The sequence below is a fragment of the Vanessa cardui genome, chromosome 18 (genome assembly GCF_905220365.1).
Source record: "Vanessa cardui chromosome 18, ilVanCard2.1, whole genome shotgun sequence".
In the NCBI taxonomy this organism is placed as follows: Eukaryota; Metazoa; Arthropoda; class Insecta; order Lepidoptera; family Nymphalidae; genus Vanessa; species Vanessa cardui.
The window spans coordinates 13,149,376-13,221,464 of NC_061140.1; positions in this window are offsets into that span (position 1 = coordinate 13,149,376).

Consider the following 72,089-nt stretch of genomic DNA (forward strand, 5'->3'; position numbering starts at 1 on the left):
TTGAAGTTTTAAGAATTTTGATTGTATTATGGAAACAATGACGAACGCGACAGTTTCGGTAAGAAGTATTACTTTGCTTGCATTCGAATGTTTCAATTTCTTATTTGTTTTATTGTCATATTATTTTTTTTGAATTCCTTGGACTGTGAATAACTATGAATAGTATGAATCATATTCATTTATTTTCACGTTGAGTGCTAAATTAATTTTTCATTGTAATCAGTGTACTCGTATCATTTCAAAAAAATAGCAGAGGTGGAAAACGCGACATAAGTCTCGAATAAAAATAGTATATCATTTTTTGCATATAAGATATTAAATACAATCAATACACTTCATAATATGGAATCGTGAATTCGTGAATTCGTGCAATCACGTCTGGGTAGGTACCATTTTACATACTTACATACTTGTCAGATGTTGTGATCCAGATTGTTGTGTCCTAGTTTGAGGGGTGAGCAGTGAGTTACACTGGCCCAGTGTAACTCCAGACGCAGGGACATGACATCTCAATTTCAAAAATTTGGTGGCGCATAGGCGATATATGGAATGGTTAATGTTTCTTGCATTATTATTGTCTAGACTTAGTTGACCACTTTCCATCGGGTAACCTTGCAAACTTTCCCGCCCGCCTTCCTATATCATAAGAAAATCTTAACCGTAAATAGAAAAATCTTAATAAATAAATGATATAATATAAAATCGATAGATGGGCAAGAAGTTGTTTACGCTAATGAATAGAGTGGCCTGTAATGGGCCACCTCGCGCCTAATGACTGTGGATTGAAGCGAGCTCTGAGATAAGTCGAGTTAAAATGTCACAATGCTAACGACGTCGCACAAAGGAAACGAACGCGTAAACACTCTTCAATAAAATATTATTTCGTCTGACGCCGGCCGCCTCTTTGTGCTCACACAATTTTCTCTTTCGTTTATATTAGGCTGCAGACACTTAGTGTATCTATTCTGATGATATGAGGTCAAACCATATAAAGGCTGCCAGAAGTGTAAACCACCTTCTTATTTGTTAATTGAATCTTTATGACCGTAACTATACTAGTCTTGGAATAAATATGACGTTACGAGTGCTAGCCTGGGTTCAAATCTCCGATAGAATGATTAAAAAGTTAAGCGGAAATTGTCAGTGTCTACTCTTACCTGTGTCGAAAAGTAAGCACGTATTCTGTCGTAGTCTAAAACATCAGATTTGCAAGTTTCTGATGTTTACAATAGCTTACATTAGGAAGGTAAAAAAATTCGTGCGAATTTAGGAAAAGCGCTTAAATTCAAGGAGCTGAACGAGTCGTCGGCAAACACGCGGTACAAACAGAAGTTTAAATTAATGCGAATGTACGACCGGAGCGCGGCTCGGGTCGGAGTTCGCCTTAGCGAAGTTGTGTAAAATATTACATTTATAACTTTACGTTTTGGTTTGTGATATTTTTAATGAACTCTTATTTTATCTATAAGATACATCTCTGCCAATCAATCAAAAATTTGTCAATCTGTAAAATGTAGTTGATCCATTTACAGATTTAATACGCTGTACTCTCTTGCTTTATAATTTCCCGCAATAATTTCATATTAGTTAAGTGAAGGCAAAACGATACACTATACACGATATGTATGTTATAACAACACAATTACTTAAGTTAAGAAGGGTTGAGTCGCGACGGAAAATGGAAGGAACATAATATAATTGGACCATTTGAAGTTAAAATACTTTGACTAAACGTACTAAAATATTTCTAACACATATGTACCAGAGGAAAAAAGGAACTACTGACATTTGGCCGGTTCTTTTCATTCGAACCATTTTCCGACCCGATGATAGCTTTAGATTTAATTCTTCACTGTGCCGATTGAAAAATGCTTTTATGATCCTATCTGAATAAAGAATATTTTGATTTTGATTGAATTCGAATTGCAATTCCTTGGAAAAATTCTGATAGTATTTGCTACTCATATGTCAGTCACGATTTATACCCCATCTGATGTTTTCCCTCCAAATTTATACTTATTATAAGAAAATTATTCGTTTTTATGCAAAGCGGGTGTTATATTAGGTACATATACGAGGTCTAAGTGGAATTTAATATATCTTTGTGGAACGAAGTTCTTTTACGCGGCTCACACTTGAGTGAAAAGGCAGAAATTGTCACGTAAGAAAAATACGTTATCCTTTCAAGGCGAACTGTCCTTTTATTTAAATTTCTTTGTAATTGTTTTATTTCACATGGAATTTTAATTTCTTTTATTAATGGTCAATTAATTTATATGGTATTCTACGACTCTTGTATTTTATTTTACGGTAGGCTAGTAAATAAGCCACCTGAAGGTAATTAATGTGTGCTGTAATATATGTATATTAACTAGCCCTTGTGCCATCAACCTTGGGAACTTTTCTGCTAGTTATATTGGCTCACAAATTCTTAAAAGTGGAATCCGACATTACAAAACTATGCTGAGTTACCTTGGAATTTATAACGGCCGATTGATACCCAGATGGGCTCGCTTAAGACACTGTGGTAGCCTCAAGTGCATGTAAACTACCTCCACAAACATCGTCGTTGCAAAAACCATTAGCCAAGCCTTACACTAATTATGCGATGCTCTCTCCCACGCAAATAGCTAAGCTAACTGGAGTATGCATTTAATTAAGTCTCTTGCGCTTGTTATTACACTGGCTTAGTTATTCTTCAGACCGCAACACTGAATTATAATTAAAGTATGTCATTCGAAGTACTCCCTTCGCATCTCACTCGTGAAATCTCGTATACCGACTTGGCGATACGGAATTTTGATGCATTCATTTGCGACTTGGTGTATTCCTTTAATATGATTATATTAAGCAAAACTATTTCCCGCAATTGTCTAATTGTCAATACGTGTTCTAGTAAACACTAGATACTGTCACATACATAAATTAACATACTACATGTTATCCCTTTCGTAGGCTTTTGATCCGTAAATAGCAAGCCAATCGCAGCCTCCGAATTACCCATCCGAGATATGGCTCAGATATTAATTGTAAACAGGGCATCGTAATCAATTTAAATAGAACAGTCAATCAAAGCTTACTTCAGATCAATAGTTACAAAGGTAATATCACCAAGTTACACCTGAGTGCTTGATGCCGAATATTAATTCAAACATTTAATGTTCAATGTAAATATGGGATCTCAAAACGACATATTGTTTATATTAATGTATTGTATATATACTCTTATTAGTTTCAAGTATTGTTAATTCAGTTCTTTAAAACTCAAGCCACGTGGTTGACTAGTGTGTACACCGGTTTTCAAAGGTACGCTACTCCGAGGTCCCGGGTTTGTCTGGCCGAGTTGATGTAGAAAACGTTCAATAGTTTTCTATGTTGTCTTGGGTCTGAGTTTTTGTGGTAACGTCGTTACTTCTAATTTCATCGTCATCATCATCATCAGCCCGTTTTTGTCCACTGCTGGACATAGGCCTCTCCAAGTGCACGCCACTGTGGTCATTCTCCGGCTACTCGCATCCAGGTCCTGCCTGTCGCCTTGCGTATATCGTCACTCCACCGTGCCTGAGGACGTCCTACACAACGTTTGCCGAGACACAAACACTTCTGATTTACCATAACACAAGTGCTTTAGCTACTTACAATGAGATCCAAATAATTCATTTGAAATTGTCTATGTTTATTTAAACTCAAACTCAAATAACTTTATTCAATATAGAAGCATTACACTTTCTTTTTCACAATTGAAACACTACCACTTTTGCACACAAGCGTTCCTTAATAATTTTCTTAAATTTGGCAACAGAGGCATTTTGAACGCTTTCTGGGATCCTGTCGTAAAACCGTATACATTGCCCCACAAAGGAGTTACTGACTCTATGTAGTCGAGTAACAGGAGTAACAAGTTTGTGTTTGTTCCTTGTACCAATGCTATGAGTATCACATTTTCTCATGAAATCATTAAGATTTTTTCGTACATACATAACATTGCAGAATATATATTGAGAAGCAACAGTCAATATCTTGATTTCTCTTATTTATTTAAAAACTATACTCAGGGGCCACTCTTGCTACGGCTTATGCAATTTAAATACTGATTAATGTCCTCCTGCCCATTCTCCCATGACCATTCTCAATAGAGACTACAACTGCGCCAATGGCAAATTGGCGCTATGACATGTGACACATACAAGTGTTGAGTACGATGTTTAAAACCACAACTTATACCTAATATTACATACGAGTATATTCAATCGTTCAAATAAATGAAAGCTCGAGCCTGATGAATTAATTTTAAATTGTAACTTTAATAGGTTTATTTTATGGTAAATTTAATTGTTTAGCCAATTAGGTAAGGATTGTTATTGGTATGATATTTTAGTACAACGGTGAATTCATTTATCCCTATTGATATTGCTTACAAAGTGTTTTATTTGAAACTTCAGTACAGAAATGACATTTAGGCGGAGCGCACGAAACATTAACGCGAGGCAACAGAAATGAATACAGATAAAAAAAACTCAGCGTTCGAATATCTAATTTCAATAACTAACATGTACATTGCAGCAGCACTTTGACGCATTAACAAAAAAACGAGTCACTTCGCCATACAGGGAATATTCATTCGCCCATACCACGTATATCATGTGTATTTATAAAGGGTGTATATGTGTAGCTCATAAGCCATAACAATGTTTAAATTTTCGCTATGCATACTTGTAGCTAAACGTGTACACTACCCCCCCCCCCGCTACTCCCCCCACTAACCGTTAAGCGAGATATGCAAGTAGCATTTTTGTAGCACCTAAATTGTTTCCATTTGCATATTTTGCCACAAGCCGGCGCAAAATAGGATTGCATCGAAAATTTACTTTCGCAATATTCCGCTGTAGCAGAAATCCTCTTAAAAATATTAAATTTTTTTGCAGACAATATTGCGATACGGCGGGAATGACTGGTGCGCGCCGCTTAGAGACGATACATCACACGGCCGGCTGGCGCGGCCGCTAATGAACCGCGTGTATTGTTTTACGCGTTACCCACACTCCCGCTCACGTGAAAAAATAAAATAAAGTAACGCCCTACAAATTCCCTACTGCTCGGCTCACGCCTCCATTCTTTTTATGAAAATTTGCAGGATTTTTTTTCTGTTATAGTAGATAATGTTACGATGTAACGTATCTACATAAATTCTTCAGACTGTTAGCTCATCACCGCTCTCGATAATAATTAAAAACACATATTAACAAATGCGCATAAGAGTTCAGTGTTGATTGCATAGCCTGGAAAAGGCCGTGTAATGAAGTAATCAAGTATATTTTGCTTTGATTGTAATTATTACTTTTCAAATCGATTGATTTCTAGCTAGGTCGCCTGAGTAGTTCCAGTATCGGGGCAATGGCTATTAAATATTGGAAAATGTTCTTGGCAGTTTCAAACAGATCAGAATTGATTATAAAACAGTTTTTGTAACTTTGCACGTTATATCTAGTCGAAATAAAAAACCACTTACATTGAACCAGCAGCGAATGTGCAAAAAATACAATGTGTGTTCGCGGTTTCACAAATTTTCGTTCGATTTCGTTAATCCGCATTATCTTTCAGTTCGAGAGCGGCGCTCGTTTGAGTGTAATTGAAAGTATAATTAGTTGTTTGTGAACAATTACGCAAGGTTTATTATTAATTTATTTGACTTTTAGTTAAAACATTAAAGGCCTCTCGCGTATAAACGTTGTTAAGCGCGTGTTCTATCCCTTTCTGCCGCCATTGATTCGAAAGAAGAAGACTTAGTATTGTTTGAGTATTCATCAAACAATATTTTAAAGGAAACCAAAAGGCGGATGAAGCGCGCGGGATATTACAGGAAGCAACAAAAGTTATAATTAAGTTGTTAGCACTTTTGACGCATTAACAAAAAGACGTTCTGTTTTGTACTGCAGGGAATCTGTATTCGCTTTTGTAGCTTCACAGTAATGTTCCGCGCACTCCAACTTTGCTTCCAGACCGTACTTAAATTATATATACATATGTAATTGTTAACAAAAAATAGAACAATATACCCATTACAAAAATGAGTTACAATTACGTGTACGAAAAAACAACATTTTGTCTTTAAGAAAAGTGTCTCATTAGAGGCTTAAATAAAAGTTTTAACATAAAATTTCAGTTACCGTGGATACAAGAGATTTTTGAATGCAGCTTTTCTTAATGTACATCTACACGATAAGTTTGCATCGTAAGCTACCTTTATAAACATCTAGAGCCGGTGACTGTAACAAGCAGGGCGCTGATAGCAAACCTGATTTACATTTAATCATAATATATTCATAGTCCAGGGGCCGGCGACTCTTAACGAGATTTAAGACCGTCCCCGGGCGGTAGTAGCCGGCGAAATTGTATGCCGCTCGATCGTCGCTGCAACCTATTTTTGCTCGGCTACGGCGACGCTAGGAGGGTTATGATTTAATCAGTACGAACTAATGATGCACTGCGCAAATAGAGATTCACGTGTGTTCTACAACAACAACAGCCTGTAAATTTCCCACTGCTGGGCTAAGACTTCCTCTCCCTTTGAGGAGAAGGTTTGGAATATATTCCACCACGCCGTTCCAATGAGGGTTGGTGATTTTCCTTCAATGCCGAGCACGAGATGAATTATAAACACAAATCAAGCACATGAATATTTAGTAGTGCTTGGCTGGGTTTGAATCTGCAATTATCTGTTAATACGCACGCGTTGCAAATACTGGGCTATCTCGGCTCACGTGTGTTCATCCATTAATATTTAGCTTTGAAAATACATATCTGTATTAACAACGAGATGTTACTTTGTAATATCGAACTGAATACACTGTTAAGCCAATATACATAAAACTTATATCAGAAGATGCGCATTGCAGAAATGGCTCAGGTTATATTGAACATATAAGTAGACGTGATGGCTTATAAAATAAATATATTACACATGTAGACGCGCCTCGGTTTCACTCGCTTAGACGTAGCCATTCATGTTCTTGTTTTCAGTGTGACGTCTCGTTAGCTTTGCCTACGGTCGTATGTTGTATGTGACGTCAGATTAAATACAACATCATTTGTTTAATAAAATATATCACAATTTTTGTATGAAATTATTGTACAAATTCCCAAATCAAAAATATTAACATATTGTATGTAGGAATATAATGGAATGTTATTTTTTAGAGATTTAAGGAACTTACCTACTAACTTAGATACCAGATAAAGAGATTTGCTTAACGTAGTCGTGAGCACGCCGTGACGCAATTAAAAGCATTTGGCTCGAAGGTAGTTTCGATCTCCGAGATTACAATTAGACCAGACTACTTCGCTTTGTAGTATCAGTTCAATGTATTCAATAGTCATAATACGAGTATTATGCATGTTCTCGAATGCAGGGACGAGTTTCTGAGGACACTCGCGGTCAGACGTAGCGCGCCCGTAAATAACAAGTATTTGCGTTGTTTAATTCCCACAACTGCTATTGCTGAGACTGTAAAGTGCAATCGGATTATAGTGATGTAACGCAGCAGCGAGCAGAGAGCTGTTCTTGCACCGCACTATAACTCTCAGGAGTTGCTCCACGCCGCCTTCCGCAATATACTGATGTACTTGGACTCCGACAAAGGGTTTTGGAATGTATTACATCTCAGTTTAAGCTCAACTACACTTACATTACAAAGCGATTCTAAACTACGAAATCATTGCAGATTGCGCGAAGTTTCTGCATTCAGTAGCGTGTTAAATATAAGCAGTACACTTACTATTTTAACCGTATTTGCAAAAATTCTTACAATATTCTCTGTTTCAACACGAAACACAATACTTTTCTCAAATGTGTTCTTAATTAATGTGTGGAAACTGAGATCGTTCTAAGAAATTTAACTGAAGATTACACGTGAAAATCCAAACACAAGGAAAAGATAAAATGAAGAAAAGTTTATCTCAAATTAAAACTTTCAAAATAATAAAAGTTTTTACTTATGTAACCTACCAAAAAATGTCATATTCTATAAATATATATATGAAAATGACAACAAAAAAAAAATATAAGAAAGATCTGAACTAAAATGATAAATAAACATATAATATTTGAAGATACATAAAAATATCGTGATAAAATAAGATGTATTTTGACTAGCACAGTTGTATGCCGAGCCTTCCACTCGAGCAGAGTAGAGGCTTTTGTGCAGTACTAGTGGCTAACGTCGACTAAAAGCGACTGGTCTTCTGAATGTTCAGATTATATGTTTATATAGTAATATTGATGTTTACATTTTTTCCGATCATTTTTTCATAGTAACATTCAGCATATTTTTTAAGGTTTTACTGTAAGTGTACATGCACGCAAACCATTAAAGTACTAAAAACTTTAAATGGTTTACCCGCGTTAAAAAATAATAATTTATTTAAAATTTCAACAGAAGCATACTTGATGCCTGTTGTCTGATTTATTTTAAAAGCAAAGCATACAACTATATCTCTCAATATTTAATTTATCGCATTTCGTTACAGTGTACAAGAGAGTTTAGTTTAGAGAGTACCTTTTCTGTTATCATATTTGTATGAAACCTGATAATTGTATACCAACAATTATCCGCAGCTATGCAAACGTCAGCCGCTATGTGAGCGCCAGTTTATAAACTAACGGTGTTCCGTTTATAAGCTGGCGCTCAGTTATGACCGGAGCATTCAATTCACAACAAGCCGCAAAAATTTTGATAACATAATACCTTTAGGATTTAATTACACACGTTATTAAAAATTACATTCACTTTTCAGATACACCTGTACAAAGTTAGAAACGTATAAGACGTAATAATTTTAATATGGGTTTGAATTATTTTTATGATGCTCAGCTCCGTTGAACACGCGCAATATTAAATAATACATCTATATAAATATCGTTACTTGTACAGCGCTTTCGTTACGAGCTGCCCTTTGTATTTTTGTATAAATGATAGCGTTTGACAGGCGACGGGCGCATTTTAATCAGTATTTTATAAATAATTAATCCAGCAGCAGCTGCGTCACAAAACTGTACATTTTTATATTAAAATCTAAATTAATTATGTTAAACAATATGATTTTAGTAAAACTTCAAACAAAACATAATATACTTTTTAATTTAAGCTTATAATACGCCACAGGAAGGAATAGGTGTGTGATAAAACCGTTTAGTGTTGCAAGAAAAACATTTAGAAAACCCCGATACCTGCGGACTAAGCCGTGTCACGGATGTATTAACGCTTGTGTTGCAGTTAGAACGGTAAGGTGGAAAAACCTTCACGAAAGACGGGTGAGTGAGAAGAGAGAATTGCCTTTTAAGAACATCTTAAGCTCAAATGTCCAAATAAGAAAACTCGTATGTGTGATATTATGTATACTCTCTCAAGCATTCATGATGGGCTCGACTTTATGGAGCAAATTATTAGGAATGCTGGTCCTATGATTTTGTGTTCTTCGTCTACTTCTATGAAACCATGTGATGATTTCAGACTGGGTTGACTGGAATTTGGACGAAAATACTTCTCCATGTCGCGGGTGTAAATAGTTTTGGCCGAGAAAACGTTTTAACGGTAACATTTATATTTCTGTTGTGCTTTTTTATCTCATATATCAGGTTTAAGGAAATTCAACTTAACGGTGTGAAATTTCAAACTAAATGTAAAATAATATCTTTAAAAAGGAATGAATTACTCGTTAAGTTTTTATATAGTAAAATATGTGTTATTTGCTATGCACTGAAAAACTGATTAAAATTAAAATAAGAACGATTCGACATCGATTAAAAATAACTTGCCTCGAAACGGACAACGCTAAAAATCTACTTTGGAGTGTCGAGAGCTGTAAATATATTTATTCGTAAATTTCATGGCATCCTTCTGTAAGAGACGAGATGGCCCAGCGGCTAGTACTAAAACTCAAGCTAAAACAAAACAACAAATGAACAAGACAATCATTATTTTTAAAAAATATTTCCGGTCCTTTTGTATTTCTGGTCAGTTTGCAGAGTCAGAGCAGAGTTTAAAACTTTCCTGGAAAGCAACAGAAATGGGGCCCTTAGGAAAAGTTTCATTGTGATCATTACAATGATCGGGGAGTGGAGAGACTTTCGAAGTTTTTGTTCGAGTTTTCAAGAAAGGCAACAAGTATTAACGCTGAACGTAAGTAGGCAATCTAAATGATGCCGGCTCGGAAGCATCATTATATTTGTTCGTTTGAAATGTATTTGTTATAATTTGCAAGACGGTTAATTCTTATATAAAATTCTGCAGATATTTTGACCTTTGCCACAGTTTTGTGAACTTAATAGAGGATTAAGTGTCTGCAAGTAATTATTGAAATACCACTACTACCGGCGATTGCTTACGTCTTACTTATTTAGTCAATGGTAAAATACTTAGGATTGGAACAGCGGCTGACCAAGTTAAAGTAATACTAAATCCCAAAGTTAAAGATGAGTGCTAAGATTTTAAATTTAGAGAATGGCTATTTAACTTTAATGATACGATACGGGGCTAGAGGTTTGAATAAGAAAGTAGATATTTTTTGGTGGTGGGCCGCCATCGAGCAAGCCCGTACGCGTAGGCCTCACCCACACGTCTTATACTTTACCGCCAAACAACAATTTTTGGTATCGTTGTGTTCCGTTTTGAATGGTAAATAAGCCACTGTAACAGATACAGAGACGTATTATTACGTCTTACTTCCTAAGGCTAGTGGCGCACTGTAGGAATGGTGAATATTTCTTACAGTGGCGCGAGTGTGAGCATTGTGGCCGTGATAAATAGTTGGCACATTAATATTATTATAAGATTTATTTTTATAATAACTAATTTGATTATAATACAGAATTATTTTGAATACAATTGATGACGTTTATGATGAATGCGAGGAAAGTATCGATTTTTCAAGTATTTAATGCGGTCTTGTCTCATTAAATATTTATAACATTCATGGCGGTTACGGTTTGTTCAAGATACGGGGTGAGGCGGAGTGAGGAGAAGCGGGGGACAGGGCGGGGAGCAGGCCTATCAACACAAGCTCACTTCAGACGAGGGGCCGCCGAGATAAGCACCCTTTGACGCTGATGTTATTATTTGTGATTTCTCACTTTCAACGAAGGCCTTCGCCTACATAGCGTGTCGGAGACCATTCATAATATTCTCATTCGTGACTAAACTATTTCAGGAAATTATGATTGTGATGCTGAAAAAGGAAAACACAACACATAGAACTATTGTATTGAAAATACAAAATACAATACTGAGTGCGCGAAATTATGGCGCCCGTCGAAGTTATTCATCTGGATACACTCTCCACATAATTTCCACGATTAATTAGGTATCAAATGAACACTATTCAATACTGCAAAAATGATGCGCTTTCTCGATTGCATAATATCTGACCTTTCTATTAAGTTCTTTGAAGTGAAAATATTTTAGAAATTGCAACGACAGTCTGGTGCTAAAGACCCTCACATAATCGAAGTTTTTGCGACCCAAAGTAAATCGTGTCGAGGCCGTGTCGGCGAATGCCAAAAAATAAACCTTCACCTGGAAAATCGTTACATCATTTCTCACGAAAATATCAACTTTATTATTTCTGCCACTCTACGGCTATCGTTTAAGGCCTCGGTTGTCTGAGTGTTTGAATAACTACGCTACTTACTCATGGAAATTTTATTTCAAAATGTTCTCGCCATTTACATTATTTTTGAAATGTATTTAGTGCGCAGTTGGATAGCCTATATCTACAAGTGGCGACACCTCCAGCTAGCTCACTTCATGTAATAGACATTCTGAGTTCATCATTATCAACTGGTATTGGGTACACTTTCTCTTTATACAATCGTGCGCATTTAAAGATGGAATAGCAATAAATTTTATTGATAATTTGTGAGTTTGCGGTTACAGAGTAATAATAAATGAGAACGTTTTGTCCATTGGTTTGTAGTAGCACAATATGTATTATGGAGTGATATATTATTAATTAAAGTAAAATATATAAAATCAGTGTTTAACTTTGTTTTTAATAGCGGACGTTTAACTCGTCAGTTACATAAAAGCCATATTTTTTTCATAAATTGGTTGCTTGGCCCATTTGTTCGATTGTTGGGACGATATTTTTTTATCTAATTTATAATCTGGATTTCATAGCAGATTATCTGATAATATATAGGGGAAGGTGTAGAACTTTACAAAAAAATAATAAAGAAGTGATATAAGGTAAAAAAACAAAGTAATTTTAGATGTAGTCTGTTCACGAATGCACTAATTGTCTCAAACCTTAGTCTTTGGAATATTAGTTTCAATTGAAAGCCACAGTGAAGTTTCATCTCGGCTATCGGAAGTTTGCACAAAGGCTTGGGATTGACAGCGGCCCCTGTTCCGAGACTGGACCGACGATTTGAAAAGGCAAACTGATGGTATTTCTATCCCGTTAACTTCACACAGTTCTGTCTTACGACAGAAAATGACTGCAGCGTTGTTAGTTATACACGTGCAGTGTTTGTTTGTTGAATTTATTTAAATCTATTAAAATTATAGCAATCGTCTTTAAAATAATAACAGATAGATAGGAGCCTGACGTTGTCATTCAACTTTGATCTTATAAATTATTAAGTAATAATAATATAGACACCAGGCACATAAAACAGTGGTACCCATTGACGATCTAAGGATTGGTACAGTGCCGAATCTGCAGGACCTTCTACTTTTTTAATAAAAAACCGAAAAATGTCACTGTTAACGGTTATTCCATCAAAGAGATGAGAGCTCCTTATGAATGGTTGATGAGGATCAATATTTTTTGGTTACAATACTCTAATCATGATATGTATTGTACCGTGATATTTAATGTACTACATTTCGGTACCGCAATTAAACTTGGTGTCCATTTAGATCTCACTTTCGCAATAATGATATAATTATTACCCGAAAAAACGTATGCTTCAAAAAGACCTAATTAACTTGAAAGAGACTAAATAACGTAAGTCGTCAGTAAATATTGTCTAATATTCAAGATAGCTTGATACGATCTCGTAATATAACCAAAAAGCATTGAGTCGCCGCAGGCTTTATCGGTAAAATTAAAGCTCAATTATTATCCCTTTATTCAATATTTTATTTATATTTATAAGAATAAACTACACGAAATGGAATAATACTTATATTAGGGTCCTACGCAGATTCAAATGGATAGCAACCTAAACGATTACTAATTGTCGTCGGACATGTTGATATTATTCATTCAGTCAGTGCGCACGTCTGGCGCTGGCGCTGTCTCAATACCAAGAAACCAAGTGCCTCGCTCAACAAAGGAACACACACTGACAGATACACTATCAAATCTGTATATTTCATCAATCGGCCACGTAGCAAATTACGTGACCGCCCTAATCGTTTTTATAATGGATGTCTCTCAACTGTCTATATATGATTGGATCGTTAAAACTATGCAACTGATTTTGATGTGTTTTTTCTAGTAGATAGATACAATATATTATAATATAGGATAAAACACCGAAAATTTTGGAGGAGCCTAATGTGATGTCGCAAATAAACACATTTTTTGCGTATGTTTAGCAAACGTTGGCTGAACCCTCCGAGACAGATCTAAATAACGTACTACAGTATTGTACACCCTAAAAAGGTCTACAAAACAGACCGCGATGTTATATGTCTACTGCTTACGGATCTTGTTGTTACGGATAACCCACAATAACCATTTTTCAACCGACTTCCAAAAGGAGGAGGTTATCAATTCGTCTGTATTTTTTTTTTTTTTTTTTTTTTTTTTTTTATGTTTGTTACCTCATAACTTTTCACTGGGTGGACCGATTTTGATAATTTTTTTTTTGTTTGAAAGGTAGTGCTTCCCGTGGGGTCCCATTTTTTTTTAATTTTTTTCCGATGATGGTATCCATATGAAAACGACATAAGTCTTAAATTTGCATTATGTATATGCGCGACAAATAGGTGAATAACTGAAAATCACGTTAACCAATTTTGATAATTCTTTTTTTATTATAAAATATATACTTCAAGGGTAATTTGGTGAAAGTTTGGTAAGGTTCTGACCACAGGATCCATGACAAAGTAACGGAACGGAAGGGAACGGAACAATTCTGAGGAGTACGTTAGCGATACTCGGTCGAATCTTTTATTTATAGGTTATTGGGATATTTGAGTCACCTTCCGTAATGTGGTTATGTTTATTTAATTATCATAGTCGAATATTATAATCAACTAGCTACCCACCCCGGCTTCGCACGGGTGCAATACTGATACTAAATATACTACAGAATTTGTTTATATACGACATCACATCGCAAACTTCTGAAATTATCAGTGTTTCTTTACTATATTGTTCATGTATTATATACACAAACCTTTCCCTTGAATCACACTATCTTTTAAAAAAAACCGCATCAAAATCCGTTGCGTAGATTTGAAGATATAGGGACAGAGAAAGCGACTTTGTTTTATACTATGTAGTGATGGAACTCCTATACGGCTCGCAGTTAGGGTGCGATATGGGGCACAATTTCTTACTATCTTTAATCAAATTTTGTATATGTGATGTGATGTCATATGATGTACGAAATATAGTTGGTCTTTTTCAAAGTTTTTTTGCTGAGTTCGATTACAGCTCTTTCGAGGGATCCTTGTAGTTTACGCCGCGTGACGTATTAAATCCGCATTTTCGAAAGTCTATTTTTGCTTTATTCGCAAGTTTCCTTTGAAATTGTCCTCGAAGTAGTTTCTGACTCATATAAATGGAACGCTTAATCTATCCATATTAAAAAAAATTAGTTAGTCAACATCAGCTTCACTTAAAATCAAAAAATAAATAAAATTTTAACAAAAAGAAAAACCGACTTCAATCAAAACACTATTTTAAAACAAATGAATATGCGGGAAAAAGTAATAAAAATAATTGCGTATTCAACATATTTTTTAGAGTCTTCCTAAGTAAAATGAAATGAAAAATATTAGACTACTTAAAAGTCGATTAACGATTATATCATGTAGTTATAATTATTGGTATATTTGGAGTCGGTGTCAGCCAATAAAACCCTACAGTATATCTATCAAAAAATAATACGAGAATACTTTAACAAATATGTTTTTTACAAATTACCTTTTACACAATAATATACTGGATCAATCAAGGGGCTCGTATCGCTTCTTTCTTTTGATTGTTGGGACAAGGGCACCGTGGCTGACACCGGCTCCAAATATACCAATAACTATAACTACATGATATAATCGTTAATCGACTTTTAAGTAGTCTAATATTTTTCATTTCATTTTACTTAGGAAGACTCTAAAAAATATGTTGAATACGCAATTATTTTTATTACTTTTTCCCGCATATTCATTTGTTTTAAAATAGTGTTTTGATTGAAGTCGGTTTTTCTTTTTGTTAAAATTTTATTTATTATCCTTTACTTTTTACGAGAAGTAATGTTTTATTTACAAAACGACTTAAATCAACACAGTATTAATTCTCAGCAAATTAAGTACCTTAACTTACTTGTTCTGACTGAAAAAGGTGTGAATGTTTTATATAAAAACATTCTACAGTTTATTTAATTTCAGCATGGCACTCGTGCAAAGCAGGTGCGGATCGGTATTATTATATAAATTTATAATAATTATAATGAATATTAATGCCGTATTTACTATAATAAAACGTCAAGTTAAATGAAACAATATCAGTGACGTCTGGCATAATCCTTCTTAGAGTAATTAGGGCATTGGGTGATCTGTCTCAATATTGATTTCCGTTGAAATTCGTCCAGAGCAAGTGGAGCCCGAATTCTGCTATCACAAGTCGGCAGTGGGCATCACAGCGATCAATGGTGCAGTATCGACAATAGCCGGTTGCTGCGCGCTGCCCTCGACAATTAAATTGGTATCAACCGCAGACACTCCGCCACTATTTCCCCCACTTCCTCCGGCGCACTAATTGCGGTCGCCAAAGGTTGCAAATTTGTTGGCACACTCGAACGAGAGGTGCGAACGCATACACGCGAGCCGCGCGAGGGCGACCCTTCATCGGCAGTTGTCGTTTGCGATTTTATTTTATTATATTTATAAATTAGTTTAACAAATTACTTTTTCCCTTTTTTTCCTCTGCATCTTATTGTAACAATATAGTCGATTATCATTTCTCAACCCAACATAACCTTTAGGTAAGCGTGACTTTATATCGCAAATTTATTTATTTATTATATAGTAAATTTCAACTATACTTGATATTAGTTATATTTCAAGAACATTGACTAAAGCTGTATAGAAATATCGAAAAAAAGCGAAAGTAAGTTCTACTTTTTAATGAAGTCTTTGGTAACGAGGACAGGTCGATAATACGATTAAGCACTTTTAAAAATTACCTCAAGGTATTTTTCACGTTTTAGTATTCTTTCTGTGAATTTTAAAGTTAAATTTAGGTGAAAAGTAAAATAAGGAAGATGTCTCTCTTCAAATATCTTGTGAAAGCTGTCATAATAACTCATAGATTACTTCTATACGCGCTGCGCTTTCCGTACTCTAGCCGCGCGCTCTAAAAAGGTACTAAAATCAAAAACATAATATACTTTATTCAAGTAGGCTTTTACAAGCACTTTTGATTCGTCATTTAAAAACTATTTTAAAGAGAGCTACGACTGGTTCGGAAAGTAGATTATACCGAGAAGAACCGGCAAGAAATTCAATAGTTACTCTTTTTCAATATTTAAAAATACAGTTATGTTATGTTATGCAATTTATCCTGCCTGGAAGTCAACAAGTATTAATTCCACGCTTTTTTATTGTCTGCATAATCTTGTATTAAATGATATACCTTCTTTACCACTGTACTTTTTACAAATAATTCATATGTATGAAACTGCAAAGATAAAAGTTCTAGTACTCACTAGAGTACTAGAACCAGCAGTGTTTTATTATTAGCCTGACAAGAAGACTCTACTCTCGTGGCCCGACGCCTATGTGTCACAATAATTACGTTGTAAGTGCTCGCGCGGTTCGAATTTGATAAAAATTTACCGATTTCTTTACGTTCACCGCAGTCTCGTTATAGTTGACTTTAGCGTCCAGTTCTGAAACAATTCACGATGGACCTCAATTTGCGAACTATATGGATTCGTTTTTACGAGCAAAGTGTCAGAATGAACGACATTAACTTATTGAATGTATGGAGGCCATAAATCTTACACGTGTAGACCTTGCGAAATGTACTCGGAGTGAAACGTTTACTAATTGAGCTAATTTGCTGATCTTGAAATTAGATGAGAATTGATAATAAATAGAACGACTAATGCGATACAGACAGCAGTAACCGTATTAAATAAGGGAGACTGAGTTTCCTTGATCGACTTTTCTGCCATTATATTAAGATGTTGATTCAAAGTAATGTACTGAAGAATTTGAATACATGTAAGTGAAGCCTTGTTAGAAATATATTATAACTCGTTATCGCCCGCGTCTTCGCTCGCGTTAGGGGGTTGGTTGTAAAGTATTTGGCAGAAAAGTAGCCCATGTCCTTCCTTGGAGTTAAAGTTTGCTTCATACTAAATTTCATCAAATTCATTGGTTTGTTAGTGAAAGAGCCATAGACAAACAGAGTTACTTTCAAATTTATAATAGTAGTATAGAAATAAAGATTTTATTGACTAGTAGCTCTATTCATTCAAGATGGCCTCTCCTCGCTAAATTATAAGCGCGCATTAGACGAGTGACTCGTGCTTACGTGATAATGTAATATTAAAGATAGCAAAAAAACTACAACTTAGATTGTATTGGTACGTACGTAATGTACGCAGATGGTTTAAAGTCGAGACGTGCGCCGTCGTGAGAGAACAGATCTATGGTAAGTTTACGGAAATACTTCTGTGAAATGAAACATCTGTTACCGAGGAGTGCGGGCGGCCGGCGGTCCTGGTGCGCGTTATGAGCCCGTGGATAGAGAGACGTGGGCGGAGTTACGATTAGAATCCGCATCAGCACTCGCGCTCGCCAGTTTTTATATAACAACATATCGCAACTACATCGTATATAATAATTTTCAATGAAAAAAGTATTAATAATACTACTATTCTGTAATAAATACCATTTATAAGACTACAAACCGAACCTTCAGTTCGATAAATACTATGAAAACTCCAAAACTTCTCCATGGCAGTAATGTCGAAGGGTTTCCACACTGAGCCGGGTACGATCTGTCGTCAGAGTAAGCGAAGACGACGGCCTGATTCTTTAATCCCGTAATGAATTAAGTAAACGGGTACAAAAACAACATATTTCAATTTCCATCAATCAGTAAAGTGCCCTCATTTGCACGTTTTCAGAGAAAAATCGGCTCGACGAGCGCTCGTGATGGATGTACGTCAATTTGCAACGTAAGCTCTTGCGAATTTCCTGACGCTGAATGTAGGTAACGGATTGGTGCTGCCATATTTTAAAAGTTTGCGAAATCTCGACGATTATTCGCAAAATATAATAAATTTAATTATTAATTAAACTGTATTGTCGTTTTTTTAAAAGGTTTTTTGGCATAAGTGTACTACGAGCGGGAGTCTCATCTGCTGGAAAGTGACTACTGATAGAGGCTTGTAGGCGCAGGCTTTTAACTAAAAAACTGTTTACAAGCGTACCGGTTCGGAAAAGCGACGACGTAAGTCTTAAAAAACATTTAAAAAATAAATACCATCGCCACCCAAATCGTCATAAGACATTACAACTTAAGTTTTGAACCATTAAACTCCCTGCCAAAGATGATGCTATTAAATCAGATGATGCGATGGGCACTCTGCGTTCCGTTTGCTGCACACGCCGCGTACAACTGCGAAGCTCTACAGAGATTCGATTATCGCTTCCCCACTATGTCAGTGCGTGGCAGGTCGCTTACAAATGGTGATCGCAAATGCCGAGCAATATAAGGCAAGGATGTTTTATACGGATGTTCTGCCATTTGTCACGACAGCGCCGCGCTGACCGAACAAACTCTCTTCCAATACATTTGCCGCGTGCAGCGCACTAGAACACAGATGAATGCGCTCGCCTCTCCGAGTTTTATCCAAAAGGATTCCTTAAAAAGAAAATTGTAAGGTTATCACAGAATTATGTACATAGCAAGCATTTGGAGTTGACCATATATTTCGAGATTCACGTTACAAAAATGATTCATTATAAATAGAAATGAAATCAGTTGTCGAGATGATAATTCAACGAGAAATAAAGTCTCGACGCTATTTTATAAAATACGGTCGATTATAACGCACTTCCGTTAATTAGTTATTTATTTAGTACAGCTATATACCAAATTGTTTATGATTTTTTTGAAATTATATGAATTATTTATGGTAGTCTGTAGTAAGGTGTTTCATAATATTAAATTTTCATCACACCAAAACCAACCCACCGCTTAACTTTACGTAATGCTAAAAGCACTACTTTAAACAACAAAAGCGCGTTGGATAAAATGATATTGAAGACAAGAGACTTTCACCATACATTATGTATGTGCTTCGCGAGACGCCTAAACCTTCGTAGTGTGAAGAATGAAAAACAGTATCGCGATCGGGCGAACGAGCTGTGCGATTGAATTCCTATGTTATTAAATTGGTGGTAAAACAATACCTTATGTCTTACTTCTTAGTATTTTCATTGTATTAGCTTTGCGTTTATCTTGACAAAAGACGATTCCAAAGGCTCATAAGAAAGCCTTCTTTAGAAGCATAATTTTGAATTGAAAATTAATGAAAATTGAAATAGGTTTTGGGTCAACGATGCAGACGAAGCTGTTTTAGAAGAATTGTAAAAAAGCCCTATTCATTGACGTTTCTCATAAACACAGTAGAACCGACTAGGGTATTCCTAAAACATTTTATGTATGACGTTTATTACAAATATTCTGGCATGCTTATTAAGTAATACGCCTTAAGCCCTTTCTCACGACGTATTTTTTTGTATTATGTATTTTAATTACCTGACATAATAAAGCAACATAAAAACAAACAGTTGCAAATTCCCCAAACGATACTCAAGCTGAAGCCAAAAAGATAACATCACGTCACATCTGACGTGTCACGTGACTACATATCTGGAATTGCTGTCTCCGGAGTGACGCTGCACCAAAGAGAAGAGCCGCCCTCTTGCATTTACGTTTATCGTTCTTTAAAAGTATATCAAGATTAAATAAATCTCCATATAACTATTTCATATAAACAATCTAAACATATTTTAACTATTGATCATTACTCAAAAGAAAAAAATCTTTATTAACATCAGAATTAATAACATTAAATGCTTAAATATATACAAATATTAACTAAAACTAATTACTATATAAATCTTGACCGCGTGAAATGGTGGCAAGAATGCTAGCAGAATTTCCCCGTTGAATCGCAATGTTGATCCTCTGGGCAAAAAACGAACCAGCTCTCCTATCACCAATGGAGGCAATGAGGCGAGGTGTTATACTTTTAATTCGACTTATTAAATAAATATCTATAGCCGGTTAATATAAGCTTTGATAATAAGCAAGTTTGCTCCTGCCCCTTGGCAACCTTCTATCGCCACTTTCAAACAAGTTTAACGCCTAATTATTAGGAATCACGAAACAGGAAAATCTGTTGTTGTTCATAAATATCCGACTAAAACCGTTTCCGAAACACCATAGTTGTCAAAAACGGTTATTCTATGGAGATATCGTCATATAAATAACAGTTCCAATTATCAAAATTATTTTTGGATTTATACATTCAGCTAAAACATTACATTTTTTATACATTATAAATTTTAATAATAATATCCTTAAGTTACGCTTATTTCACGACACATTCAAGATAATTTTGTCCGATCTCTATTGTAAAAAAATATATCGGGTACACGTTAACAACTATAACTTTTTTTTATATCGTATCGTTTACACAGAAAAAAATCCATTTACACTAAACATCGCTGGATCGTTTCCATCAGATACGTAGTGCTAAACAACACTGAATGTGTGCCATTCGGCGGCGGCAGGTTACGGGGGCGTTTCGATTCGCTAACTATAATTTCCTCGTTATCGTTGATTGCGTGAACAATTTAGCTTTGACCGGCGCCGATAATATTATACTGACAACTAAATTTTATTTTATAAAAAAACAACATATTTCTATACATTTTATAGTTATCACCAAGCCGTTATTATTAAATATTTTTTTTTTTGTTGTGAACACTGTTAATACTCCTGACAGACTGTTTGACTGAAGAGGCCGCAGATCCCTAATTACAAAGTTGCAGTACGCAATTACAAAGTTATTGCGGTTTTCTGTCAAGAAATTGTCAGTGGCAGTCGGGAGTTTGGAAGTTGGCAATGTTAACACTCCCGTGCGTCGGGAAGTACGTAAAGCGGCCGAACGCGCTGTCGAGTCGCATTTAGCGCCCGGATTATGAGGGAGGAGGTGGTTCGTGTGATAGCATACAGATTTGTAGACTATAATTTGTTCTGAGCGGTTGCCTGTCTGGAATTGTCCGCTACGACTGAAATCAGCCCGAACTATAACATCGGCAGCGATAAATAACCATTAGATTTTCTTGAAAACTTTCCTAAGGAGGGTGACACAATGATGATGGAGGAAATGGTTAATATGTCTCACAATACCGTTGTCACTGGGCGGCGCTGACCACTTACCTTCAGGTAACCCATTCCTCGTCCGCCTACCTATGTATATGTCCTATGTGGCAAAAAAATAATAATATTCCTCTGCTACATTCTTTCGCATTAGGCTACATTTTAGGTTTATATTGTATAATTGAAATAATATGTTAGTCTTGAGTTAGTACGGTAAGTTTTATTTAATAAAGTAATATTATTATTATAAATCAGGCCAATTTGTATTTTATGGGTCAATTGAACGTTAAATTAGCGGGAAAGTTCTCAAGCACACGCGGCTGGTGCCAGCGATAGCGGGCTGTGACGTCAGCAGTATTTCTTCTCCGGGTGACCGACTGAGCTTAAGTTTGCGTTATCTGATTTACTTGTCCCGACTCAAGAGTTACAACTGTATACGACGCCGTGCGTTGGCTTTATTTTGATACTAGCTTCTCCACGCAGGTTCACCCGCTGTAAAACTTACTTGTACGCCTTCCTAGGTCGTAGCGCACCCACTCGAATCAAATATACAAAGAAACCGTTCCGATATATCAACATAATATGTTCCGTTATAAAACTTTTTAAAATTACTTGTATACAAACTTTAAAAAATTTGAAAATTAAATTTTATTTTTAATATCCATAACACTGGATGTGTTAAGGATACTATATGTTATATAACCGTTTAAATTTTGTAATTTATAATAGATGATTCAACTTAATTCTTAATAATATTTATCTAATTAGTTTTAATGTGAATCAATGTGTATAATTCAATCAGATACCCGGAGTGCGTACGAGTATGTAAGGACGTCACCCCGCACTCGTTGAATTGTGGAATTGTTCATTAAGTCGACCCAAATGTAAATTTGAGATTTCGTATGGAGGACTCTTCCGCCGGAATTAAGTTTATAGAGAGTGTAAGGAGGGAAAAAGGTTCCAAGATTGATGTTTTTATCAGAAGCGAGTAGAGATGAGCTCGCCCGTCGCAGATTGCCGACGTTCGACTGCTTACATTGGATTTCCATTTCAGGGGGATGTTCTCCTACTCGAGACAGCGGGATCCACTAGCTTTCACTTGACAAATTTATTTTTGAATAATCTTGAGTCAATTGGTTTTGAAAGTTTGCCAAGAGAAATATATAATTAGATCTTAATTAGTAAGATTTAAAGTAAGAAACGACTGCATATATGATCTTTTAAATATAATTGATATTTAAATGGCAAGCATATTTTTTTTTATTTATTATATTAATGGCAGCTTTAAATTAAGTAAACATAAAATAACTTTATATACAATGTATAAAGTAGTAGAAAAAATCCAATTTTGTACAAAAGCTGGCAAAAGTGTAAAGCCATTTTGAGCGTTTATTGCAGAAGCTCAGCCCCCCTACATCCACCCTTATCGCAACCTCCACTATTCCATTTCCTTTTTGAGAAAGTGGATCTGCAACAAAGTGTGAAGTAACTTAAACATTCATTGACTATAGTAAAAACAACGGGTTTTCTGTTTTCACGTTATAATTCTTTAAATGTTGAGAACTTACAACAGAAACAATAAAAATGCTTAGGTTTTTCGGAAGACCAATCAGCGATTGACCACAGAGCCCCTTAGAACGTTTCTTTTTAAAAACCAACTTTGTTCCATAAATTGATTAATATTGTTTTTCTTTTCTTCATTAGGTTTTTATACAATTTTTGAGTTCATATCTTATGATCGTTGAAAATGAAACGATCACACGCTGGTTATAAAGAAATGATAGTTTAGGAAAATCGTCCTATATAAAAATCTCACGGCTTCGCTATTCCAGGTATTTTCTTTCTCAATCAATACTAGTTGGCACGTTTGTTACCATTATACAATAAAATCATTTTAATTTTAATAACCTCGTCGAGTGAATTTATCGCTAACATAAGGGCGATTAAGGCGCTCGCCGATTTATGGATGCGCTTAACAGCATTCCGTTACTCGAGTTTTACGACACCCGCGGAATGAGACGCGATAGATATTCCAGTCGGCAGTGACTCGGAAATGTCGTTCGTAATATTCGTACAATGTCGTTTTAAATTCTCTATTGAGGTATGAATAACAGTGTATTTTCAATTCACAGAGCGACCGCTGTACCGCAGTCACGTGACCTCGGCTGCTGTAGCCGCTGGGATTTAAGAAACATCGAATGTTTTGCGACGGCGCGTCTTTGTTGTACTTTGAGCATGATAGATATAATAAATTGGAGTGTCTGTTTGTAATATTAAAATAGCTCCTTTTTACTCAATGCATCTCTAATGTCTAATCATCTTGTTATATTTTGTCTAATCATCTTGTTATATTCAAACGCATACAAGGTCGCGGGTACAGCTAGTTTGATTATAAATCAGTATTTCATACATTTGATGTTTTGGCGAATCATGATTTGTATTGAATGTATGTCGTTGTTGCGGTCGAGATGTTTTCTGAATTTAAATTGAATATGTATCTATGCTAATATTTAACGCTACCTAACGAATACCAGCCAGAATCTCGTTCGGATCCTCACTTTCTAAGCAATAGATTTCTCTCGCCTGTTTAAATTCAAGATAGGCGTTTCATAGGTAATAAAATATACTAGGTTTCCTTTATACGTGTTTAATAAGTTTTCATTAAAATTGATGATATTTTTTTAATTTTTTTAAATTTGAAAATAAGTAACGTCATAACATATAAAAAAGTAAAACCTACATTAGCAGAGATTGCTCGAGCTACCGTTAGTCAATAGTTTAGACTGGGTTTAAATAACTACACATACGACATTGCAAATGACATTCAATGACAGCTAAATCAATTAACTTTTTTATTATTGTGAATGTAGGATCTCTCTTTGCTCTAATAGTGATGTATCATAACAGTTTTAATCAATCACAGTAATCCTGCACAGATCGCCACACGTCGCGTCGGCCACTCATCTATTTTATGTTTCAAAATATAATAAATTTAATTATTAATTAAACTGTATTGTCGTTTTTTTAAAAGGTTTTTTGGCATAAATGTACTACGAGCGGGAGTCTCATCTGCTGGAAAGTGACTACTGATAGAGGCTTGTAGACGCATTGCTGGCCTTTAAAGACTAAAAAACTGTTTACAAACGTACCGGTTCGGAAAAGCGACGACGACGTAAGTCTTAAAAAATATTTAAAAAATAAATACCATCGCCACCCAAATCGTTATAAGACATTACAACTTAAGTTTTGAACCATTAAACTCCCTGCCAAAGATGACACTATTAAATCAGATAATGCGATGGGCACTCTGCATTCCGTTTGCTGCACACGCCGCGTACAACTGCGAAGCTCTACAGAGATTCGATTATCGCTTCCCCACTATGTCAATGCGTGGCAGGTCGCTTACAAATGGTGATCGCAAATGCCGAGCAATATAAGGCAAGGATGTTTTATACGGATGTTCTGCCATTTGTCACGACAGCGCCGCGCTGACCGAACAAACTCTCTTCCAATACATTTGCCGCGTGCAGCGCACTAGAACACAGATGAATGCGCTCGCCTCTCCGAGTTTTATCCAAAGGATTCCTTAAAAAGAAAATTGTAAGGTTATCACAGAATTATGTACATAGCAAGCATTTGGAGTTGACCATATATTTCGAGATTCACGTTACAAAAATGATTCATTATAAATAGAAATGAAATCAGTTGTCGAGATGATAATTCAACGAGAAATGAAGTCTCGACGCTATTTTATAAAATACGGTCGATTATAACGCACTTCCGTTAATTAGTTATTTATTTAGTACAGCTATATACCAAATTGTTTATGATTTTTTTGAAATTATATGAATTATTTATGGTAGTCTGTAGTAAGGTGTTTCATAATATTAAATTTTCATCACACCAAAACCAACCCACCGCTTAACTTTACGTAATGCTAAAAGCACTACTTTAAACAACAAAAGCGCGTTGGATAAAATGATATTGAAGACAAGAGACTTTCACCATACATTATGTATGTGCTTCGCGAGACGCCTAAACCTTCGTAGTGTGAAGAATGAAAAACAGTATCGCGATCGGGCGAACGAGCTGTGCGATTGAATTCCTATGTTATTAAATTGGTGGTAAAACAATACCTTATGTCTTACTTCTTAGTATTTTCATTGTATTAGCTTTGCGTTTATCTTGACAAAAGACGATTCCAAAGGCTCATAAGAAAGCCTTCTTTAGAAGCATAATTTTGAATTGAAAATTAATGAAAATTGAAATAGGTTTTGGGTCAACGATGCAGACGAAGCTGTTTTAGAAGAATTGTAAAAAAGCCCTATTCATTGACGTTTCTCATAAACACAGTAGAACCGACTAGGGTATTCCTAAAACATTTTATGTATGACGTTTATTACAAATATTCTGGCATGCTTATTAGGTAATACGCCTTAAGCCCTTTCTCTCGACGTATTTTTTTGTATTATGTATTTTAATTACCTGACATAATAAAGCAACATAAAAACAAACAGTTGCAAATTCCCCAAACGATACTCAAGCTGAAGCCAAAAAGATAACATCACGTCACATCTGACGTGTCACGTGACTACATATCTGGAATTGCTGTCTCCGGAGTGACGCTGCACCAAAGAGAAGAGCCGCCCTCTTGCATTTACGTTTATCGTTCTTTAAAAGTATATCAAGATTAAATAAATCTCCATATAACTATTTCATATAAACAATCTAAACATATTTTAACTATTGATCATTACTCAAAAGAAAAAAAACTTTATTAACATCAGAATTAATAACATTAAATGCTTAAATATATACAAATATTAACTAAAACTAATTACTATATAAATCTTGACCGCGTGGAATGGTAGCAAGAATGCTAGCAGAATTTCCCCGTTGAATCGCAATGTTGATCCTCTGGGCAAAAAACGAACCAGCCCTCCTATCACCAATGGAGGCAATGAGGCGAGGTGTTATACTTTTAATTCGACTTATTAAATAAATATCTATAGCCGGTTAATATAAGCGTTGATAATAAGCAAGTTTGCTCCTGCCCCTTGGCAACCTTCTGTCGCCACTTTCAAACAAGTTTAACGCCTAATTATTAGGAATCACGAAACAGGAAAATCTGTTGTTGTTCATAAATATCCGACTAAAACCGTTTCCGAAACACCATAGTTGTCAAAAACGGTTATTCTATGGAGATATCTTCATATAAATAACAGTTCCAATTATCAAAATTATTTTTGGATTTATACATTCAGCTAAAACATTACATTTTTTATACATTATAAATTTTAATAATAATATCCTTAAGTTACGCTTATTTCACGACACATTCAAGATAATTTTGTCCGATCTCTATTGTAAAAAAATATATCGGGTACACGTTAACAACTATAACTTTTTTTTATATCGTATCGTTTACACAGAAAAAAATCCATTTACACTAAATATAGCTGGATCGTTTCCATCAGATACGTAGTGCTAAACAACACTGAATGTGTGGCATTCGGCGGCGGCAGGTTACGGGGGCGTTTCGATTCGCTAACTATAATTTCCTCGTTATCGTTGATTGCGTGAACAATTTAGCTTTGACCGGCGCCGATAATATTATACGGACAACTAAATTTTATTTTATAAAAAAAAACAACATATTTCTATACATTTTATAGTTATCACCAAGCCGTTATTATTAAATACTCTTTGTTGTTGTGAACACTGTTAATACTCCTGACAGACTGTTTGACTGAAGAGGCCGCAGATCCCTAATTACAAAGTTGCAGTACGCAATTACAAAGTTATTGCGGTTTTCTGTCAAGAAATTGTCAGTGGCAGTCGGGAGTTTGGAAGTTGGCAATGTTAACACTCCCGTGCGTCGGGAAGTACGTAAAGCGGCCGAACGCGCTGTCGAGTCGCATTTAGCGCCCGGATTATGAGGGAGGAGGTGGTTCGTGTGATAGCACACAGATTTGTGGACTATAATTTGTTCTGAGCGGTTGCTTGTCTGGAAGTGTCCGCTACAACTGAAATCAGCCCGAACTATAGCATCGGCAGCGATAAATAACCATTAGATTTTCTTGAAAACTTTCCTAAGGAGGGTGACACAATGATGATGTAGGAAATGGTTAATATGTCAATACCGTTGTCACTGGGCGGCGGTGACCACTTACCTTCAGGTAACCCATTCCTCGTCCGCCTACCTATGTATATGGCCTAAATGCAAAAAATAATAATATTCCTCTGCTACATACTTCCGCATTCGGCTACATTTTAGGCTTATATTGTATAATTGAAATAATATGTTAGTCTTGAGTTAGTACGGTAAGTTTTATTTAATAAAGTAATATTATTATTATAAATCAGGCCAATTTGTATTTTATGAGTCAATTGAACGTTAAATTAGCGGGAAAGTTCTCAAGCACACGCGGCTGGTGCCAGCGATAGCGGGCTGTGACGTCAGCAGTATTTCTTCTCCGGGTGACCGACTGAGCTTAAGTTTGCGTTATCTGATTTACTTGTCCCGACTCAAGAGTTACAACTGTATACGACGCCGTGCGTTGGCTTTATTTTGATACTAGCTTCTCCACGCAGGTTCACCCGCTGTAAAACTTACTTGTACGCCTTCCTAGGTCGTAGCGCACCCACTCGAATCAAATATACAAAGAAACCGTTCCGATATATCAACATAATATGTTCCGTTATAAAACTTTTTAAAATTACTTGTATACAAACTTTAAAAAATTTGAAAATTAAATTTTATTTTTAATATCCATAACACTGGATGTGTTAAGGATACTATATGTTATATAACCGTTTAAATTTTGTAATTTATAATAGATGATTCAACTTAATTCTTAATAATATTTATCTAATTAGTTTTAATGTGAATCAATGTGTATAATTCAATCAGATACCCGGAGTGCGTACGAGTATGTAAGGACGTCACCCCGCACTCGTTGAATTGTGGAATTGTTCATTAAGTCGACCCAAATGTAAATTTGAGATTTCGTATGGAGGACTCTTCCGCCGGAATTAAGTTTATAGAGAGTGTAAGGAGGGAAAAAGGTTCCAAGATTGATGTTTTTATCAGAAGCGAGTAGAGATGAGCTCGCCCGTCGCAGATTGCCGACGTTCGACTGCTTACATTGGATTTCCATTTCAGGGGGATGTTCTCCTACTCGAGACAGCGGGATCCACTAGCTTTCACTTGACAAATTTATTTTTGAATAATCTTGAGTCAATTGGTTTTGAAAGTTTGCCAAGAGAAATATATAATTAGATCTTAATTAGTAAGATTTAAAGTAAGAAACGACTGCATATATGATCTTTTAAATATAATTGATATTTAAATGGCAAGCATATTTTTTTTTATTTATTATATTAATGGCAGCTTTAAATTAAGTAAACATAAAATAACTTTATATACAATGTATAAAGTAGTAGAAAAAATCCAATTTTGTACAAAAGCTGGCAAAAGTGTAAAGCCATTTTGAGCGTTTATTGCAGAAGCTCAGCCCCCCTACATCCACCCTTATCGCAACCTCCACTATTCCATTTCCTTTTTGAGAAAGTGGATCTGCAACAAAGTGTGAAGTAACTTAAACATTCATTGACTATAGTAAAAACAACGGGTTTTCTGTTTTCACGTTATAATTCTTTAAATGTTGAGAACTTACAACAGAAACAATAAAAATGCTTAGGTTTTTCGGAAGACCAATCAGCGATTGACCACAGAGCCCCTTAGAACGTTTCTTTTTAAAAACCAACTTTGTTCCATAAATTGATTAATATTGTTTTTCTTTTCTTCATTAGGTTTTTATACAATTTTTGAGTTCATATCTTATGATCGTTGAAAATGAAACGATCACACGCTGGTTATAAAGAAATGATAGTTTAGGAAAATCGTCCTATATAAAAATCTCACGGCTTCGCTATTCCAGGTATTTTCTTTCTCAATCAATACTAGTTGGCACGTTTGTTACCATTATACAATAAAATCATTTTAATTTTAATAACCTCGTCGAGTGAATTTATCGCTAACATAAGGGCGATTAAGGCGCTCGCCGATTTATGGATGCGCTTAACAGCATTCCGTTACTCGAGTTTTACGACACCCGCGGAATGAGACGCGATAGATATTCCAGTCGGCAGTGACTCGGAAATGTCGTTCGTAATATTCGTACAATGTCGTTTTAAATTCTCTATTGAGGTATGAATAACAGTGTATTTTCAATTCACAGAGCGACCGCTGTACCGCAGTCACGTGACCTCGGCTGCTGTAGCCGCTGGGATTTAAGAAACATCGAATGTTTTGCGACGGCGCGTCTTTGTTGTACTTTGAGCATGATAGATATAATAAATTGGAGTGTCTGTTTGTAATATTAAAATAGCTCCTTTTTACTCAATGCATCTCTAATGTCTAATCATCTTGTTATATTTTGTCTAATCATCTTGTTATATTCAAACGCATACAAGGTCGCGGGTACAGCTAGTTTGATTATAAATCAGTATTTCATACATTTGATGTTTTGGCGAATCATGATTTGTATTGAATGTATGTCGTTGTTGCGGTCGAGATGTTTTCTGAATTTAAATTGAATATGTATCTATGCTAATATTTAACGCTACCTAACGAATACCAGCCAGAATCTCGTTCGGATCCTCACTTTCTAAGCAATAGATTTCTCTCGCCTGTTTAAATTCAAGATAGGCGTTTCATAGGTAATAAAATATACTAGGTTTCCTTTATACGTGTTTAATAAGTTTTCATTAAAATTGATGATATTTTTTTAATTTTTTTAAATTTGAAAATAAGTAACGTCATAACATATAAAAAAGTAGAACCTACATTAGCAGAGATTGCTCGAGCTACCGTTAGTCAATAGTTTAGACTGGGTTTAAATAACTACACATACGACATTGCAAATGACATTCAATGACAGCTAAATCAATTAACTTTTTTATTATTGTGAATGTAGGATCTCTCTTTGCTCTAATAGTGATGTATCATAACAGTTTTAATCAATCACAGTAATCCTGCACAGATCGCCACACGTCGCGTCGGCCACTCATCTATTTTATGTTTCACGAGCGTTTTAAACATGCTAGTATTTCCTTACTATGTTGTGTGCTTTTTCTACTACCTAATATTTCGATAGATTATTTCGAAGTTGATAGTATACAGATATTATTTTATTAAGCAGGGATTGGTAGCGTTGTAATAAATGAAATCAATCTAAACTTATCTCTAAATAATAAACCTGATTGCAATGCAAGCTACGAGATCGTAGTCGTAAAGATGAATATTATAATATTTAAAATGAATTCTTGAAGATATTTCTCACGCCAAGTCACGAGTTGCAAGTTAAGATATGATTCACAAAGTCCCAGCGGTCAGAACTTTTGAACCGACTCAGGTAAGATTTGCTGCAACCCTCTCGGGCGAGCGCAAACTTCCTGTACTCGTTCAAATTGAATATCCGAACATTTCAGAGGAACAGTATGAAACTTATAACTCAGAGAAGCATTTTATTTACTAAAAATAAACGTTTTATTTTGTTCGTGTTAAACTTGGTTATTATATGAATTTTTGTTGTTGGATATTAAATTAAAACTATAATGATTAATTTCCCGCTGTTGATATTTAATATCTCGTATCAATTCCGACGTCGTCGAGGCACGTTGACGGGTGACGCGGGCGGATACATTCGCGTCTAAAACTCTGTCCTGCGGGGTAAATTCAATTAGATAGGAAAGTTAAATTAAATTAACGGTGAGTTAAATAAACTAACAACAACTGCGCTTGAGAGATAGGATAACTTAAATAATCTCTATATCTTTTTTATGGAACCAACAGAATATGCATATTAAACTGAACGCTACATGCAGATTTATAACAATTGAGTTGTATTTAATTTCTTTTGTATTTAATTTAATTGCCGGTTCTTCTCAGTCGAATCTATATCCCGAACCACCAGCAACTTTAAATTTTAATTGATCTTGTAAAACTTTCGATTCGAAAGTGCTCGTAAGAGCCTGCTTGAAAACATTTATATCTGATATGAATTGAGAAGATTTTGAACTTATATGTTAACATAGAAAATATAAAATGATGACATAGGAATTCTTATACTAAAATATTTATTATAGGTATGTATTATTCCACAGACAAAGATAACGACGGCAAAAGATCTGAACTCGTGAATAATTTTGTAATCTACAAATGTCAAAATGGTAGGTATACAAGGCTTCGAGTAACATTGTTAGCACTTAACAGCCCCGACCGAAGAGAATTGTTCCGAGAAGCGTCAGATTCTAGCCGCGCTTACGTAGCCTTCTGCATTTCGGACACGAAAGATCCTGAAGGAACGGAATACGTCTGTCACATTATACGGTGGCCGGCATTGTGAGTTTGAAGTATTTAGATGCAAATAAAATTTTATTATACGAGCACAATCAAGACATCAGTAAGCAGATGTATACAATTTATAAATTTTCCTTTAAATGGCGATTAATTATTATTTGTCACGATATAAAAACTTTACATTGTTACTATCATGTGATCTCCTCTTAAAGAGAAGTGAGACTAGATTTAATCAGCTGTATGAGATCTTGCGAATGTGAATATTGATCCTGCGCCTTGCGATTGCTGACACTGAGCCGAATTACACTAACGAGGCACTTAAAGCATAGCGGGGCTTGCCCTCATAAAAATTTGAATTACTTTAATTAGATGCAATGATTAGTACACAGATCATAATGGCGAGTTAAATATTCAATAGGAACAATGAAATCCAAACATCACTGCGGCTCTGCGTGCGTTGGATTAGCACATATCATTTAACTGCGAGCTGATTTATATCGGGCCGCTATATATTATGGTTGTTAATTCTCGTATAAATCGTCGGAGGCTTACACCGACTATCCACATTGATATGTTAAGCAGTTTTATTACAAACGCCGTGTTCACATTATGCAGAGTGAAGTAAAACACGCAGTCGTTATCGCCATTCCCGCAGAGAAATTATTTCATTTCAAATTAATTCATTTTCTATTATTTTTTGTTCTTAGTTTTGCTCGACCATTTTTAATTTCATCGTCGATTTCATTTAATATAAAGTATGCTATTACATATAGTGTGTTATTAAGAACAATGACTTCGAGTAATATAATATGAACCAAATAGTAACACGCAAATAAGTTTAGTTCAACTCGTTGGCCAAAAAACTTATACTTTACCATATAAATTAGTATCAGTTTGCTAAAAATAAATTTCAATGGTAATAACCGTTCAATAGAACGAATCTGAAAAATCATCTTGAGTCAATCAATCTCTGGATAATGTATAAATCACAAAATGCCTCGCCTCTAACTATCAAGTCAATCAGCTACAGTCGGAACTGGACGCCGACTATCAGATCAGCATTACCTCATATAAATTATTAGATGAATTAATAATTTACGCGACGACTCTTCAATTATAATATTTGTAATTATGAACAAAACAAGGCTTTAATGTGTTATAAGCTAAACTCCGTTGAACAAACAATAATTTCCAGTATTCTTCATATTGTTTAAACAATAAAATTTGATTAACAATCATCTGAATTGTATGAATAATTTCTGAGCGATCTCGTTGTTATTAGCGGAATATTTTATTCAAAGAGATTCCCTCCGCTCAGTGGATTATCCGCGCAACAAAGACAATCGTTCTTTTGTCAAGATTTAATCTCTCTTCATAATTATAAATGGCCGCGACCGCTTCCGCGGTATTTGTTCCCTTTGGTATTTTAATTCTTTAATAAAACATTACGAATAATTAACAACTCTAGTGCTCTCTGTACAAACACATGTCCCTACCTCGTTCATAAATAAATATACAAGCAGGGGACTCAGAGGTGGGATAAATACCTCGACAAACAAGACGGCCTCCGAGATCCGTTATCAACATACAGCGAATTCCCTTCGAGTCAATTTTGATATATTGGCCATTAAGGCGTCCGAGTGTGGCGCGGCAGGTATCGGCTGCTCGAGATGAAACTCATCGGGTATGCATGGCCGGCGGCGCCTCTTAACGAGATTTAGTGCGCACCCGACTGCGGTGCGGCGCAATGCTGCACGCTGCGGCCGCACGTAGCGAGACGTTACGTGGCAGGCTTCACGTCTTCAGCTCGCCTTATATATTCATTTTGAAACTAAATCTCAATTTATAAGTTCTTTTAATTTACTTGTATGAGTTAAGGTCTGAGAGAGAAAACGCCTTGACAACTTGAATGTGTCACCCGAACAGCAAGGCAACACAGTTTTGATCCTATTCGTCAATAAGAGAAGATGCTCCGCTCAGCCGTGAAACATTCACCGGCTGTTGCAGTCGCTGCTCGTTAATTCAAGTCAATGATATGATTTGCGGTTATAGTGTCGGCGATCGCCTGAATCACCATCGAGTTAAATATTTCATGTTCCACTCAGCCACAAATTAGACAATAGGGATTACCCGAGCGATACGCGCCGATTGGTCGCTCGTTAGTTGTACATACATATTTAATTGTCATCGTGTTAATGACTCTCCTCACTGAATAGTTAACATTTAAATTCAGCACTGATATGTAATACACAATTATTATTACGCTGTGTTCCTTAAATATGATGATTAACATACATATATTTTACCTTTTTTACAACGTAGGAATTTTTTTTAAAAATAATTCTCTTTTTTGTGAAGAAACCGCGATACGTGGGGCTCTTACTTAATATGAGGAGATCAGAGTTTCAATTTAGACGTTTTGTTCTGATTGCTCACTGAGAGCTCAGCAGGGCGGGAACAAAAAATATTTCGATTCAGATCGCCGGAGGGCCATGGCTCAACTGTAGCCCAAAGAGACTGAGAGTATGTAAATCTTTCTAATTAACTAACGGATTTTAAATGTTCATGCTTCTGAATAAATTTTTCAATTAGCTTTTTAAAACCAAAATGTCAAAAATTCAATATCAAAAAACATTGATGAATAAGACATGTTATACCATATTATATAAATGGTAACATCGCGTGCACTTAATTTGTTTATTTTCAGGCTGCGTAATATAATAATTTTTCCATAATATAAACTCTGTAATTAAAGTGGTGGGGAAGAGGTAATGACTGGGTATCCTACCTGTTATTCTCGGTAGAGTCTACTCTCCGAATTTAAGTTTTAAATCAACACTACGATTATTAGTCTGAAGATTCAAAAATTCTTTTATTTATATATTATAATGCATGAATTCAAAAATTGCAGTACAGTTAACGAAATGGTCGATATCTTTTACCGGAGACTACACGAAATAATAAATAAATATGTACCTAAATGTAAATCCAAGGGCAACAAGCACCCACCGTGGTTTACAAGATACCTTATCAAAATGATAGGAGAAAAAGATAAGCTACTAAAAAAATTCAGATTATACGGGAATCCATTAGATGAAATATCATTGCAAATATTAAGTAAACGTTGTAGGGTGCAATCAAAGGCATGCTATAATAATTACATTAAAAATATTGAAGATTGTATAGGCAGGAACCCAAAATACTTTTGGAAATTTTTAAAAAATAAAAATAAAAAATATAATAGCTATCCTAATAATATGTATATGCAGGGTAAAAATGTAGAGGGAGAAATCAAAATCTGTAACGCGTTTGTGTCGCATTTTTCAGCAGTGTATAACTACCACACACCACCATCACAAACCACCATCGAAGAGCGGGGGACTGACTTGATGGGCACATCTCTTCTGAACCATTTGCATATTGAAAGAAAATCAATAAAGCTTTATTTAAATAGTCTTAAAATAAACAAAAGCACAGGCTCAGATGACATCCCACCTATATTCCTGAAGAGATGTGCTAATCAATTAAGTGGTCCGTTATGCTTAATATTTAACAAGAGTCTGCAAACAGGAACATTTCCCTTGAAATGGAAAGTTGCGAAGGTTGTCCCAATCCACAAATCAGGTGATGTAGATATAATTGAAAATTATAGGCCAATATCTATTTTACCAGTAATTGCCAAAACTTTCGAAGCCATGGTTCTTCCGCACCTTACTTTTTATTTTAAGCAACACCAAAATAATAATCAACATGGTTTTGTAAAAGGCAGATCGACAAACACTAATCTGGTGGCATATGTAGACCGTATTATGATGTTAATGGACGATCAAATACAAGTCGATGCAATCTACACAGACTTTTCGAAAGCCTTCGACAGAGTATGTCATGATACACTATTAAAAAAACTATACAGTTTTGGAATAGTTGGTTCTTTACTCGATTGGCTTAAATCGTATTTAAACGATCGTACACAATACGTTGTTGTAAGTGGTTTTCGATCTGTCTCTTACAGAGTCAGTTCTGGGGTTCCCCAAGGGTCACATCTAGGTCCATGGCTTTTCAATGTTTTCATAAGAGATGTATCCAACACAATCAAGCATAGTGAAGTTTTCCTTTTTGCAGATGATTTGAAACTTATTAAACCAATTAAAAGTAATTTAGACTCTGTACACCTTCAAGAAGATTTAAACGCTTTACATAAGTGGTGTGAAATGAACAAAATGATAATGAATCCCGAAAAATGTTTTCATATAAAGTTCACCCGCAATAAAAAAAACCTTCCATCAGATTATTACATTCAGGGATGCATTTTAAAAGAAGTTACACAAATTCGGGATCTGGGCATCATTTTAGATTCAAAGCTGACTTTTTTGCCGCATTTAGATAACATCACTGCAAAAGCATCAAGAAATTTGGGTTTTTTAATTAGAAATGCCAAAATATTTAAAAATGCGTCAACAAAAATAATGTTATACAATGTATATGTGCGCAGCATCCTAGAGTATTGTAGTACAGTATGGTCGCCACATTATAACGTGAATCAACTTAAAATTGAGAGAGTACAAAAAAGATTTTTGCGTCATTTAACTTTTTCAAGTGAAGGTTCAAAACAAAATTATAATTACAAAGATCAATTATCATTTTATAACATGTACAGCCTTTCAAGTCGTAGAATTCTCTTGGATCTTTTGTTCTTGTACAAAATAGTCAGAAATAAAATCGACTGCCCTCAAATTCTCAGGGGAATAAATTTCAATGTGCCTAGGAAAGTAAGTCCACGTTATCCAATAAGTGTATTTTACATTAGACCATCTAAAACTAAACTAGGACAAAATGCACCTCTTGTAAGATTAGGTAAAACATATAATAAATACTCAATGTCACTTGACATATTTGAGGACTCCATTAATAAATACAAAAAATATATTCTGGAGTTATTATTAGATTCGTAACTACAAAATACAACATATGTTGTAAGCATGTGAATTTAAGAAATTAATGAAAAATGTATTCAATGTTATTATTAATTTTTTTTATACTTAAATTTCTAATTTAAAAAAAAAAATGTTTTTATTTAATTAATTACTATTTATTGTTTTCTTATTTAAATTATTTTGTCATATGTTATTAATGTGATAAATGATTTGAGTTTACTAATTTATAATATTTTTTTAGCTTTATTTTCAATGTTATTAATTATTATTATTAATTTAAATTAATTTATTTTTAAATCTTTAATTTTATATACAAATGTGGTTAGAAATTGTTAGTATTCAGTATTATAAAAATATTGCTTATGTTGTAATCTATCTTAAGTAAAACAAAAAAATATATTGTACCTAAGAATGCATGTTGTGGCCGTCTTAAAGAGTCGCACATTTTATATAAGTTTCAATGTGTTTTTATGATTACTTGTGTAAGTGTTGTGACTGCTGATGGTCCTTAATAAAATAAAATAAAATAAAATAAAATAAAATAAAATAAAATAAAATAAAATAATAAAGAATATTTTGATTTTCAAGTAGGAAATCGTAGATTAAGTTTTTGAAGAAATTATAAACATACCTATTTTCTCCTCAAGTTAGGCTTGTGTATTGTATTACGAGTTAATTCCAAATCCATACAGCTCTCGGTCGTCCTAATGAATTCATTTGAAGGTTTATTCATAATAAGAAGAGGACTACTCGGTACTCGCATAACTTACAGCAACGACTCTAATGATTTACTAATTAGCGAATTAAACAAGACCTACTAAATAACTTAAAAATGTATTATTTTGATAGGATTTTTTGCATAAATTGACTAAAATATAACGAGTAATAAAGGCCGAGATTTTGATGCGGTTTTTTTTAATAGATAGAATGTTTTGAGAAGGAAAGGAACGAAACCGGAAGGTTTTTGTAAATAATACATAGACAACAAAAAAAATTATTTATCGGAGCTTATATGGGTAATTTATTAACATAAGAATTAACAACATTAAATGCTTAAATATATATACAAATATGAACTAAAACTAGTTAATGTATAAATCTTGACCGCGTGGAATGGTGGCAAGAATGCTAGCAGCATTTCCCCGTTGAATCGCAATTCCGATCCTCTGGGCAAAAAACGAACCAGCCCTCCTGTCACCAGTGGAGGCAATGAGGCGAGGTGTTATACTTTTGAACATAGTTAAGTAACACTGATAACTTTTAAAGTTTCTAATGTGATATCGTAAATTTATATATTTTTTGCGCTTACATTGTAAACGCTGGCTGAATCCTACTAGGTAGATCAAAATAATGTACAACAGAATTATACACCATAAAAATGTCTACAAAAAAGTCCACGGTGGTGTATGTCTATCTCTTAAAGATAACCCACAATAAAAATTTTTTTATCGTTTAATTTTACGAGAAATAATGGCTTATTTTCGAAGCAATTTTAAGCAATATAACATTAATCCTTATCCAATTAGATACCTTTTATAAATTGTGCATTCAATGTAGAACAATATAGCCCTTTACAGCATGTAATTTAAATGAATATTTTTGAAGATATTACAGTATTAAAACGCAGGGACACAGTGACGCTTTAGGAATGAAATCTGTGTATATTTTACCTACTTATTTGTTATCACTGCATAGTATAAAACATGAAATATAGTTAAGAAACACTGATAATTTTAGAAGTTTGCAATGTGATGTCGTTAATAAACAAATTCTGTAGTATATTTAGTATCAGTATTGCACACGTGCGAAGCCGGGGCGGGTCGCATGGGTGCAATATAAAAGCATTATTTGGTCTCTCATCATTCCTAAAAAAATCAAGAACTTTTGAACTATGCAAGTTTCTTTCTTCCATTTATTTCAAGTAAAATTTTAACTATCAATCAGCAGATACAATGCCTCAATATTTCAGTCCATTGAACTTTATCAGTATTCGTGATTTTGTAAATCAATATCGACAGTATGCTACCTATTTCTGGCACGCGACAGCATTCAAACATCTAAAATTACCGTTGACGGAAGGCTCTCGTAGCCGGAATGAAATATACGAGTATGTATATGTATGTCTTACGACAAAAGTTTTATCTATTTTCCATGCTAAAATAGGTTAATATAAATCTTTATGAGAATTAACAAAATACGGTATGCGTGTATTTGCGGAACAAAATTTATGAAAAAGTTTTTTTGTGTAATTTAAATGTTGGCGCTCGAATGTTTTCCGCAATTTTTCCATGTTTTCATACTTTTACACTTTAGGTATTGCGGTAGCTTATACTGTGAAACGGAAAGCAAATTGTTTTAGTTTGCGGAGAGTTTGTGGACAGGCATTATTTTGTTCACTGTTAACGCTGCATGTTTTAGTGGCCCACGTGTCTCAGCCGCTCGTTGCAGAATCCTTTTAACAGATTTTTTCTTATGTTAAGTGTATCATAATAATTTTATCCGAAATTACTTACACATTAGTAGAGTAATGCTTTTATACAAAAAAGTATGTTTGAAGGAATTTACGCAAGCCTGTGTATGTAGGTATAACTCACGAGTGAATTTTCTAATATTCTACCACCAAAAAGCAATCCGTAGTACTCGTTGTTGTATTGCGGCTTGAAGATTGAATGAGCAAACGTAACTCTATAGTTACATTGGTTCATTAATTCAAACTGCATTATTTGGATGAAATATAACATATTCCTTGTCCCTTGCACAAGGGAATTTTCTTACAGCATTAATGTCTACGGGCGGTATAGAAATATGAAAGGGCATTTTACCACATACGTTTGTTTTTTTGAAAGAACGTTGGGATGATGTTTATTGACATGAATTCAAACTGAGTGCCCCTGAAGGTATTAAGGTTAATATTTCCAGTTCATTAGTAATACAATAAGAAAGTAATCAGAGTTTAATCACTCTCACAGAGAAATATTTGGCGGAGATGACTCTATTCGTTGAGTTGACACTTTACTCTCCACTTACCAGTTATTCTACCACGAAGAAAATTTCTAGTCCTGCCTTTACATTTGCATATTTTAAAAATTTTCTCATTCTAAACAAACAATATCCTAATATATCTAAGAGAGATTATGATGCTTATTATGACGACTGTGCTTATGCTCGTGATACAGCGTCTACCGTCTAAATTATTGAAAACGCTTTAAAAAAATAAATTACCCAAGAACTTTACTTTATTAATGAACGAGATCACTTTACTTATCAGACTTTAAACTGTCAATTACGTCGGAACCACAGCAGAGAGGAACGTAACCAGCCCCCATCGAGTCGAACCGCGTGACTGCGGCGCGACCCATTACCCGGCCGACGATCCGGACCCCTCGCAAACACCAAGCGGGCGCCCGTGACGCCGCTGATTGTGATTTGTGATAACTTAGTCAGAAATTAACTTTACTTAACATTTGTACACGACATTTAATTTGAACGACTTGACAATTACGAAAATGCCATGGTCTCGTGACTTAAGTCGATTTTGATGAATCCATATTTTAAAAGAGGGTTCTCGTGATAAATTTCATTTGAAAGAATAATCTCACTTAACAACTACTCGAAACACAAAATGTCATCATAACATTAGCTAATTAGCACAAGTTACTTTTAAAAACAAAGAAACAATTTTCAAAAGAAATATACTTCTAAAGATGAAAAGAAAAAACACGAAATTATACGTTCTTGAGAAAACCGTGTTCATTATTTCGAACTACATCATATTTAATACTGATAAAGACAACAAAATTTTAGCCTCGGGCGAACATCTATCGACATGGTGTACAATAAACTGAGCTGTATTTATATTGTTTGTAAAGTTTTCTTTTAATTACTCAGCTGTTTAATTTCCACTCGCATCTCAGTTCGCAGCCGCTCGCGCGTGGCGGAGAGGTCCGCTCGGCTGCGGCGACGTGCCCGCCCTATTTTAAAACTGTGCTATCGAGGGCGCCGCCCGCTCGCACCTGCATCGCGTATGAATGTGCTCTATTTATCTAACGTACTCCTGTGATAAAGACGCAGCCATTGTTTGTCTATTGATGGGCTGGATTGTGCTTCAGATTCATCGTGGATTTTCGATTTGAATGTGAGGTGTATAAAGTCACGGAATTATTGAAAAAATAACACTTTACTTACTGAATTTTCTTCATTGGAGATTATAGTATTTTCTTGTAACTAGACCTGTCTATTTCAGTAGCGTGCATTTTAAGGATTATACTATGAAAACTGAGCATACACGATACGGTGATAGATGATATCGTAGGATGACCTAATAAATCTTCCGCGTTTGACTGCTAAATAAAAAGCAGTGTAGATGAAAAGCTGTTAATTAAAAATATTAAAAGGTATTGCAGACAGTTTGCAAACTAAATTATCTATTTAAATTAAATTGCTCAAATAATAATAAAGTTATTCTCACTAAGTCCCCATACTGCTCAAAAATTTATGACGTGTTTCAATTTCAAATTACTAGGTAAACGTAAATTGTGATTCGTGCAAAGATGGCGTAGCATCGCACACCGCTGGGATATCAAGGATAGTGCTCCGAGCCAGAGAGCAAAACCGAATCCGTTACGAGGAGTTTGGCCGCTTCGCGTGTGACACTTCATCCTGAATTCATCCTGAATAGATATGTTTTTTGGATTCATTTAAAATTAAGGTCCACATACATGCACTTACAGCTCTAATAAGAGTGATTTAAACAATCTTCGCAGATATTTCACATCCTATATTGCAGACAAATTCCGTTGGCACCTACTCATTATTTGACCTTAAATTGAACGTTTTCTCGTAAAATGGCTTTTCAAAACAGTTTATAAGAGCTTCTTGATCAAAGTATCCTATTTAGAAGTGTTTCGATATGACAACAAAAAATGTTTATAATAACATCTTCCCAGGCCGAGGCCTTAAGATGCAGGCCGTGACAGAGTGGCTCGATCACACTACCGTCCTTATCTCTCAACGCCACGCACTAAATCACAGCGCTGACCCTTTCTTTAATAATGCAATTTATAGCGGCCATTACCGGCACCGGGGGCGGCCCGTGGCATATTTTAACACGGTCGTTTGTTCCGCTTCATTGGCTTTGTTTGAGCTCGATAGTGTCTGCCTAGCCCGGCCTCCTCCTTCATCAACCTAAACGACACGACGCGATACGGCCGACCCATTGGAAATCAATTATTGATCACTCTCGGTATCGTCTACGAGCTATTGTGATTCGGTCGTTGTACTCACACTCTTGACAATAGTTCAACGGACCGTGCCATTTGAATATTTCATACCGTAGAGTGGTCTTATTACATTATTTGATGAACGATTCGCAGTAGCATAATATAGCATTGAGCGATAAAATGAATGTTCATTTGTAACAAGAGAGGGAGTCAAGTGAGCGTGCACCCCGAGCGAGGCGCCCGCGGCTGGCGCTCCACAAAAGCTGCTAAGGCCACGCGCGGCCGGCGCGACAAGTGACATCGCCATTTCTGAAGTAGCCGACTTCAAACCGTACACAGCTCCGCGAGATGAGGACGTTTAAACGCAATCTTCAAGATCATGTCGTTATTTATTCTTAGATATGTATTTTGTTTATGTTATGGTACTTATTGTTAACATCTTAGATTTTTTTATTAGCAAACGCATGCCAAAATATTTATTTACTAGGAATCTGAGAGGGTTCAATGTTACAATTTATTTTGCAGTAAGGTCAAGTAAGGGATTACTCAATTTTTTTGTGAGAGTAGGTATATATACTAGCAGGGCTCTATTTTCAGAAGCGTGTGGGTTTTGCTTGAACGCCTGTACAGCGTTTATCTTCAGCCACTATAAATGGGCGTCGATACCAATGTGACGATTAACGCTAATAAATCAGTAAAGCTCCTAAAATTTAGCTTTTGTAAATAATTAAAACAGTTTATATACTAATTTATTCATTTACATCATATTTCGTTTAGGTACTTGCATATTCATAGTTTTAGTTTCATGGATTGGTACCACCTCAGATGGCCATTAGTAGCGCGCGCTCCTTGGTCAATAAATAGCAAGCGCTTCTCTCTCTCAGCGGTCACCGTCATACATAACTTGTAACGGCATTTTTTAACTTATAATGCAATCACTAAAAGCTTTATGAGTGTTGTAATTTACACTATTCATTTAAGAGATCGTAATTATCTCAGTAGCGTATACACAACGCGGTGGATTATTGAATTTTTAAGGTTAACGATACAGAACTTAAAAGATTTTGTAAATGTTTATCTTATTGGTACCTTTGAAATATCCTCAGAGAAAATTATCTGAGCGCTCAGTGTGAAAGGGCTTAGTTGAACAGACGTCACCTTTCTTGCGCTTATCCTTCTTTAAGTTGTATGTCTCTCCCGGAGTGCTTTAACGACTTTGGATAATACAAAGTCCATCTACTAAAACACCCAAAACTATAATATATACTGAAAAATAATATAATTTTGTTTGTAATTAATTATTAATTGTACATTCGTTATATCTTCCTCCGTCCCTGAATAGAATTTACTTGTCACTTACTTTTATTTCATGTTACCTATATATGAACATGTCTTGGTATGAATTCAAGTTGAATAATTCTGAATAAAGTTTAAATGAGGTGACGGTCAGCGGGCGAGCTTGTTATAAGTTGTTCGTAGCAGCGGCCGTCGACCACCGGCGTACAAGAAACTGGCGTGAGAACTTGAAAGCGTGCATGAACCTGCAAAGTCGTCGTGTTGAGATCGCGTTTATACCGGTATATATCGATTGAGTACACTGTTATTTGCAGGTAGTCTATCAAACTTGTGTTCTCGGTTTCATCTACCTTACTGACGGAAATTAGCCTGCCAGCCTATGCCTATGGCATAGCCTGGCAGGCTTCTGCAACAACTTGCTCTCAAGTATGCTCTGAGTCTAATCAAAGGTGATAATACTCCAGTAGACATATTCGAGAACGACAAATTTGACTCATCAGGTCGATCTATTCATCAACACAGGTAGTATCGTAGTGCTGGACTGGGGACAGTCTCGATTACTTGCTTTGGATATCATCGTTCCATTAAATTAGAATATCGTAAGAATTGTGACGAGTTGTCTTAGTCAAGGTATATATTCTGCTCGCTACTCTCTTTATGAATTCTATACAATATTATAATTTAAAATGGCCACAATCAACGTTCAAACCCTGTTGTTTTTTTCTAACAACTTATTTAAATGATAGGTACACCTTCCTAAACGAACTTATCTTAGAGAAATGTTAGTGGTAACACATATGTCAGACTATGGATAATGAGAACTTAATTTGAAATCCGAAAAGTCGAATTCATAACTTTGAACTTCCTTCTCACTTTAATTGTGCTCGTTAAAAATAATTCAGGATATCTATCAATTTAACTTAGTTATTTGTAGCTCACATTGGCGGCCTAAAAGTAATTTAATACTTTTATGTGCGTTTTATGTCCCTCACAAGGAAAGACATAAAATTTATGAGTAATATTTTAACTTATTTTATTATTGATAAAAAAAGTTGTTTAGACCATGGTATACATAAGATTAATAGAATTTCATAATTCTATTCATAACTTCACTGTATAAAACTAGGTCTTAATTTTTCATAGCATTTTCCTCAGATGAACTATTCTCAAATACTTTACCGTGTGTTACATACAGTTCTCAAGTGCGGTCTTCGGCGTGGCGGTTTGTTTGAACAAGCGGGAAGCCGCAGCGGCGGGGCGGGGCGTGCGGGGCGACGAGGGCGAGATATTCCTAAGTATCTCTTATCTCAAACGACAACGCGGACGAACGAGAACCTCTTAGGGCAGCTACACACGTGTGTTCAAATATGCACAGCCTAGAAGACAGACATGTCTTACAGAGAATAGCAGTCGGTTCCGTCAAGTCATAAACACTTTGGCTTCTACAGTCTTACATTAAGTCCAGTTAAGCCCAAAGGAGTCTTAATTGTATATGTCATGTGTGTTTTATATTTCATTGCAAGCTAGGTCTGAAGCATAAGAAAAGTCAGTTGACCAGTTGACAACGCTGACCAGCACAACTGTGCTGGTCAGCGTTTGTACCCAAAATCTACGATTGAGGTCCACGTGTTCTAGCCGCTGGACAACCTCGGCTCTTTCCTGGTCTGATTTCGTCATACAATAATGCATTATGCACCGACAGCTAAACAAACGTAGGCATCCATTACACGTGTGTACGCTAATATTTCTGAAACAAAAACACAGAATACAACACACAGCATCCTCCTCTTACAACGAACAGACTTAGTTGCGAATAGCAAAACATTATTCAGTAAAGTCAACAAGTTGAAAGCAAGCGCATGCGGGCGAGTTACGTAACAACGCGGCCAGTGAGGGCATTAGCAGGAATTTAATTAAGTAACGTACAAGCGATCTATACATAATATATCACAACAGTAGCGTTTGTCAACTGTGTCGCGGAGGGTGTGAAGTGACGAGGGGGGAAGGGGGCCAGATGCGGGACAGTGGCTTAACATGCTTTGCGTGCCACTGGAGCCACGACACCATTTGTCGACATTTGGCCATCAAAGGCAAATACAGAAATATTTTGTGACCGACCCACGCAGAGATCAGAAGAACAAACCCACTAAGCTTAGTAAGATTACTTTGTTCTTTAATAAATACATTATTCCACATTGGTTAATCGTATTCATTTTAGTGGTTTGTTTAATTAGAGCGGCTTTCCAAGAGTGCTTATTCGACGTAAAATATGTCGTCTCGTATAAGCAATTTGAATATTAATTACGAATATAAAGACTTCACAATTTCGTCGGGTAGTATAAAACATATATTAGCCTAATTAATCTAAAATCATGTAAAGCGTATTAATTTTCTAGGTTGAATGCTGGAAACTGTATATAATTTTCAGTGAAAATGAATATTCAGGTTACAACCGCTGCCAGCGATGTCAGTTATGAGAAGTGAACTCTGACGATAAAGGTTCATTTACAATGAGTTCATGGAATCGATGATCGTGCATAGAGTTCATTTACTTGTGTAGTTTCAGTTGGACTCATAGGTGAGTACACTCGACCGCGAGAACAAGAGCGTGGAGACGTTTTATAATAAATAACAATTATAATATAAAACAAGCAACTTGGCGCACAATACGATCGGCGCGCCCCCGCGCCAGAGCGTACCGGTTGTCGGGAACATGCAAGTGTGCTCGTAAACAGTTCCCTCGTTCACAATATTGAACTGTATTTTCTTGCTCGAAATGTGACACCGTGAATCAAGTTTTTATTAAAAAAAAAAAATTTAATTTTTAACATGTATAACATTTATGTTATGAAAATGCGTCCAAATATAGTTTTGAACCATATAAGGAGACTGAAATTTAACTGAAAATAGACTTTTCAAAGAAAATGTAAATTGGTCTGTCTTTGAAAGGAGATAATTAAGCTAAATTAAATGTTTTATTTTCTTTAGTACAAAAAATAATAAATAAAATGTGCTATAAGGATAAATCACGTAATTCCGCCTATTTGTAAGATTCTCCCATAATTTGACGATCCCATGACATATAATCAAAAGCATGCATATTTTGCACCGTGATTATTACTTATTTTTAATTGGACATAAGTTATCTATATTAATATTATAAATGCAAAAGTAACCGTCTATCTGCTACTTTTTTTATACCTAACATTTGAAGACTCCTACTTGACAAAGCCGCGACACCTACTTACTCATTTATAGCCTAACTACGACCACTAAAAACCTACTATCGATGATGCGCTTGTTCGATAAGGATTTCTAAATTCAGATTGACAATATTCATACAAACGGCATTCTCGTAGCATAATTTATATTTTGTTCGTTTAAGACTAACAAACCTTCTTGTTCCACAATATATTTGGTCATACTTGTTGGAGCTGTGTGCTGCTGAAAATATATCAGCCCTTCAAACTGGGACCTGTAAAGGTGCTGTACAATCCTTTAATCTGGCAACTTAGTTGAGGCCGATCGCTGCGACCCGTAGACGATGCGATAGCAGGTTGTAATTTGTCGGCATCCAACTTTGATAGCTTATTGAGTGCAGTTTTACAGGATTATACAGATTTATAGTCTCTGTGAATACTTTGTTGCAGCCCTTTTCAAATTTCGAGAAGCTATTCATTCAGCTTGAGAGATTTATTAAAATATTTAGATACACAAATTGTTCCATTAATATGATCCATATTTATTAAATATTTGTCAGGCATTTGAAAACCTTGTCAATTATATATCACAAGAACTACTACGCGAATGCATCGATGATCCATATGCTTCGTTTAAAACAATAATCACTTCGTTTTCACATCGCTCACCGCCGCCAGCACGAACCGCCAGCCGCCATCAACACCTTTCAACACAATTCACATCGCGACCGCTCCATAGAAATAATTACTCACTCTCGTCCAAAGCTGAGGCGTGTTGACACAATCCGTAATTTGAAAATTCCATGTCGACGATGATCCAATTAACTTATTTGATGTCCTAAACTAACTGACTCTCATATCATGACGCAACTGAATAAACGTATTCAATAAGTTTTTCAACAACTTAATTTCTCTCAAAACGCTTTCAAATATTATTTTATTTCAATCTCGCTTCGAACTGAATGGTAAATATTGCAGAAAGTTCATTAGCGACGGCGATCCGCTGCGGAATTATATTGCTAATTGCTGCCAAGATAGCGGTGGGAACTTCAAACTAGATAAAAACACCGAGAACGCGAAATTCAATATGAAACTTTATTTGATATTTTCATTTTATTCTGATCACTTTACCCTAATGAGCACTCTTCCAGGAAGAAGAGAACGGACCGAGTCTCTTTTTCTTTACGCGAATCATTTGTTAATACGCTAATAGAGCTGGAGCACTTTGGAAGACTTATTAATAACTTTAATTATCTTTGCTTTGTGCGCTGAGCTGAAGAACGTGTCATCTTGATTACGTATTAAGTTTTAAAATAAACTCCTTAAAGAAGTAAAAGTCCGACACTAAGCATGTTTATAGACGGTCGGGCACGGTCGATAAAATCGCGACATTAACGTCGGCCATTTCCCTAATTGATCATTTCCTCCCCTCGCCCTCGGCCCCGCGCCCGCACCCCGCGACCGTGCACACCGAGCCGGCTGCGATGTTTATTATTACAAGAAGGACATCGTTACTGACCCAACTCACAAAAATCTGACAAACATTAACTATTGCGCAAACTGAAACTACACATCGCGTCCGCACCGTGGCTGGGCTTTCGGCTAATCATATTAACGTATGTGACCGTTTGTTTTCTTTGGTATGGTAAAAAGAAAGCAGCGTTGCCTCAAAATTGAATTATTCTTCAAATTCAAGTCTGTTATTCGATTTAAGTTTTGTGATTACATTTCACATTAATACGAGTATAAGTTCAGACTACTGAGTCTGATCATCTGATATATTTCTCAGCTGTACATTCATTCTAGATGGTGATTCGTCGTCATTATTACTAGATAGTACATACTCAAAACCGACTGTATATATTAATGTGTTAATAGTCTCTATAGCCTATTTCTGGAGCGATAGCTCGGAGATCTGATTGGTCGCACTGGTTGAAATGCTTGAAATCTTTTTACGGACAATCGCTTTAATTATATTGAAATGAATGGACTGGAAGTTAAATTATTTTTGTAACTCGAGAAACTTTGACGAAATTTAGCTTTAAGCTTTCAAGGGGATATCGGTTTTAAGGAAACGAGCAGCTGGTAATCACTGGTTTGTGTTGTGACTTATATACTCACAGCTGCAAACTCTGAGATGCTAGTTATGAATTTTCAGTGACATTCCGATGTTGAAGAGTTAGCAGTAGTACAGCCAAGTTGCTTAGAATATCGCAACGCCGTTAACCTTGATCTGTCTCCAGTCATATCCGATTCCTTGCCTAGATTTCGAGAATACGGAGTGCATGCATATTAACATAATACTAATTTCTGCTCCATCATCTCGTCGCCGACATCAGGAAATATAAAGTAAACGTAAGAGACACGAACATCTTGCGTGAAGATTTATTTGGGACCCATAAAGCTCAGCGATAAAGTAAATCCCTGGAACGAGAAACACTTCGTTAATATTTGACAGACACATTAAAAACCACAGAGCAAGTCTGGCTTGAGCCGCCGAGCGCCCCGCTCTGGATTACATTCATTTAATAATATGGATGTACAACTAATTAGCAACATTAAATGCTTAAATATATATATACAAATATGAACTAAAACTAGTTACTGTATAAATCTTGACCGCGTGGAATGGTGGCAAGAATGCTAGCAGCATTTCCCCGTTGAATCGCAATTCCGATCCTCTGGGCAAAAAACGAACCAGTCCTCCTGTCACCAGCGGAGGCAATGAGGCGAGGTGTTATACTTTTGATGAAGCTTTTTGCACCACTACTCCAAGGGCCAAGCGTTTCGACAGCAAATGGAACAAAAAAAGTAATTAGACATAATACACGAATATTTAGTTATTTTTTTGGCTTCAGCTTTTTCCGCAGCGGCACCGGCTCTTAACATTGTTTCTCGGATATGAGATGGGGCCAACGGGTCAACACATGTAGCGTCCCACACAAGGGCCCGACCTCGTTCCCAGGAAACCAATGTTAATCCATCAGGTCTCTTACCATCATCACGACTAATTCCACGAGGCTCAGTAAGAGCAGGAACGTCGATGGTGGCAAGAGCCCTTTTTATTATGTCATTAAGAGAACCGTGGCGGAAAAGCCTACCTGAACTCCTTGGGCAAGAGAGACCGTGTAAACCGAAAGAGTCTGTCTCCTTTCCACCGGCATCTGTGTTCAGAACACAGAGGTGTTCCCAGTCGGAGACCAATCGATATGCGAAAACATTCATTATCTAAAAGTGTCCCAAGATTTTTAGAGGGTAATGAATTCAACCAGTGACTAGACTCTTTAGATGATAACGCTAGAAGCCTGGCACGGTCTTGAGCACTTGTTAAATTTTGTGTCAAACTGTGTAGAGTAGCGTGAACCAATGAAGAATCCCAAAGTTTTTGTTTTGTAACTTCCTTAGGGATATCATCATTAGGGCACTTTACCTTCCAGGTCTCTATCGCCTCAGTAACATTCATGATTTTTACAGATTTTGATTTTAAAATTTCTGAACAAAGGTCTGAAATGCTATGTACAGAAGAGAGAAAGGCCGGGAGCGCAACACTTGATATTTTTCTCACGCCGATGCCACCAAAAGGAATGGGAAGTGTAGCTTGAGTCCAAGAATATTCATCAAGAGATAAATTTAGAATTTTTTCTAAAGCTTTTTTAAGGATGGCATCGATTTGATTGGTAAGACTAGGATATTTCCAGATTGGGCTCGCACGTAGAATGTACATTAATTTTGGAACGAAAAGGCAATGTTTTAAGATTGTATAAGCTATATGAGAATTTAAAATGCCCAGTCTGTCAAAATTGTCCGAAAATATTTTATTTTTTTCGTTAAGAGAAGGCTCTATGCCCTCATCAAATAGTGGTGCACCAAGGAGGCAAAGTGTATCTTTATGAAGAATTTTTATGTTAGGTGCAATTTTATTAAATTTATCTATTGCCAAACTAATATTTTTGTGAGTTAAATTGTCCGTAAAAAAATTTTCACATTTTGAAAAATTCAATTTAAGACCAATTTTATCAAATTGTTCTTTAATTTTAATTAAATCTTCAATAACGTCATCTACTTTACCTCCTATAGTTCCATCATCTAGGTACCAAACGTTTAATTTAGATTTTAAATTCGAAATGCAGCTATGAATACCTAAGCTAAAAAGAGCAGGACCTAATGGATCTCCTTGCTGAACGCCTACATTAGAATGAATTGTATCTTCACCAAAAAATAATTTGGAAGGTGAACTATAACATTGCCAAACGTATGGGTAAATTTCAGGCAGATTAGAGAAGACTTCGTTAAGCAAGGTTCCTCTATCTAAGGAGTTAAAAGCATTCTTTACATCAACTTTCAGAAGTACCTCGGCCTCGTTTCCTTTTAGAAAGGTACGAGTAGAGTGTACTGCTGCTTCACAACCACCTCTGCTTCCAAAACCGAGTTGAATTGGTTGAAATTTGGTTTTTAGGGTGGAGACTATGTGCCTACATGCTAATTTAGATGCCAAACGGCGAAAAGTGGTCCCGATTGCCATTGGACGGATATTTCCGTCTTTTTTATTAAAGGCACAAAGTCTTGCACCAAAAAGATGTGGTAAAAAGGATGAAATCACCTTACCAGATAGCATAAAATTGCAAAGATTAGTTATGTCACTTAATAGGGCCCTGCCAGCGTCACCGGCCGAGGCACTCACAAGATCTTTAAGATGTTGTGGAGTGATACCATCAATGCCACTAGCAGACCCGCTAGAAAATGACATAATGGCGGCATAGGTATCTTCATCCTTAACCTGTAAAAAAATTGTTCTGTGTAGGCGGGGGCGGAAGCACAGTTGTTGGGTATGGCAAAGGATGCTTTTCTTGCAAGGATTCTAACGTTATATCATTAAAAGGTGCGATGGTATCGCTAGAAAAAAGAATGCGAGGTGCATTCTTAAAATCTCCATCCATTGCTTTATTCTCAACATTTTTCTTTAAATCAAATTTTTGAGGTCGTGATGAGTTTTTTGGAATTGAAATTTGTTTATCTAATAAACTATTTTGTTTTAATTTGGTCGATAAGGAACCATTTTGGGTTTTATCGACATGAAAAAACTTAAAAGAAAACGTAAAAAGATTTTGCCATGCCGAATTACTATTAGAAAGACAATTTTGAAGTACAATGGATAAAGATCTAGCTAGAGATATTCTCGCTCCCCTAGGGATTCTTTTTACTAAAGGTATATTTTTGTGACATTTTGTTAATAGATTTTCAAAATTAATTGAATCTGTATCACTGTTCGAATTAGTAGGTAAAATAGAAAAAGTATCATTTGATTTTTCTAATGGAAGGCTATGACAGCGGGTTGTATGAATTTTTAAGCCTTTTTGGCTTCTGAATAGTCTCCCATTAGTACATTGGGGACATGTTAAGAGGTCCGGCTGGGAATTAATGATTGTCCTATCATTATTAGAATATAACATTTAACTGTATAAACTTATAAACACTATAAACACATAAAGTCACTATTATGCCGCTAGAGTGTCACCAGCACAGCATTACAACAAGCGGCTCATCGTAGGGACGCTTGACTTGCTCGGCATCGCCTCACTCGTCACGACCTCTGAGAACAAAAAGCGAAATCAGTAAATCATGAAATTCCAAATATCTATTTCGAATAATTTGATGTTAAGAATAAACTTGATGTCAATTTAATAAGAAATGGATCGATAAATAATTTTATTATAATAAAATTAAAACCGAAATTTATTTTGACATTGACATCCATACATTTACTAAGTAGCCGAGATGATACTCATGTTATAAAGGTAGAACTTCCTAGCTGGCCGCTTCGAAGACGTTAGACTGCATCGAATGGGTATTATGAAAGTTAGCATGGGGTAGATTTTTATTTACGCCCTCAACCGTGGGAACTAAGACGTCATGCTCCCCGTGGTCTGCGCCTATTATAACACTAATGCTCAGTCACCCCTTCAAGCAGCAATATATCTCAATAATATAGTTAGTACAAGTATGCCAAAGTTAGTAAGTTTCAATATTTTACACGTTTTTGTAGCAATACGAAATTGTTGCGATAAAAACCGTAAAAACGCTGACGAAGGGACAGTCAACGCATGACCAGGTTTTTTTCTGTAGCGACACGAGCTGCTAACTACTGCAAACTAGTAAATATCAAAACCATATAAAAATACTCATTTTAAAATATATAAACTTTTGAAAACAAGCAAGCAAGCTTTAACGTCATCGGTATATCGGTGTCGGGCCCATCGTATAAAACATCAACACGTCTAATAACAGGTGAAAATAAATAAAAGATATTATATTCAACATAAAAATGATTTCATTGGAGGGCACGTAAATCGGTGAGCACAGAGCGTAGCGAGTCTGCGACGACGAAAACTGTATGAAGTCTACCTAATAGTTAAAATACTTACGCACTTATTTTGACATACAATACGTTTGTCTGATTTATTATGGAGTATTCTTCAATAGTTTGGAATTCTTTGTATACAAAGCTTTTACTCAAAGTCGATGCAACTTACGATAATCCTGAAAATCTCATTTTTTTAACCGTCGAATGAACTGTTTTTTTTTTTAAATGATTGGATAACTGATAACTAAACTACATTGATTTTCCTTTCTCACTTAGGAATTTCTTTTCAATCTTGCAAAAATCATGTTGCTTTATCAAATGATCTTGAATTATTTCTTTCGGTATAATGAACTAATAAATAAATATAAATATGGCATCAAAACGCGGCATCGTCCGTCTAAGGATGTCGTATTAAGATTCGAAATGTCTACATTTAGACCGAAGGAACGAAATGCGTCTCATGCATTTGTATCGCCTTCTTTGCTCGGCCTTATCTCGTAGCGTTCGTGGAGGAACGACGCCAGCCACTTGCTTAAAATGCGTCTTTAAATAACAGGGATCTGAGAATATTAAAAGAAGAATATTTACAAACAAAATACAATAAAGGAACGGCGCTAGTTCCCGGACACTGCCTTCATCTATATATAAATAATTAAATTCAAATCTAAATAATTTATTCAACAACAAACAACAACAACAACAGCGTGTAAATTCCCACTGCTGGGCTAAAGGCCTCCTCTCCCTTTGAGGAGAAGGTTTGTTCCAATGCGGGTTGGTGGAATGCACACAGTCACATAAAATTTTTATAAATAAAAAAAAACCGCCTTCAAAAATGAACTAAAAAGAAAAAAATAATCAGTTACATCCATATCCAATTAACGATTTTTTAATCACCTCTCAAAGTCGGTGCCGACATTGCTAATATAGGTACATAATACATACATACAAAAACTAAATCTATTTATTGTATAGATGACACCATTAGACAAACCTTACTATCGATACAAATTAAATGATTTCAATATAGGAATTTATTTACTTTGTTGGCACCGACTTCAAAAGGTGATTAAAAAATCGTAAATTGGATATGGATGTAACTGATTATTTTTTTCTTTTTAGTTCATTTTTGAAGGCGGTTTTTTTTTATTTATAAAAATTTATTTAATGCTTTTCAGTGTTGTTTTGTTATTTATAATTACAATTGGTAGTGTTTATCATTCACTTTATTATACTCAGTACATTTCGGCTTTCGACTCTAAACATAACTCAACACCGTTTCAATACGATGTGGACTCCAACTCAAATTAAGCGTTACCTAAGTTACAATAGCCTAATGTTAACTGCTCATCGCCAATTAGACAATACCATTTTTCCCGATGCAATGCCGTTAATCATTGAGGAATTCTCCGGGTAATCCACCATCAGCTAGACTTCATCATAGACATGTTTACTAACATCAATTGCTTGACGACTATCTTAAAGAAATAGAACTAAACCCGTAAAATAGTTACTTACTAATAGGTTCTGATTACCAGTTGTGGTCTTCATCATCAGTTCGACTTCATCAAATGTCACTTTTCGTGAGCATATGACCAAGGCACTTTGAATAAAACCAAAATAACTATAGGTATGCCTATAAAATTTGAGGAGTTCCCTCGATTTCTCCAGGATCCCATCATCAGATCCTGATCTCCTGACAATGGGACCACCTGTAAAACATGCCCTTTCAAACAAAAAAAGAATTGTCAAAATCGGCCCAGCCATCTTCGAGTAATTCGGTAACATACATAAAAAATAAAAAAAAAAAAAAAAAAAAAGGCCCCGACGAATTGAGAACCTCCTCCTTTTTTTGAAGTCGGTTAAAAATTATACATCACATAATTTGTCATAAAATAGAAAGAAACAACAAATCAAACACTAAAAACTTATTTATTGATGGTCCAATTAAACACTACCACCGGTTCGGAAACAGAAAAAATCTGCCTTGAGAAAATTTAAGTCAACTCCACGCGTCGTCTATAACATATAATTTAGTTTAGCTCATAAAATAAAATGTGTACTTTATAATCTAAAAATGTTAAAATGCTAAATTGTAATACACCGAGACGTTGATACTACGGTTAGTATCCAATAGCATTGGATATTGGACTCCGCGAAGGTAATAGATCCTTCCTAGCAAGTTTTTAACTTTGCCTTATGCATGAATTAAAAATCAATTGTGAAAAATACTTAAAAAACTACCAATACTTGTGGACTTCCATGCAGGATACATTGTTTACATAAATATATAATTGTATTTAAGTAGTATAACTTTGTATTTTAAATGAAAAGGGAACTACTGTATCACCTGTTGGTCCTTCTCGGTACATTCTACATTTCACTTAATAGATTGTTGTAAAATGCCTGCTTGAATAAATTATATTTTGAAATTAATTTATATGCGAATAATATGAAAGAGTTTCATCAGCAACTGAGACTGCTTTAAATAGCATTTTAAAGAAGCATTACATCATCCTCTCCTCTTATTAATACTATTTCCATAGTCCTGTTACGGGCAGTTTGCCGTTTCATGTAGCACGACAAGCCACTAGATATTTTTATTTATTAAATATTTATGAGATGTGTAAGAAGTAACCTAACAGAAAACTCAGGTCACAAACTAAGTGTCACCTGTCTTTACGTTTACTACGTGACTTGCGTCCAGTCCCGGCGTCGCACGTATACTTACGTAAGGGTCTATGGAATATGGTTAAAAAGTACTGCATTTATAACTCTTTTGTTTTACGCGGTGCACATAGTAATCCTTCCAAGTGTCATCATTTTTCCGACAGACGTAATATTTTAGCAAATAACTACAAAACTGTATCAATGCACCTAAACAACTCCGTTTTGTATGAAAACATTTTCGAAAGCTTATGAGTTTATCGCCTTCAGACAGACAGACGCGATGGATGGACTTTGTTCTACAATAATTAGGTAATAATAAACATGACGAGCGTGACGCGATGTAAATCACTCATTGCAGCGCTATGCGGTATACCTCGGTATTCTAAGAATCCGTTACGCAAAATGTTTTCTGCTATTGTATGAAGGTTAAACATGCACGACCTTCACTGGCTCCTCGCACAAGTACGAGCTCAAAATGATGACCTTAATCGCCCCGACGTCAATCTAAACGTAAAGAATATCTTTGTTACAATCAAATATGCAAACGACCTCTGATTTGGGCGCCGAAGCAATATCTGTTCGAGTAAATTGAACCTCCAGTTCTTCATTTTCACCGCGTTGATAAAAAATCTTTAGAACGTATTTTCCTTTCTTTTAAAACTTTGTATAACAAGCAAAGTTAGGCTGCGTGAGCCCGCGTTATGTTTTAATGGCCCCCCCCCCCCCCCCCTTATTATACCTCCGCGTATACGTTATGCCTCTCGGTTATTGAGTCCGTATCTTTGTTAGTGTACACGGGGTTTCTTTATCATTAAATATTTACGCTCGGCGGTTAATCATCTTATATTATATATTTATGTATGATATTATTGAAAGTTAAATATACGGCAAATTGTTCATTTGACCTTCATGTTATTGGATATCGAGTAATAGCGTCAAAGGAGTGTTTTATCCTTAAAATATGCTAAAGACGTCAAACTAATTTTCCCACCCTCCTCCTTTGCTACATAGTTCCTCTCTTATAGACTTAACGTCACACGGTGCTCCCGCGCGTGATCGACGCGGTCTCTTCAATTAAAAGTCTCCCCTTTCAATCTCCCATTCTGAGAATCCCAAAAGTTTAACGCTTAACGATGTAATTATTGTCATTTGCGTGACAATTAGACGCGATTACTATTAGCAAAGTTTTGTTAACTAACATTAATTACGTGTTCGTTTTTGATAAGTTTTCCTCTTATCATTAACGAGCCGCGCCCTGTGGTTTCATTCTCGTTAAATTTGGATTATTCGGCGTCCCCGTTTGGGACTTAATGAATATGTACATAACGAAGTGCATCTCATTAACTAAATACCAGTTCGCCGGATAGATTGCTGTCTGGGGATACTTCTGCCTTCCACGGCAGAGCGATTTACTTATAATTTAGTTCTTGTGTCAGATTGACTGACCAGTAGGTACTTGGTCTTCCTCCACGTGACTGGAACAGGCTCAACATTCAAATCTTATTCAATAAAATAGCTTTATAATCTTGCTATATTGCAAAGGTGTTCAACCTCTGTGAAGTATTTCGTCCTGTTATATAAGAGGTAAGACGAAAGTGTGTTTCTAAGAAATTAATACATTAAGAATAGTCCTATTTTCTTTAAAAAGACTAATCTTAATGGAACGAGCTCGCTCTCGGCCTCGAGGTAAGGCAAAGAATAACATTATTAGCGGTATTGGGAGCAGCACGGGCTTAAACGAGCAGCTTCCTGCTTCGTACAGAAACTGCGGGAGAAAACTTCTCCTGAGCAACTTAAACGTATTAAGTTAATATTGTGAAATAGCAGACGCGTTCAACAAATGTTTGGAGCGGTGAGCTGTTTTTACGCTCATATTATATTTTTCAGAAACTTATAACAAGATTATCCGCTTCGGTCAACAGATATAACTTATAACAATGTAACTTTTGTCGTTGCAGAGCACGATTGCGTCTTAATAGGAGAATTGAAATGAAAAACCTTTTATTTCTCTTAAAAAATTAATAATACGGCTATCTGAAAACTGGGATAGTCCCGTTTCGTTTTGTTATGCTGTCGATGTAAATGATTACATAACCGGTGGATTCAGCCTGGAAAAGTGCAGGCGCAGAACCAACGGCCTTACTTTCTTTTTTACGCGCGAGAGTGAGCTTGAGCAGTTCCAACTTCTAGTCTTGGGGTTGTTATTGAGAATTTTTCGACCCAACCAAATAATGGGTTATTGTGAAATATTGATAAGAATATTCTTATTACTGTAAATCATATGAATTTACAATTAGTGGGCAATACATTTAACCACTTGCTCGTAAGAAGAATAATCGATCGAAATCTAAATGAAGCGATCGACACCTGCACGTCACACCCTGCGCCGCTGATACGACATATATTATAAACGCAAACAAGGCTCTTAAAAACTCAGCGCTTCCAGCTCGATGTAGCTGTTTTATGACTGGTTAAATATTACTTTGATTAATATTTAAGTATCAATAATCAACTTTAAAAGATCACTAAGCCGTTTCCCGTTCGATTACTTGTGAAATAAGCTCTCCAGCTTGTCGTAGTACGAGTAACGAGCACTCGGCACGATCATTTTTCAACTCGCTCCTGTTTAGGAACAAAGTAGTTTATAGGAACAAATTTATTATATAAAACTCAAGTGGATAAATTTTTAATAGCTATCGGAAAATTTGAAACACAAGACATTTTCAAAATAAAATAAAATTACTTGTAAGTTTATTTTTCTTTAAACCATTAATCTATAAAAGTAATCTATGCCAAACATGTCACAAAACACCGTATTTAATATTCTGTTTCGATATCAATACCCATATAATATAATATTATGTTTGGTTACGTAAATCACCAAAATCATTCGATTTTATATCTATGACTTAATTTATTGTTTACGTGTATAATCAATGAAAGCTAATTTATTTCTGTTGGCTGGAGAGAAAAATAGAACATTCTTCTAAATAAACATTATATAAAACAATGTTTTTTAAACTGAGAAAGAAAAACGAAATATAAAGAATCTTCCGGAATAATTTAGCCAACTAACACAGCTCTCAGCGCGATGCTCGCGAACTACTCGCGAGAGCTCTGGAGGCGCTTTTTGCTTGATTAATACAGAAACGTATGCACAGCGAATACTTTTTCAATCTCAAACGCTTTAAAGTTAAAAAGCCTTTCAAAACAGTACTTTATTTTAGAATATAAAATGCTTTATCTTTTACATCTAGTTTCGTTTTATGATGCCCTGACGAACTCAATATGGGAACCTCAACTTACGAACCCGAGTCAGCTCTGAGCTGTCATTCCGCCAGTCGACGACGCCAATAATATGTTGTCTCACATTATGGTATATTCCTGGAGACTCGTTACAGCTGAAGACCGCTTATGATAGTTTATGGTACACAATGGATACTCCTTGGAATTTAATATAAGCTCATTTGCGAGGGTACGTCGAGGCTTATAGGTCTCTGTCGAACCTTCATACATTGACGTTAAACCCCTGGTCCTTTTTTCAGCCTATTATGAATTTACGATCCAAGTAATATAGTTTTCGACTGATATATTTACGAAATTTCAACTATTTACCTATTCGTATCAATTCATTCGGCAAGGATGAAAATAATATATTCGAAAGTATTTGTTTGTAAGCAGCATAAAAAACAATTTTAATCCTTAAATTATATGTCCAATATAATCATCATCCTCATCCTCCTGCCCTTATCCCAATGTTATTTGGGGTCGGCGCAGCATGTCTTCTCTGCCATACTTCTCTGTCAGACGTAACATCACATCTCATCTTCTTTCTAACCATATCATCTTTTACACAATCCATCCATCGCTTCCTCGGTCGTCCTCTAACTCTATATCCATCCACATTCATGCTCAAAGTCCAATATAAATAACAAAATATAAAAAAATAACAGTTGTAAAATTGGTACCAATTATTAAGGAACTTCGATGTGTTCTTAAAACCAATAATCGTTAAAAATGAAATACGGTGGGCTTCTTTCGCCGGTTCTACACAATGCAGAGAGAGTATGTAATTCCAATTAGTGTTTATTTCCTGTAGTATTTTTGACAGTCAATGAGCAAGCCTAACGCTTTTATTATGAACAGTTAAAAGTTTAAATCTTTTTAAACTTTGACTTTAAATGAGGATTAACAGTGAATTGGAGAAAATTCCTTCGAAAACAACATAATATACACTTTTATAGTTCAACAATGGTGTACAAAATATTTACAGATTTGATATTTAAACATTCCTTGTCTAAAATTAGGAACTGAGTAGAGATACAGAAAGTGATCTTCTCTTACTTACTCACTCTTAATTATAGCGACTGGGTCGCACAGCCGAGTAAGATACAACAAAACAAGTATGTGGAACATTATTGTTTGCAAATCTGGAAGAGCATTTCCGAGTTGAATTCGACTATCCGACATTTCAGCGACTGCTAAAGGTGTTTGAAAAAGGAATGCGTGCGTTTGTGATATAACGCAAAGTTAAATTTCTTATCTTCAAACTTATATACCATTGAATAGTTTTCGCAGAACAAAGTTTCTGCGAAGTAGTTCATTTCAGACACGTTAGGTTAGCCGAAATCTAGTACAGGTTAATCGTGATCACCATTGCGAAGTCTTTAAAGTAGTAAGATTTAACATTTGATAATACCAATTATTTTTGATTATTTTGTAAAAGTCAGATAAATAATTCAGTCTTAACGAAGGCGTCGTTTTGACGAACATTCTAGTATTTACAGTTACCCAAATAATCTTAATTAATAATAAAAAATATGTTGTTGTAGTTCCCAAAACTCATTTTCAAAATTAAGACGAGTCATATTTCTCGGTAACTGTTGGCGGAAAACTATAAAAAAAGAATGCGTCATCCGTAAGCATAGAGACGAGGCACGAGTTGTTGTGTTCGTTCCGCAAAATACAATAACGTATGCGATGGCCCGACGTGGCCAGTCTCTTGGTCTCAGGCCGCACTAGCTAAACACTATTACGATACACAAATAAAAAATACTTTATACAAGTAGGTTTCCGGCAGTTTTGAATCATTATTTTAAGTGCATATACCCGTGTGAGATATTTATAACTTCACTTGTAGCACACAAACTGTAAACTCCAGATGTAAGCTCCTCTGGCTCCTCTGCTGTACCCCAGGACCCAAACTATCACTGTAACAAATTTCATCTAAACCGGAAATAACAGTCAAAGTGACTTTCGCAATTATAATATTAGTACAGATTAAAAACCACGTTAGCTAAATATACAATGAAGCGAGGAATTCATGCAAACACTACTTAATTGTAGCTAGAAGATCCATTTCCTATATTTAAAAAAAAATATACTAATAAATGTTTGATGTGTGAAATACACATGAACCCGAATGTAAATAAAATAATTTAGGTGATGTGGCAACAAGGCGCGGCCGCGACATCACATTCCGGCTGCCTACGATCGACAGGTCTTGTCTGATTAACTTTCGCTCGCGTCGCGGCTTGTGTTGCTCTGTGGCGTGTATCGATTTTAATACGGACAGCCTTCGTTTCATCTCGCACGACGCACGTCGTTAAAGTTTTTACATCGACTGCCGACTCTGATTGTGTCCGCGAATTCATTTTAATTGATCTGTTTTCATCATTTTTGACGTTGCCGTTTTAGTTCCTCAATAAAACACCTGTTTCGTTTGACTTGATGAAAACGTCGAATTTTTTGAGGGATATGAAATATAAAATACGGAAACATAAATATCAAATACGACATTTTTTCATTATTATGATATTTCCATACGCTCAATAAAGGTATAAGTTTGTATTTTCATATGCACATTTACTGCTCCATCCTCACAGTTGATATCAATATATAAGCAGATTTAAAGTGACGCGACTGTACTGATATCACGAGGCGGATTTAATTACATTCCGCGTAGTGATAGCCTTTGCGCGGCCCTTCAGCGTAGCGTAATACTTTTGTTGAGCATGTGAAAGGATCTGAAGAGAATGGGCCGACGAGCGCGTTCTGAGCCGATGTCAAACGACCTCGTATTTATATACAAATAATTTATATGTTCACTCGTGACAATCAACAGCAGATTTTTGACGTTTTAATTAAATACAATATTCAGTAGTGGCCGTAACATTGATCAAATTCATTGAATCATTGTGTGTGCACGATGAGTAAGGATAAGGTTATGACGTCAGGTCGACTACTTAAAGTCAATAAATCCTTCTTGGGGTATCCGTTAGTATGATGAAACTCCGCAGATATTTTTAAATATGCCGATTCCTAAATTTACATTACTTGTAAAAATAAATTGGTAAAGAATGCATATTCTACAATACAAGATTATATAAATACAAATATAATAGTATTTAACTAGCGTAACGTTGTATATTTAAATTTATTTTCGGTAGAATCTGCATTCCGAACCGGTGGTAGTTTTGTTCGATACAGTTTGTTAAATGACAAATCAAAAGTGCTTGTCAAAGCCTACTTAAATAGAGTATATCTTGATTTTGATTCTAGTAAATTCTGTATCTAATGACATCGTTTGCTATATTCAAATCAAATCAAATCAAATAAAATCAAAATAAACTTTATTCAAGTAGGCTTTTATAAGCACTTTTGAATCGTCATTTTACAATTAGGTGAAGCTACCACCGGTTCGGAAAGTAGATTCTACCGAGAAGAACCGGCAAGAAACTCAGTAGTTACTCTTTTTTAACATTTAAAAAATACAGCGTCATGTTAATTAAATACAATTATTTCAATTAATGTATCCTGCTTGGAAGTCAACAGGTATTAACTCCACGCTTTTTTATCATCTACAAAAATTACATTTAGAAAAAAAAAAATCATTGGGAGTCAGTAACATGGTAATTGGTTAGATATTATTAGTGACAAACAACAAAGCGTGCATATGCGTGCAATATTTGATGTGTGTGCAGGACCTCGCGCGTCAGTGTGCGTGCGGCGCGGCAGGTGAATAATAAAATACTTTTAAAGCAGAATCACGCTGCCCGTAATTTATCAGCCGTCTGCTTCCTCCATTGAAATATTTTGTCGATTCGTTTTATGTGTGCGAGCCTTCGCGTTCATTTGTTACGTGCCGTGACTAATATGTTTCAGGCGAACAACGCTCATACAATTACATATTTATACAAACTACTCGCACGCATTATTTGTTTAAATAACGGAATATCATTTATTCCATCTCCTTTTACATGGACATACAGGTCGATCGATCGATAAGACCGCAAAATGTTCAGTCGTCACTCTTTCCTTAAGTTATTACATTGAAATAAACCATTTTAAATTCATGCTTACATATTTATTTTATGGAATAGTATGTGGTCTCGTAATTTGCCGAGTATATCTTTATTACTCAGTCGCAGTTTAAATATAAACTATTATATTGTAATAACAACTATTAATTACTAAAGTAAGTTGTTGTCAGTTAAAAAATCCTAGTGATAGAGTTATATTACCTAAAACAATATAAATACAGCCATGCAATTAAGTAAACTGCAATATTTTCACGAACAAACAAACACGCAAAAATAAACGACGAATTCTATATTTGCAGAAAAAAATATTTACTCAAACTGATTCGACGTATTTCGTTGCGCTGTTTGGCTTTCGAACTTGGAATAATTTGCTCGCGCGAAATATTTTTGTAAACGCTTTCGATATTTACAATTATTATTGTCGATAACTCTATAAATACATAATGGTAGTGAATATTTCTTATATATCTTAATCTAAATCCAACAAGTTTCTGTATAACTTTCAAGCAAATGTTCGGGGTAATTTCAGTAATTATTACTGAAATTACCCCGAACATTTGCTTAAGAATATTTTGATGAAAATTGGCGAGTTGCGTCATCAACGTTCATTTATGAAATAGAAGACGATTTTATCAAGTCAACTGCGTATCTGAGAAACCAACTACACATAGGGTTATTGACCTCTAGCTCCTCGGCTTAGTTCCCGAGTCGTGTGAATGAAACTAAAATGATTTCCGTCAAGATAGCTTATTCTCAGTACCAGCCGCAGTATGGAGTTTGGCTGTGTATACACTCGCACAGTGCACTCGTGTTCTTTGAGACCGGCCGTCTCATACGTAAAATCTTCGAAGATTACCTTTCCATTTTAATTTATTAAATAAAACTTATAGATCACTAAGTAAGTTAATTTGTTATCTGTGTACATATAAAAAATTTTGCTTTTATACAGAAATACTCCTAATTTATAAAATTTACAGACCTTTTTGTGACATACGTACGTTTCTATATAGCAATTTTTTTATTTCAACACGGCGCTGATTGAGGAAGACTCATTTCATAGATTTCTTATCTCTGATTTGTTCAAACTTTTTAAATAATGAAGTGGCTCAGGCGAGGCGAAGCTAACAAAGTGCTCCTTATTGATTGCTTCAATACAGAAAGTGAGAAGTCTTCTTTCTGGGTCGTGATGAATAACGTGTTTTAAAACAAACGTCCACGTATGAGACGACAACTTTATTATTTTCATGAGATTATTGGCGAAAACAGATACAGGAAACTGTGTCAAAAATAACACTGTGTATGTTTTAGATTACAATTAAATTAGTTTAATTCAATAAATTAATTATTCAGGTGATTCATATCAGCCCGCAATACCAACATTGCAATTTAACGTGAAACGCTGTTAGCATTCTCGCCACCATTTCACGCGGTCCTAATTTGTACAGTAGCTATATTTCATTTTTATTTATATATAATTACCTTTATTTAAATAAATTTTAGTACAATTTATTATTACATTCATTCGTAAAGGACATTTTGATAAATGGTATAAATCAAAATAAAAATCCAATATATTTTATTGAAGTAAACTCTGAATAAATCGTCAATATTTTAACTCCACCAATATTTCAGATTTCAACTTCCAGACAGAAGATACATATAGCATACAATTGCTAACAAATAGCTTCGTCCCGCAAGCCAACCAAGATTTAGAAAAAGGTTGGTATCTACCTACAGTCATTGTTCTTAAGCAGTACTGCGTTTAAGACTTAGCGCAAATCCAACCCTATGTTTATATTCACAAAGTATTATTCGAATGAGCAATAGTTAATTGATTAATTGTGTCTAAAAATATTATTATTTTTTCAAATGGTAAATTAGTTACATACTACTATACCATCACCCAAAAACGTTCTCTTTACGTTATGCAGACGGAAAGTAGACATTACAATATTTTTTCTGGTTCTAGTATTAACATTGTATTTACCGGTTTTACTGGAATATTTTTGCAGAACGACCTTCGAGGTCCTCATCAACGTTCAATACGTAGCGGATTGCATCGCATAATTACAATCAACAATTTAAAAGTTAAAAAGAGTTTCCGAACACAATATAAAAATAGCTAAAGCATCGTCATCAATATGATATAACTAAAGAGACCGGCGCTGCGGCTCGGCGGTAATCCAAAATCAAAACTCACGCAGGGAAGTAATGAATTTAATATGTCTCAGTCAACAACAACCCGCTAAGAATAATTACATCTCACAAGCACTCAACACTCAAAGGCCATGTTTAATTTAGTAAACGAGTGTACAGTACAAGCGGCGCGGCGCGCGGCGGTGCGTGCGAGCGGCGCGTTCGGCCCGCGTCGCCGGAGCCGCGGATTCTTTGTTTTCAGAAACATCGGAGCGCTCGACCTGCTCCCGTTCGGGATGAGACTGCGAACATGACTTTTAATTATATATTTTGTGCTCACTCATTAACAAACACGTCTCGTACAACTGTGTTCAGTTTTGACAAAGCATGCTAGGACCCCAGTGTATAATAGTTTATAATAGTTATTTATCGAGTTTTAGTTTACCGAATATTAAGGTTTTACTCGTATCATACAATAACGTCTAAAATCACCTAAAATATATATTAAACGTACCCCCCGGGGAGTACTCTGAGCTTTCGTTCCCGATAACCGTCTCTGCACAGTCGCTATGGCCAGCTGCCCGCTTAACTTCTGTATTTTAACACAAAGCGTCGCGCGCTCGATGAGTTGTCATATTATTGTTGGAACGGTCGGTTAAATTACCCCTTGCATAAGAACACTTGTGTCGAAAAATAGCTTCCAACATATATTATACAGCATAATTAAGACATATTATTTGAAAACTCGTCGTGGGTAATTTGTTAAGAAATACATACATCAACGAAAGATATATTTTCATCGGATTTACTCCAAATTTATTTAATGGTTTCTTTTAATTATAAATACTGACAAAAACCAACAATTCCGATGTTTTAAACCTGCCCATAAATCCATCTTGGGGCAAGATCTGTATAGCAAAATTCCTAAATTAAAATTCAAATAATTCGTAATAAAATAAATATCTGAAGCATTTTTTACATAAACAACACAAGATTATATAGATGATAAAAATCATGTAGCTAGAATTTGTTGGCAGACAGGATAAATTATATATAAATATAATAAAACAAGAGTGTCACAGTGAATATACATAGACTTATAATTCTTTTTAACTAACATAGCTTTGTATTTCATATCTTGGAAAAGAATAACTACTGAGTTTCTTTGCGGTTCTTATCGCTAGAATCTACATTCCGAAGAGGTGTTTGTTTCACCTAATATAGTTTTTTTTATAATAACGATTCAAGTCCTTTTAAAAAAATATTCGATTTTTTGATTATGCGACAGCCCGCGACACACACGTTCTCAAAGGCAAATGTCATGAGACTCGTGTAATTACTGCAATCGAGTACGAAACAATAGCCTCGCGTCGGTTATTGGATTAGGGCGATAAATTGATGCATAGTCGATTATTCAAGGATGATATTATCTCTGCTGTATGCGTCGTCGTAGGAACGAGATCAAGATATTATTATATGTAAATTGTATTAGCTCTGTATTGATTGAGACCGAGTGTCGATCGTCTTCAGTGATCGAGTGCTGTGCGCCCGTTACAACGGCGAAGTGTGCGTTTCATCGTTTGGAGTTACGGAACAGTCGAATTATAACGTCTATTGAACTTCTACGCCTAAAAATGCATTCACAACAAATTAAGTTAGAATTATGGGCAGCATGCTCACAAAGTTCTTATACCGACATAAAGGCAAAAAAAATTAGAATGAATTATTTGTTTCTTTTTTTATTTAATTTACAAGTTTTCAAAAATTAGAGAACAATAGCAAGTGTAATAAAGCGAGTGCAATATGTAGCTCACAATGCTGTTGGCGAATAGCTGATGCTGAAATGCGTAATATTTTATACAGTACCTATTAATGTACATATGTATATGGGCTGTCCACGTGGTCCATTTGCCCGCCTACGTATGATACAAAGGAAGTTTCTCAAACATTTTATTTTCCATAAAGCTTAAACTATTGATTTGTCTATGGTAAGAAGGACTTTTACATTAGCATTTTGACGTTACTATTCTCCGTGGCACCCGATTGAACGTAACCGACCTTTCCACTACTTGTTGTACTTATACGGGTATATTTTTATTACGCTCAGTCTCTTCGGCTACAGATTTGTGGGAGTTCTATAAATCCATTAGTCGCTTCAGCACAAACCCAGGCAAGCACCGCTGATTCATATGCTTAATTTGTCTTTATAATTCATCTCGTGCTCAGCGGTGAAGGAAAACATCGTGAGGAAACCTGCATGTGACAAATTTCATAGAAATTCTGCCACATATGTATTGCACCAACCCGCAGTGGAACAGCGTGGTGGAATATGTTCCAAACCCTCAAAGGGAGAGGCCAGCAGTGGGAATTTACAGGCTGTTGTTGTTGTTGTTGTCCATGACTGGAGGTAAAGTAATACACGGGGCCAAATTCGAATTGCTCTTTAACTAAATTAATATAGTAATAATAGTATCCGAGTGTTATTCCTAATATTCATAACACGTGAATACCGAACTTCAACGAAATTTATCGGGAATTTTAGTATACGTTATAATTACCAGAACCACAACAATGCTCGGAACAAGTCGAAAAATATATTTTCGATTTATAAAAGTAGTAAAAATAGAAGTTGTGTTTCAAATGTCTTAAAACAAGGAAAGTGTTAAATTTTGGAAATGAAGAAAAATTACACAGAAAGGAAATGTTAAAACCTCTCATCAATCAGCAGCAACCTCATGTACCAGCAGTGAAAAATAGGCGCGAGGCAGCCCGGGTCCGAAGTAAATCAATTTGCCGCGTAATCCTGCGAGCTATCGGAGATGAATGTTTCTCAATGGGGCGCTCCACACAAGCACACATATGTATTATTAATTAAACTACTTTCCAAAAATTTTAAGCAACTATTACTTGATATTTTGATTAAATTAAAATACATGATATTTTAACTTTTAGTATACACCATTACATTTATTATTAACCATTATAACCAATATTCCTACCTGTTTTGTAATGGAAACTAAACAAATCACAGAGGCATAAAAGGGTTTGAATTTAATATTATATATATTACGTATTTAAGGAACGAATAACAGACCGACCGATTACTTTAACGAGCTAGTACAAAATATATGTCGCTGAGGGTACTTTGTCTCGCGTTACGTTGCGAGCACGAATTAAAATGCGCAAGACACATTTAATAACACCATACTGAGGCGAGCGGCGCGTGTGTCACATAAAACATGACGCTCCTCGCTCGTCCGGCGGGAGGCTTGAGAGGAGACATAAAACTAAACTAAATTTTACCGACTTAATTAGGGACAGGAACTATTGCGACTAATTTTACTAAAAATTTGGAGTGCTTGCAGGAGCTGTTTAATACGTTCAATATTGTTTTTATTTACAGTTTCGGTAGAAGACGAAATTGTGTACAGTAACTTTACAGAATATATATGTATATATATATACATCACGTGTCATCTTCCGGTCACAACTTCGCCCATTGTAGATAAGTTCGATGAGATCTTTTACGCACTTCTAATCACCATTCCTTGTTCTTCGTATTGCGAAACTTCAGCTCACACTCACTTCCAAGACTATTCGATACGAGCTGCCTCCCTGCCGTCAACTTTCTACTTCACTTAACATAATTATAACACAAAACAACAAATCAATAAATAGAAACGTAGTGATTACGGCTCAACTGATGATAGGCGCGTTTTGTTTTATTAAACCTCCCTGTAAGAATGTATTGGAATACACAGAGCCAGCTCACGGAAGTATACGCACGATACTAATTAGTTATGCTCGTGTACCGCACCGTACCGGAATGTAACATGCAACGTGTTTGTTGTAGACATCAAATGTATCTATATCTAATATCTATACTACTATATAAATCTCTAGAGTCTGTCTGTACACTCAATTTTTTTAGTCGATTTTCGTCATAAATATTCATTTTATGACTGACTGATATCAGTTTTACCATTTTTGAGATTTTTGTCTGTATGTCTGTCTATCTGTATGTCCCGCTATAACTCGAGAATGGCTGAACCGATCTTTACAAAAATTGGTATACGGTAAGAACACGTGATTGCGCAAATGATAGGCTATTTATATATTTAAAAAAGAATGTGTTTTGTATGTCTGCCATCTATAAACTCAGAAACTATTTAACCGATCATTATGAAAATTGTTATACATATGTGCCTTTTGAAATAGGAAGTGATGAACCAGGTGGCGCTGCGATAAAAAGATTTCTACACTTTCTCGTTCAACCGATTGTCATGAAAATGAGTACGTACAAGTATTTTTATGTGATTGATAAAAAATAATGAAATAAAAAAAATAAAATCTATTCAAAAAGCATAACAACTAACTTAATTTTTGTCATATGTCAATAAACATAAAATAATCATTTTAAAATAAGATAATTATAAATTAAATGTACCGGACGAAGTGATTAGCTATTTTGATTATAAGAAAGTGAACAATAATCATAATTGGTAAGTGTACTCATCACTTCAATAACAATCCTAAACAACAACTTATTTATATAAATAGAAAAGTGGAGCTATATTCTTCAGATTATTTAAAATGCCACCGAAGAAACAAAATATCGGAACATCTACGAGATGATAGAACCAAAAGAGCTACTGAAGCAACACACCAATAAGAAATACGTTTAGACGTAAATAGAATCCGAATTTCTACTTTGAGAGCTGCTTAAACGATTAGTCAATGTAATGATCAAATTCCAGAGCTAATGAAAAAACTGATGAACGAGTCCAACAGCTGGATGATCAACAATTAAAACAGACTGAGAACAAGAAAGAACTAGAACCAATTAATAATCGCAATAAAAAAACCTTCAATTACGTTAAAGGTTCTGATTACAAGATGTATCCTAATTTGACAGAATTGGTTCATTGAATATAGTATGCTCATATAGTCAAGTTTAACAAAAAAGTGCTGATATGTGCTGCTCCACTAGCAAAGGTTATTTGTCACAACTGGTTGAACCACCAGAACCTCTTTTACCTACGTAACTGGATTTACAAACAAGTCTATACATATATTTCGTTCGGCATATTATAAAATACATTTCATGTTTTCAAGTGACATCATTTGGAGCAACAAATATTGTACAATACAATAATTTCACGTTAACATTTAAAGAAAAGGAAAAGTATATTATCAGATTGGTTCATTTTTTTAAGTATCTGAAGAAAATACAAATTTATTTCATGGACAACGTAGAAAAAGAGATTGACCGACGATAGTTTGATACTACAATTCATCGAGAAGTAATCTTTTAATTAAGTTAGAGATTCCAACACTGCTCTAGATGAAACAACAGATAGTTTCAAAGTGATGATTGAAGTAGATCGAACGCAATCGAATGAGCATGAAAGGCGTTTTAATGCTCCCATGACTCCTGAACTTACAGTAAAGAAATTACAAAACGAGATATTGTTGCCACTAAGCGAAACCAAGCAGGGTGTCGCTGAAACACACTGACCGTATGACGATTACTACGATTGTCCAATCCCGTATCTACGTGCAGAAGATGAATGTCATCTCGAACGGTATCAAACTTATCTCAAGAGTTAGTTGTAAGTATTTTTATGCGTATCCTATAATAATTAGAGATAATCAATCTAATCATATTCTGAAGTGTCGTCAACTGTTTCAACAATTCATTGTTGATATATACGTTAACATAAAATAATAACAACTATTATAAACATCAGTTTTAGATAAGATAATTATAAATTACATATACGGGAAGAAGTGATTAGCTTTTTTGATTATAATTTATAAGAAAGGGAACAATAATCGTAATTGGTAAAGTATAGAAAAGTATACTCACAACTGTCTTGAACAATGAAGCATTAGATTAAATGTAAATGTAAGCGTAAGACAAGCTTCGAGTAACTTATATATATACAACATAGCAAACTGGAGCTACACTCTTCACATTATTTACAATGCCACCGAAGAAAACAAAATATCGAAACATCGACGAGAAATACGCAGCTTCATACAACCGAAAGAGCTACTGAAACACCACACCAACAAGAAATACGTAAAGAATCAAATAAAATCGGAATTTATTCTTTGAGAGGTACCAAAACAGTCAGTCAACGTAATGATCAAGTTGCAGATCTTCGAACAAGGGCATCTTCATCAAGAGCTACTGAAAACCCTGACGAGCGAGTCCAACGACTGGGTTGATAAACGATAAAAACAGACTAAGTCAAGAACTAGAAGAGATATAGGTTATTATAACAAGATGCATCTTGATGTGATCATTGGTTCAACGAATATAGTGTGCCCATATTGTCACGCTATCAAGTTTAAAATAAACTGCTGTACTGCTCCACTAGCAAACTTTATTTACCATAACTGCTTGAACCACCAGAACTTCTTCTTTGTCGTCAACTTTGAAGTGTCGTAAATATCGTCAACTATTTCAAAAAATAATTGTTAACATGTACGATAAGGTCAAGAACGAACTATTAAACTACATTCGATACAACCAATTATAAATTTCGAGTCGAAGAATACTTTCATTTACGAGATACAATATCGAATGATAAAGTAGCTGTTGATATTGGACAAAGAGCAATACTTCCATCTTCTTATACTGGAAGTCCAAAACATATGTACAAATATTCCCATGGATAATGTGACCTATGGTCGCAAGTTTTGACGTGTTGCTGTGATGCAAACTTTTACAATCATATGTTTCCGGATTCACCAAAAAGGAGATGTGAAGTTAACAAATAAGTTTAGGGGTTTCATGAACAATCTCCAGCCTATCGAGAACATCATCGAAGAAGGAATAGATGACGAACATTAAATGAAATATTTTTAAAAAATTGAAGATCTCGCATGTTTCTTTATTTGTTCCATTGTTATTTGAGCATCGTAAATGATCAAAAAT